Genomic DNA, 72,089 nt, shown 5'->3' with positions numbered 1-72,089 from the left:
AAGAGCTCTTCAAAAGTCTAAGCATATCAACATCAAGTTCCTACCTGTTAAAGAAAGAATTCAGAGTGGACAACTATCTATAAAACTTATAGGTGCAACTAATATTGTTGTAGATCTGTTCACTAAAGGTTTACCACTCTTAGTCTTTCACGGGCACATAGCTTGTATGGGGGTTATGTCTAGTGCGGATACTATGGTTTAGTGAGTGGTATTATTTTGATGCTATTCGATTGTGCTAGTACATTATGGTCTATTCAGGAGAATGTTTATTAGGGCATTTCATTCTGAATTCAATATTATTTGATCTCACCAAAGAATATAGTGGACCAATTTTAAATAGACATGTTTGGATCACATTGCATATAATTTCCATGTTGCACACCTATATTTGATATATGTCATTGGATATATTAATAGACGTGATTATTGATGGATCTAGCCATGATAAATGTGTCGCTAAGATCGCTTTGGTCCTATGTTTATATGTTCAATGGACCGGATTGTTTGAGATGTTTGTTAGGATAATAAATTAAGAGTACTCATAAGGCACATTGTAATACATGACTCTACGAGTATATATGTCGGTCTAAGTAGGAGATTGTTGAATTTTATTTCAATGACGTGGCCCAACATATTTATTAATCGTTATGTATTATGCGTTATCCTATTAATAGGCCCGATTAAGTGATCTAATAAGGTTTAAGGTAATGGGCCTATCCGATATTTCGGTGAAATACGGGAATCAATGTGCACATACCATAAAAGGGTAATTAATAATTCTAGGATGAGCAGAATTAGAATTACGTAAACTTTGAGCATTAAAGTGCAATATGAGGGTTTATGATCCTCAAGGCGTACGTTAAATAGAGAGATATCTTGAGGCCCCATTACTCAGAGAATCATATAACCCATGATCTTAACGTATTGGCTTCGAAGACCACAAACCCCAATCGATCCACGCTATGAATTTTGGTACTCTTCTAGTTCATCGAAATCTCTACATATTCAAGATGTGCGATCAGAAATCAGGAATTCAATTCTAACACTCTATGAACGTAATATGGAAAATATTTGTATGTATATTATATGTGTGTATGTGTGTGTATATATATATATATATATATGTACTCACTATTGTATACGCCTTCAAGTCTCAACCCAGCGAGGTACAGCCTCGTGTGTCATTAGAAGAATAGAGAAACTCTGTGTCAATTGGAAGGTTGAGATTACAGAGTTAGAGAGCTGGGTCACAAAGTGTTATGGTACTTATATGGCATAGCCAATATGAATCATCAATCATTTTGTGTTCCAAACAATTCTAATCTACGCATATGCACAGATCGTTCAATTTATTTGATTTAATCCCTATTGAGTCTAAGTAATCTTGAGTGCCATTGCAAGGCAATCCCTCTTCCGCATTATCAATATCATGTTAACATGTTCAGGGAGCATGTGTTTTCCCTTCATGGGATAAGACCTATAAGCCCTCACAGAATATATGATAATGTTAGCATGTTAAGGGAGCATATGTTTTCCCTTCATGGGCTAAGACGTATAAGCCCTCACGGAATATATTGATTTTACTATATCAGAATCCTTGAGGGACATGTTACATTATTCTATATCAATCAAATTACTGTTACCACAATCAATATGAATTAATTCAAACGGTTCGACACTTATTTCACTTAAATAAAGTCTCAAGTTCGAATCCTTATAAATGCAGAAAATTCACGCTGGGAAAATTTTATTCTTTAATGGGTCGACCTAGCTCGACTAGATTAAATGAGATCCAATTGTGCTTTCGGATACTAGGTCTCACACCAAAAAAAAAATTACCTTAACACAAAAGCTACTATAACTTGACATTCATTTACATATATCCTACAATCCCATGTTATTACCCCCACATAACACCCGTGTCACATGTCAAGTTTGTGGTTCTTGCTCATCAACCATTGACAGGGCCTCGTTCTTGCTCATGTTTGCGGACAGAGAAACCAGCAAACCAAGCCACCCTCATGAGCTGCACTCCGAGAATGAAGACCCACCAACAAACGAGCCCCCTGACAGTATGCATAATCCACGCGGGGGAAGTCATCTCTGCCCCAAGCTTCAATGCCCTCATCAGCTGCAAAACCCGGTAGGCCTCGTAGATGACAGGTGTCACGAGCCAAACAGGGGACTGCCAGTGCCACGTGAGCATCTCTGTGAGAACCTGCACAGACAACAGCAAGAAGTACGGGCCCAGGAGAACTGCAAACGAGATAAAGCTCATCTGAGGTTGGAGGAAGGAGCCCTTTTGTGACCCGAATAGCATCAGCATGGGAGTGAGAAAGCCAGCCGTTGCAGCTACCAAGTTCCAGAACTGATAGCTGAAGGGAGCCTCGCTGTGGTGGGTTTGTGTCACAAGCTTTGGTCTGGCATTGGAATCGGCCATTAGAAGAAAAAGGGTCGCCCCAAGGTTGAATATGCAATCAAGCCCGACCAATGAGAGTAAGCTTGCTATGTTGGGGCCGAGAAAAATGGTAGACAGAGGTAGCCACAAAGTGGGAATCATGCCTGTTGTGAGGAGAAGAGCAGGCCCCAGAAGCCACATTGGCCACTTTAGAAACATATCCTGCAACACAGATTGCGCTTTACTAGATGGGGCAAGCTCTGCACTGTTTGCTCGGGGGGCTTCAGCAGTGCTCTCGGAGCTTAGAGTTTCAAATATGTTTGGAGCTTCAGCCAAAATTGTAGTGGTGGTATCATTGGTAGGAGAATAGGTCACCGGTGATGGTTCCCATGGGGGACTCTTGCAGTAGACACCGTACTGTTTACTGCGAAAATGAAGCACATTTGGGTGCCTTATAGATTTGATATTCTGAGAATGCTTTTGGTTGAAAGTTATACTTGACATGGTGGACAAGACTCTAGCAGAGAATGCCATTCCTTTTTGTCAAGATTGAATTAAAACTTCAAATGCTTTGACTATAAGCAGCTCAGTCCTCAGCCTGCAAAATTAGTTCAGAAGTTTATAGTCAGGAAAAGCAAACAGAAAGGAAAGGCAAAAGATATCTGCTATGAGGAGAACATTTCCATTAAAGTTGTGAAATCCATGATGAATGAGATCATAAACTGCATTCTAAATTAAAATCTACCTGAATCTGATATAAAGAGGCACAATTCTGGAAATGGAAACACTTCAAGCAATGCCCGACTCGAAATAACAAGCACAAGTCTAGACAGAATACTTACATTCAGATATATATAATTCTATTTATTTCTCACAGTTCGATTAATGAAGGTTAGAAAATCAAAGCTCAAAGACAATAATGTGAAGGAATAATTCTAATCAGCATGCATATGTACCTAAAATTGATGATGACTAGTTCCACTTGATTTATTTAACTTCAATCAATGAGCTAGAAAATAGCCATATGCAGTAAAACCAAGCCTTAAGACATTACATCACATCAAATCCAATTTCTATCTTGTGTAGCTATACTACAGGTGAGCCTCTGAAAATTAATGCCAAAACAAGTATACTTCGATTTATCAGGCTATCAGCAGCTCCAAACTAAACCTTTTTCTTTCTTCAACTGTCTGGTCTTGGACAGTAAAATAATTCTAACGCCTTCACCTGATTGTGCTAAAAAACCATTGTCTGCTGATTACAGTGACTGGTCTTTGGAAAAATATATCACATATTTATCGAGTAAACCTAGAAAGCAACATGGGCGTATATTCTTGTGCATATATATGCACATCTATTAAGAAAAACAGGTAGCAGAGCATTCAGGAGGTACCCAAAGACAAACCGCAAGCAAAGAAAGGTGAACAACAGTAATCTCAAATGTTTGTGTCACAATGCAAGGGCCATAGGTACCCAAAGACGAACCAAAAGCAAAGAAAGGTGAACAACAATAATGTCAAATGTTTGAGTCACAATGCACGGACCATACACAGCCTTCAATTGCATTCAAGTGAAGACTCTACTATCCCTCTCTAGACATACCGAAAACAACTAAGAAGCAAACAAAGTCTTCTTTTACTATTGTACATTCTTGTGCATATGTCAGTGAATCTATTGTGTAAAACAGATAGCAGAGCATTTGAAAGGGTACCCCCCCCCCCCCCAAAAAAAAAAAAAAAACCCCACAGAGAAAGGTGAGCAACAATAATGTCAAATATTTGTATCATAGATTCATAATGCAAAGAACATACAAGTAGTTCAATTACAGTCAAGTGAAGGCTCCACTATCCCTCTCTGAACATACCGAAAATAACTAATAAGCAATCAGAGTTTTCTTTTACAATTGTTCAATTGGGAAAGGGGGCAGAATATTAAAGGGTGAATTTAGGAACTCCTGGTCCAGACAAAGCTTTCCATCACAAGGCTAAACCTCTTCCCAAGAAGCAATTCAGGGTTATAGTTGAAGCAAATCAAAAGCCAGAAATTACATAGGCGTTCCACATAAAAAGTTTACATCTTCCAATTTCAAGGGTTTTACCAGACTGATACCCTCAACAGAGAAGATGCTATCACTTGCAATTCTAGTGATCGATTCAAATGAAGCAGGAAACCCATTGCACGCTACCCACTCAATTTAAAGGAAGATATCATACTCAATTGTTCACGCTCAGACTAAGCCCAGAACAAGGAATATGCAACACAAGGGAGAGGGAAATGAAGGTACTAGAGACTCAAAGTAAGGCTTTCTTGTTAAATCAGGAGGCCTCATCTGAACCCAACACCCCGAATTTCTAATAAAAATACTTACACAAAACCATCATCTATACAGCACCCAAACAAAGTTCACTCACATGCTCCCCCTAAACTCACCCTGGCCCTGACCATTTTATAACCCTGATGAAGGGATCCAATCAAGGTCGTATCCCACGTCTTGTTTCAACAGTCATCCATTTCAAAAACACCACCAAACTGAAGCAGCTCCATTTCAAAGACAGGACTGAGCTCCTTTCCTCTGCAGTTGGATTGGGCAATTGTGGCTGCTTTCTTTCACTCGTATAGCTATCTGATTTAGTCTATCAACCTGAATATATTGAATAAAACAATGAAGATATCTATTCAACTGGGACTTGGGTGGGCAAAAAGACAACTCCGTTTCTCCGCATCAGTTTACAGCGAAAACTGCACACCAACTAAGCCACAGTCCAACTGCAGGAAAAGGGAGTTCTAATTCATACTACCAGCCAACCCACACAACAAATTTTGCAATTGGCTCGTTCTTTTCTTCGTTTTCGGAAAAGCCCACCTCAATAAAACAACAGAACAGAAGACGAAGCATGGCTGTCATGTATTGTATCAAAGTTATATGTAAGATGAAGCAGAACCCAAAAATTCCCAGTTGCGATGCGAAAGATCCGCCCTCCGTCCACTTGCAGATTATTTCTTCGGTGGCAGAGGAAGAAACAAAGAAACAGGACAGGACAGGGCTGGGCATGGAGATGGAGATAGCAGCAAGGAGAATTATTAGAGCGGAGCAGAATCGTAAGAGACTTACGGAGGGGGAGCCGCTGCCGCCGGCTAATCGAGACTTCCGCAGGGAGGGATGGGAAGCTCCAGCTCTCCTCCTGTAAGGCCGACGCAGCCGCAGTGGAGAAGAGAGAGAGGAGAGGAGAGGTCTCTGTTCCTGGCCGCATCCGGACTTTTGGTCTGTCTTTGGTTCGTTACGGAAAAGTCCCTCTACTTTTTGTGTTTTTAAAAATAGATCCATGGCCCGGCCCAATTCTCAATCTCAGCCTCAGGTTCAGAAAATAGGTAGTATTACTATTGGCGCTCAAAATGTTAATTGATTTAATCTTATTCAGCAAGCAGAAAGAAAATTGAAGGGAGAAAATCCATGCTCAAGTAAGCTCGAATTTGGACTAGTCAAGGCAGGGCTTATTGGACTTCCCGATAATATGGCGGACACCCGAAAAAGATAAGCAAAAATAAATTTGATTTGACTTATTATTAACGTCCCTTAGGGATCCTATATCGCAAACCCAGGTTGAGTGGTGTCCTTTGGGACAGTCATAGCAACTGGATCAGCCAGCGAACATGCTACGGATGCCTCGAGTTGACGATTCACATAACGTGGTCCTTGAGTTATGGACTAATCCGAGATGGTCTTACTCTGGCTCTTGGCGTGAATGTGGAATTTAATTATATATGGTGTCGAATGGTGTTAGGGGCTGTCTATGATTTGATTTGGGAATGTCATCAGTTCAGAGAATCTACATCTGATGCCAGCCAGTTATTTCTAGTTGCAGGATCGAGGATGTGGGTTCGAGCTAAGCCGATAGCTTAACTAGCTGTGAGGCCAGTTCATATATATACATATGTTACAAAAAAGGCATTCGAAAAATGTGGCCGGCTGGTGTTTGGGGTTGCTCCGAAGTATTGATACGTTGATGTGTGTCATCTGCTTTGGTCCAGATCAACTCTTTCCAAGTATTAGACTAGCATACCTGAACGTCCTTCGTGTTATTAAGTCTTGTATTGTCTTGTATAATCGACTTACTATTTCCTAGTCTCGTTCGTATTGCCAGTTGAGGCCCCTTAGAACAATGCACTGGGTATCGTCGAAGGAGGTAGAGAAGCAAGCCATAATCATGGGCATGGAAAAATGCGTTGAGCCATACATAATTTCGTTCCTCTGAAAATTAAAATTGAAATATACTAAATTTCAAGTTATCCCATGAACCGTGATGATCATCGACGACAGACAATCACTTGATATGCAAACAAACATATGTGAAATATTAGTGCCCTCTCTCATCTATAGCTACTACGTTCCATCTCGACTCGATATTAGCTCGCTAGTCGCAAATGATACAACCGTAAAACAACTGTGACAATCACATATGAGTCTGATTACTGAATCGGGATCGGGGAATTGAGCTGTAAGAACTGGGATAGATAGGATTCGGGTAAGTTGAGGGGTGGCAATGAGTGGTGACTGTATGTAGAGCTCCCTCTCCTGATCTCCTGCATCGTCATCAGCGCAGCAATCGTTTTCCTAAATATTCCCTCATCAGCCACGGATACTGCCTCTCTCAGTTCCCTGGCCTTCTCCCGCTCCTCAACCGGGAACACAGCATCTATCATGATTTCACATTCTTTGACAAGCTCCGATAAGAGGTCCGTCGTAAAGAATGGTTGGTCTAAAACCTTCTGAATGAAGGGGAGGCGCAATACTCCGCCTGTCCGCTTGTCGTATTTCTTCAAAATTTTCACCAACCCTACATTTCTCATTGGTTAGTAAAGGTTATGATTATTCATCCAAATGTGATCATTCACTCAGTTCATTATTTCTTTTTATCATCAGAATATTATCAGTCAGGTGATAAATTAGATAGAGTTGTAGCACCTGTGTAATTGACGTTGCTATAGTTCATAAGAAGAATCATTTCGCCGTGAAAATCGACAATGTCTTTTCTTATCCGAGCCATCTCCTCCTCGTAGAGTTTCTCTGAAGGCTGGCTTCCATGTTCTCCCCAAGTACCAACAACCCTCTGTATTCTCTGCTTCAACTCCTACATACATCAACACACACCCAACCTTGGGTCAGAACAAGTTCTTTATCCCAACATTGATCGGACGCGAATTGACATCAGTGAGTACAATACCGAGGAAAAATCCATTCGATAAGACCGATATTACAATAAATGGGACAAGCCAACGAATCATATAGTTACAAATATAGTTATGGTCAAAGTCGTAGATTTATGACCACGCGCTAAATTAAAATATAATATTTGTGAGAACCTGAGTGATATGCGGGTCCCCCTTAACCTTTTTACCACAATTTCCTCACACACGTAACACTGAAATTTTTTAGACCTGGGCCCGAACCAACGGGTGGGCCCCTTCTAAAAAGAGTCTACCAATATGATGGTCCCAAGGACCCTTGAACGGTCTGGCTCTGGCCATACGGCTGGAAAAAGTTCGGTAACGCTACACCTGAATGGTTAGCAAACTGGAGCACGGTTTTCCCAGGAATCGACTCTGTCTGGCCGAGTTGATTCGGCTTACTCAAACCATGCTTCATCCAACAAACATTCCCCAAGGCTAACTCTAACTACACAACGCCCCGTAGCACTAATTGGCCATTCATATCCTCGATAGAGTCAGTAATGTACCTCATATGTCATTCTCTTTCCATTTTGTCACACTGAACAGAGTCGCAAAAGGAAATTATGAGGTAGAAAGAACTGACCGCATTCTTGATGATGAAGTCCTCTTCCTTCTCCATGAAGAACCCGTTGAACTTCTCGATCTCATGATTCAGCAGATACATGAACTCGGCCTCCCCCTTGCTGAGCCCGTGCTCATCCGGGTGGGTGGAAGAAGGGGAGGAGGCCGAGATCAGCCTCACGAGCTTCTTCAACTCCTTGTATGCGAGGAACATTTCGCGCCACTCGGGCAACGTCTCCTGAATCTGCTGCTTCAACAGCTTCCCGAACTTCATCGGGAAATCTATATACCGACGAACTCGTTACGCGGAATGAATTCGATTGGAGAGTGGCAGGTGGGAAGAGGTGACTGGGGAGGTAGGTGTATATATAAAAGAAGCTTGGGAATGGGGAAAGGGAAGAGGTTTGATTAGCAGAATATTAAGGAGGGAATGGGATATGCCTTTTGGAGTTGGCGTGATGAGGTGGGGATTAGAAAAGTGTGGCATCACAATATAAATGTTTGGGGTCGTCGGGAAGGAAGGTGATGGGAATTCCTTGGAGCATATTCGTTTATACTGCAGTGTTGTCCGGTCCTTCACTTTAGACCAATATAATTACCGAGATGAGTTGTCCTTCACTAAAAGACCAGTATATTTACCTAGATGAACCGATTCTGACGGTTTGACACTTTTGTTTCTTAAATAAAATCTCGAATACAAATCCTTTGAGCATAGCAATTCCATGTTTGGAAGAACTTTACCTTTATTTGGCCTATTCAACTCGAACTCGGATTAATTGAAATCCATTGAAGTTCTGGAAATAATGCACACCGAAATGGAAAAAGAAAAAGAAAAAGAAACCTATATATGTGTACATATATTGTCTCTAATTTAAGGGACCAATGACTTTTTGTGATAGATATGGACTTAATCTTTTTCTAATTTGTTTTTTAATTTCATTAACTAATAATTGGTCGTTCCATTAATAAGATGTCGTGCAACCTGCTGTGGAACGATATTTTGGCATTTCTCGGAGCACAGGGGATCCACTCTGCCTTGAAAACTTGTCCGTGAAATGGCACCGGTAAGGGTGGCTGCTCAGCCCAAATAACCAATTCTTGTAAATATATATATTTCTTTTGGTATATAGAGGATACGGGCCAAGAGCCCAATACATTGTTAATATATACTTCTCGGAATTGATCTCTTTTGCTGATTTATGTGTTGAGATCGTTGCCTTTAACGTGATCCGTAATATTGGCCTTAGTTCACATGTTCATCATTATCCAACGCGCATTTTTCGAGTCGTAGTATTTTTTAGATCCATCCCAAACATTGGAGTTGCCCAAAAGACTCGGTGAAACAAGGATATACAGGTATCGACCATCATTTCTTGTAGAGATAGGACATTAATGACATATACATACATACATACATATATATATATATATATATATATTCGGTGTACATGTTGTATCTGAAAGTTAAATGGCCCCAATTAATCAAGTTTTAATATGATCGGCCTATCAAGGAGTAAATCTTAAATTCGCAATACTCGAATTCAAAATAAACGCCGAATCACTTGAACTAATTTAAATCGGTGTATATTACTTATGTGTACAACATACTAACCTTCTTCAACCATTGGTGACAAAACAAAGCAACCTTAAACGAGATTTTGTTGAGCTGAGCGGAGAGTGATATGTAGAGAAGGAATATGCTGTGCTCACCCGGCCGTGACCCAAGGCAATCATTGGATTGGTTGATTCTGACAAACGCCTCTTAGGAAACGCCAATCAAGAGCGGTTGTGATGCATTGAGAGCCTGCCACGATGACATCGGCTAATGTCGAAGAAAGAGAAGGTGGGAGGGAAGAAGGAAGGTAGGTTTTGGTGATGGGATGGGGATGGATGATACTGAGGAATCTACTGAGGATCTCCGCTGGGCTTGGAAATAATTTACTTGACGAAGCCATCGCCATCTGGGAAAGGTTTCAAAGAACCAAATCAAGGAATATGTCATGATTTTCCTTTTTCTTTATTTTGGACTTTGAATTGCTCTAGGATAGTGTCGAATGGTCAGGCCAGCCATCAATTGGTTAATGGGTCCTTCTACCAGGACATGGACGTGCGAGGGGGAAGCTTCTCGTCTAGGACAGAGACATTTCGCGCTATGTGTGTTTGAGCGCATTTTCCGTGTAGAAATCTCATTTTGCGATACAAAAGACTCATGAACTAAGAGATCTACGGCTAAATCTTTTTCTGAAGTTTTGATCTTTGTTGAGTGTGTCTTGAATTAGTGGCTTGACACGATTATAATTATGCGGACAAGATCAAAACTGTATGAAATACTAAAAGTTGAGTCAAAGTATAATTATGCCTTTTATGGCCGTAAGGTTGGGTATTGCCTTCTATTGCTGGGCTTTTTGCTGGAACAGAGCATGCACATTGGCCGATTGTCATGGGTTTAAGCCCAAGAATGGACCTGTCAAATATCAACATTTGATAGATTTTTTTTCGTTTTATTTTCTAAATGAGTTAAAACGTTATGCACAGGCATCATAAGCATAGAGCTCCGAGTAGTTTGTCATGTCGACAAAAACAGAGGTGGTAAGTGTGCCATCTTAAAAGAATACGAAGTGTTCACCCAAAAAACGAAAAAAGAAAAAAGAAAAAAGAATGGGATGTTCACTCCATACTTTCTGGACTTAACTCTCCAAAAACGTACTAGATACGAAATATGGGTGAAATATGGATCCAAAGCCTAAAATTGTTTTCCTCCTCTGTTCCGCTTCCATCCCCCACATTTTGAACTCTAACAAATACCTGCAGCTACAGAATAGAAAATAACGTACCATAGAAGATACAAACATCCTTAGAAAAACAAGAAGTCTCCCTTCTTCCCGATCGAAGAGCGGGCCCCACCCAGAACTTCTCCAGAATGTCGTCCCGAGCGGGATCTCTAGGTACTGGTCATGCCAGGAGGAACTTGACACAAACGTGATTCTTTTGACCATTCCTATTGTCGTTGAAGGATAGTTAGATAGCTCTATGCCCTGGCGTATACAGTGAAGCCAAGCAAGTTTGGTTATTACTGATGGGCGGAAGAGAGGTGGCACAATGGGACTTGACAAGAGTTTGGGAGCTGTTCTCTGATTTAAGGAAATTATAAGGTGATATCGAGTTACAATGATACTCGTGGCATTTTATTATTAACCCATTGTTCATGTTGATTAGATGGATTAATTAAGAACCGACCAGTTCCCATAGGGTTGACCCGATTTGATGTGCAAATGGGTCCAATCGAATAACCGCTACTGTCACGATTAGAAAATTCAACAGAAATTCTCCCAAAATTTCTAGACATCTATTTATTTTACAAACCTACTATATTTTTTTCATCAACGCATAAATATAGGAATATATATATAAAAGTAATCCGACCAACATACTAATATATATATATATATATATATATATATATATGTCCCAAGGTCATAGACTCATAATCTATCATTTTGTATGATTCCCATAGTAATCTATAAACCAACTAAACCAAAAATTTTAGGTCGCAACATATCCATAAGCATTTAGTACATAACTTAATACATACGATATACACAGATCGAGCTAGAAGTCCTTCACGTTGATCACCGATTATCCAAAAAGTTCTCTTATGCTGTTAGTCTAGTTCCTATCTCATTTGAAAACCATATGCAGAGGCTGTGAGTTGCATCTGAGTGAGTACTATATTCCAAAGTAAAATGAACTATTAAATGAATATTAATTCTTAAGTAACTCTATATATACATATATATTAATAAAACATACACCACATCCAAATCCATCAACTAATACCTTCCAATCAATAATATTTGTCCATCAAATATATTTTTTATACCTCACAAATGAACATTTACAAATCTCAACATTATATATATATATATGTATTAAGTATCCATAAAATTCCAACATAATATTAGAACCTACCTTTAATTCACCATTGCATAATAATTTCATATAATATGTACAATATATACAAATACTTCACAGCGTCCAAACTCTAGCAATCACATACACGACATGCAACTCAATATCTCATAATTATCAAATACCCATTAAGTCAACATTTCATAGCAAACACTTAACAGATTAGGCTCTAAAATCCCACACGCAATTAAGTATATTTAGAACACATTCGACAAGATTGACCATCATCATATCCAATCTCAACCAATCTTAACACAAAATGTATAACCCAACTCGAACAATATAGCCACGGGGTCGCATTTCCTTGCGACGAGTTAAGACGGTATCGTAATCCCGCACGTCTTACTCATATCATCATCAACTTCCAATACTCATATCTCATAAGCATGGGTCACCTATTGACCTCTGGCGATAAGAGTTGACTACTATTTATATTATGTTGGGTCTTGCGACTGATCAGGCACCTATTTCTATTCCGCCGGGTCTAGCAGCCGATCTGGCCACTATTTATATTCCGCCAGATCCGGCAGTTGATCAAAGCCCTATTTGTATTCCGCCGGGTTAGCGGCCGATCAGGCCCCTATTTGTATTATGCTGGGTCCAGCGACCGATCAAGCCCATTTTGTAATCCGCCAGGTCTAGCGATCTCATGGTTATAGTCAAACAACAACACAAGCATAATTAATTGCAACCATACTATCTCACTTCATATATTTATACCAAATTCTTATTCCCAAAATTATCATAATATTTCCTTTAATAATACTCCATATAATTTTGTATTCATATAACTCACATATATATGTGTGTGTGTATATATATATATCACTTTACAATGGAATGAGGTACTCACTGTGCTCCCAAAAATTTATTCAACGAGAAGAGCCTCATAACCTAGTTCAATGTAAGCTAAGCTTTTCCCTATTCGATGCTCTCCTACTTCCATCCGTTGTACCTTCGCTTGCTCTATCCCATTCATCACTCTCGATTCTCCTTTAATTAGCTTCCTAGTACTCCCTCGAGTCATTGCCCTTTCGAGCTCGTGGTCAAACCCTCTCTCTCTTTCTCACTCTTCCTCTCTTTGTTCTTCCTCCTTGTTCTTCCTCTTCCATAACCCTAGCCTGAGCTCTCAATCGAGCTCATGTTCTTCCTCTCTACTATGTTTCCTCTCGAGCAAAGCTCTCCCTATTTGTTTGGTTCTTTCACCTCCGATCTGCCCCTCTCCATGTCCCTCTTCCCTAAGCTCCATCTCGAGCTCTTTGTCCCTCTCTTCCTTCTCTCTAAGGTTGTGTTTGATTTTAAAGTTGAGTAGAGTTGAATTTTGATTTTAATTTGTTTGTAATGATTGTATTGTTGAATTATGAAATAAAGTGTGAAAAAATAATGAATAGTTGAGAGATAATAATTACTGTATTATTGAATTGTGGAAAAAATAATGAATAGCTAAGAGAATTTAGTATTAAAAATTGAATTGAATAGTTAAAAAATTGAAAAAAAAAAGAAAAAAGTAATAATTGTGTTGTTGAATTGAAGATAAGTGGAATATGGTTGAAAACTTTTCTGTTAACAAACAGACCCTAAGCTCTCTGTCATGCTCCTCTCTTTTTTTCTTTTTTTTCTTCTGATCCAATAACGCTGAACTCCCAAAGTCCCCAAAAATCAATAAATAAAAACCCAAAGAAATGAAGAGGGCCGTGGAGAAGGTTCAGGAAAGGAAAAATGGGTGGGCTTAATGGGCTTACTGGGTTTAGCCCAAACCAAATCAATAAACCCATTTTTTTTAACTTAGCTGCTGTTTATATATAAATATAAATATATAAATATAATATAACCATATATGACTATATATATGGGTGTATCAAAAATCATGGGTTTCACAGCTACTATATTCCAAACTAGAGCTTACACCCCCTGCTACTTCGCGGGTATAAATTAATTGACATTATATAAAAAAATTTCAAGAAAAAGAGTTATGTCAAAATGAAATTAAAATAAAATAAAGGGAATGGATAGTGAGGGAGGGAAACGCCACGGGAGGGAGGAGGAGGAGGAGAGAGAAGAAGAGTGAAGGAAAAGTGGGTCACGTGTTAAAATTGGGTATAATTATATTTACTATTTAATCTCCATATTTATGTATTTATTTTTTTAATATAATTAAAGTTCTTGAGGAAAATCCCTTAAATCACGATGAAAGTAACTATCCTGTTCATACAATGAATTTTCTAATTTTTAATCTTGACCATTCACAATTTTAATATTTTGCTATTAAAACTGTAGTATTCTACATTTTGCTTTGCAAATTTGGACCACAATATTACAAAATTGTTTCCAATTCGTGGTGCCACGTATACCGGTCATGTTATGCCTAGTCACTAGCTTCTAAACCAACCTGATAAACTGGGTTATTAGCATACCGCCTAGCCTGATTTATCCATTGAAGTTTGTAAATTAAAAATTGTAAAATATTAAGACAAAACACAGCAGCTGATCTTCTTCCCCCTTCCCTCTTCTTCCTCCAACCAAAAAAAAAAAAACCCGTCAGCTATTTTTTTATAGAATTTTTTAACCTTATCTTTTCTAACGTTTTTATTTTATTATATTTGACTTATTTGAAACTTTAAAATATTTATTTAAAATATATAGCATTTACTATAAAATAAATACTATTTTTCAATTAATTTTTTATTTTTATTTTACCTTTTGCTTTATACATCTATAAAAGAATAAACCCTGTAATTTTATTTATTTATTTTAGTTTACAAACAATAACTTTATTTTAGATACTTCTTACAAATTTTTATGTTCACCTTTACTTTTATCTTACAATTTACAATTATATCATTTTTTAATTTTCAATTTTGTGTACAATTATTTTATTTTCAACTTCACTTTAGATGTGTATCAAATTATGAATTTACTTGATAAAGGAAATCAATTATATAAAGAAATTAACTTTACATTAATGATATTAAAAAATCGTAGTAATTTATATAAAACACATTAGTTAGAGCGAGAATTACAGCTGTCTTGTACTAATATATAAATTATTTTTTGGAGAATATGGTAGTTTGAGCGAATAATAGTTTTAGTTGTAACCGGTGTTTAAAGCGAAAGACTTTTTTTCTTTTAATTAACAGTGTGAACCGACTTATCATATAGTACCATGAATTATCTCGAAAATACGTCAATAAAAAGTTAATCCTAATTGGCCAAGAAAGGTTGTATGATTATGATCGGTTCGTTTTGTTTGGATGATTATGAGGTGTACATATCGATCTAATTAAGGTTATCATTTTACATTACTCTGGAAAAATAAAGTAGAATAATAAATAATAAAATGGCAGGATTAGTTTCCGCATGCACAAGAAATTGATACGAGCAAAAACAGTGCAACTAATTACGACCAACTATTACGGGGGCAGAATTTGAATTGGCTAACGATCATTTTGCTCTAAGTATAATTGCGGTGTCTTTGATTAGCTGACCAACGCGTTCTGCTAAAACAACATGGTTCAACTGTATATTGGCTTAACCCGGTAATAACGTAGTCCAACATATAAGTGTCCACAAAAAATATAATCATCTTTTTGAAATATTAGATCGAACCATTGTAAGAATTTGTTTGAATGAAAATGGTATGTGGAAAATAGTCTTTCTTTTTATATGAGGTTGTTGAAATATCATTTATATTTGTTAGAACTAGTGCTTCGTGTAAAAAATAATATGACCTTTCTTATATATTAAATTGTATCAGACTACGCATTAGTATACATGAGGAATGCTATAGCTCTAATGTCTTTATTTGTTGGTTGGTTTTGACCTATAGATACGCTCCGCATTTATAATTTCAAAATATGTATTAGTATCATAAGAAGTGTAATATAGAGAGCACGTCCATTAAAGATGAAGGAAGAAAAAGCATCATAGCTCGAATGGCTCATCGCCCTTCTATGCAATTCCTTAGCTCGCTAAATCCACGCGGAATGCACTAATTAGAAGTTAGTTCCTCTGTTTTGCTCTTACACTTGGGAGAACCATATCTTCTACACGGGGATGAGTTAAAGATCCCCCTAAAAGCTCAAATTGCAGCTCTGACATGATTTATGATGTCATGCAGTTCTATGGGTATCCGAGATCAATTGGTGTGATGATGTTATTTTTGGCCTTTGCGGTAAAACCCGGCCAACAACAGTTTGCCTCAAATCAAAATGGCCGCTTTAAAATTTGGTGTCTGCAAATACTTAGGTAGGATTAAAACAAATTATCACAGTGACTAGTTCTATGAACATCTAGTCATATTAAAAGATAAAAATAAGATTGACTACTCATGCAATTAATGGCCTAATAAATGTTATCATATTGTAAAACAATAATTATGGGAAATATTTAATTGCGTGCCAATATAATTTCTTTTGAAATAAAACCAATTGACTGCACGTATTGGATTAAAACAAATTATTAAATCTACTAATTCTATGAAATTTTGGTTTTATTAAAAGATTCAAATTGAATATTTGAAAATGCAGATGTCATAAAACATTAATTTCAAAAAAGTGCCTAATAACTCTTGTAAGAATTTTGTTAACTTAATTAATAGATATAACAAAAATTGTTTAATCGGATAAGATTATTATCCTTATTAAAATGACTAAAATTAAGTATTTGAAAGTTTGAAGTCATAAAATAACATTTTAAAAAAATGTAAATCAAATATGCATATAATAAATTTCTAAAATGAATATTAAATATTTAATCTAACTAATATGGACAATTAAATAAATATGTAGTGCATAATAATAAAAACTGTTAGTTTTGAAATAATTATAAAATCATTCAATATAATAAAAACCGTATTAAATATTATTGCTTAAAATTTGAAATCAATCTTTGAAAATATATTGTTCTTAAGAAGAAAAGATGTTTTCGAGAATATGAATATTTTCTATAAGAAATAATGCAAATGATATAAAAATAATTAATCTATCATGTAAAATATATTTTTTAAAAATTATTATGGTTATTTGTCGGGCAAGCATATGAAGTTTTTATCATATATTTAAAATATTCAATATTTGAAAATAACGATGTCATGAACAATATAAGAAAATAGACAAAAATGGTGTACCATAATATTTTAGTTATTATTATTATATAAATTGAATAAGATAATTAGTTGTACAATTCATTGTTGAACTATTTTGTTCTAATCTTGTTGAAGACTATTAATTGGTTGAAACTTGAAATTAATAATCAAAATATTTCATTATTCTTAATAAGTACATTCGTCTTTCAAAATTTGAGAAAAATTATTTGCTGCCTTAGCCCGTGATTGCTGTTGCATTAACATAGGCCTTACAACTATGTATCGACTCCAACGGTTGTGAGGGCTAAGAGAAGATCCGGTTGAGGGACCAAATAGTTTTCTTTATGATAAGACCACTCGTAATTGAAGTGTGTATGTAAAACACATATGTAAAGCTACACTAACATTTTATTCTTTTATTTGGTCTATATTGCACCTACCATATGCAAAAACTTAAACCTAAATACATAATGCAAATCAATTCTATAATAAACACAATTTAATAAATTTTATGCCTTCAAATATAACGAGAAAAATCGATGATGAAAAGGGCCTTTTTTGTGGTGGGGCGGGGAAGGAGGAATTTAAGAAAGTTATTAACATGTTACCTTAATCGTATTGATTATTGTCAAAGAGTAGATCTGCAAGGTGATTAACGAAATTTTTTGTATGATCAACCAATGCAAGATAAGAAACAGGGAAAATTTCTCAATACTTATTAATTATTTTTAATGAAAATTGAGATGGCAATCAAATACTTTATGTTTTTCATGACAGTTTCATGCATCTATATAAGCTTTAGATGTTCCATTTTACCAAGTATCCTTATAATTCAAATACAATTTTTAATGCTCAATTTAAAACGTATCTTATAACATAAAGTTTTTACTAAAAGTATCTTAGTGTAATAAATCTAATGATATATATAAAAATTGAGAAGGGCATTAAATGCTGGCTCTATGTGAAATATAAAGTAAAAGTGGACCTGCCATCTAAGGCCATTACCTCGCTTGTGTGCCAAAGGATAACCATGGTCTTGGTTCTTTAAATAGACCATGAGACAATACATTGCATAGTTCCAAGATACATTTAGAGTGGAAGGGAAGCGCTTGTAGCCCATTGATAGGTTTCTTGCCTTTAGACGTCGTCTTGTGAGCATAGCTAATTCTCGGTTCAGATTATTCTTCATACTGGACAATTCCTAGTGGGGAGTCCAAGTCATCCCAAGCGAATTTTTATCAATTCTATATGTTTTTTCTTCTTTATAGATTGGATTTTTTTTTTCTTTTAGAATTCTTAGTTCTTGTTAGTCACTCCCAATTTAAGGCAAGCATATTGTTCTAAAAATCTTAAAAGAGATGGTCGTTGTTTGCTAGTTATCATGATTTTTTGTAAGCTTGGTACTTGTGATTAGAGAATACTACAATTATATTGATAGATCTACTTACTTCAAGAAAGGTAAATAAGCATTAGATGTAGATGGCTCTGGTTTCTTGTTGGCTATGATTGTGGACAACTAGTGGCTAATGATTATTCACCTTTGCTCGCTGGTTTAGCTAATACTCTCCCTAAAATGATATGCTCTTTGATTTTAGGCTGTCTTTATCGAACGGAGCCTCTATATGCTGGAATAGGATTCAGTTGATAAGGAAGACAGGTGAGTGATAATATTATAGCAATTATATGCTCGTTGTTAGCCGTTTCATTTAATTCGAAAATCAGAACTTGATTTGCTTTTAGTAGGAAAAGTATGTCCAGAGTAGGGATGTGCATGGATATCAGGTATACTTGGAACCGGTCAGAACTTACCCGTTAGGGTAGGGTTCGGGTAGCTCATATTGAAAATAGGATAGGACCCGGGTATTAAAATAAGAAATCGGTAAAAATAGGTTCTGGTTCCAGTTCCTGCATATAGAGTACCCAAAACGGGAACCGGAATCAAAACCAGTTGGCGGATTTAATAATAATTTCCCTTAATTAAATTCAGATATATTTCTCTCTTTTACTTTACCCTCTCTCTCTCTCTCTCTCTCTCTCTCTCACTCTCTCAGTGGAAGCCTCACATTCCTTATTGTTGGTAGCTTTGGTTCGACGACTTCAGTGTGCCCTCGGTGAGACTTGATCGTATTACTGATGTTTAGTTTTGTGGATTGATTAATGAGACATATTACTCTTTATTGTGTATTGTGGATTAATCTAAATATATGTTAACATTCTGTTTTGCGTGATTACTGATTATGAATGAGACATTTTCGATTTTATTTAGCGAGAAAAAAACTTTACAGGTTCCAACAGAGTACCCGGAACCTGTGGTATAATACAAGTTCCGGATATGTTTCGGTTTCAGGACTCAACAAGGTAGGGTCCGATTCTAAAATCTTGTAACTTGTTTCTTACAGGATAGGGTCTGGATATCCTGAAAAAAAAAACATGATACCCGGACCCGACCACCCCTAGTCAAGAGGGTGTTCTTTCACCTTGCATATAGAAATTTTATTTTTTTGCCTTGGATAAAGTGGTTTTACACACTACTAAAGGACCATAAAATTTAAAACACTTGGCTGCAAAGTAAATGTTACCGAATTTTATGGAGTTTTTCCCACTTGATCAATTAATTTGTTAGTCGTTATGATTATTTTGGAATTTCTTTATCTCAACAAGTTAATGCAAATCCATCCATCGCGCGCTATCGTGATTTCTTTTTTCTTAGGCAGAGTTAATAGAATACTAATTAATGAAAAGTATGATAGAATGATGGTACCATATTGTCAATATGAGTTCAAAATTTGCATTTAGATATGAATTTATTAGTTTTGCTTTCTCCTTATATGAGGATGTTAATACTTATCCAATAATTTGGTATATTCTTCTTCTTCAACAAAATTTTTGGTTATCACCACTGCGCTTACCATGTATAGCTTTACATATGACATAATATAGTTTTTTCACATAATCAAAAATTCTAGGTTCGATATTTTGTAAGACTCCCCGTGCCTTTTTATTAGCTGTTAGAATTTCCACGGGCTTCCATTATAATCGAAAAAGAAAAAAAAAGTATTCCATCCTATTTTGGGACCCAAAACACTTGCATTTGAGACTCATAATGAAGGATCTTTATCACATAGTTGTAAATTATGTTTACTTACTATCATTTCAACCAAAATTCTTAGTACACATATAGGTCACTAATTTCACTTTTTGCCCGTTTACTAGAGTTTGAATGTTAATTAAAGACCGATTTTGCCACTAAAAGAGCAATAATAACTTATGATCACATGTCTGTTATTTCAATCAAAATATTAGGGGTCCTTATTTCAAATCAAATCATCGTCAGGTCCTTATCTTCGTACTTTGTTGAGCAATTATTTGTAACGTAATGATATTGGTCCCTTCTTCAAACTTTGAGCATGAAGGGTTGCCTATGATGTTGGTCTATTATGCACATACTAGAGTTTTTTCTTTTTCTTTTTTTACTTTCACATGACTAATTAATTTTTTTGTTCTTGAATTGCCTTGATCAGTCCTACTCTTGAGACATTATGTTAAAAAGATTTTTTTTGCTTACCTTAAAATGTTTAGATGAAAACTAATTAAGATTACAATACTCATGGAAGCAACCTAAATATATATGACCTAGCTATAGTTTTTCTTTTTTTTTTTAATTAATTACGGCCTGCATCATAAATATATATAAATACTTTACCACAAAATTACAGACTTAGATATACATGCATATATATTTCTAAGAATATTATTGTGTGAAGAAAGCTATAATGCAAGATCTTTTTATTACATGCTAAGATCATTGGATGATTTTGTTCTTTTTTTACATGTATCTACGTACATATTGATGAATATATATGAAGGTGATGCTTAAGAGCCATATTCTAATCATGGATGGTCTTTCGCTTTCCTTATTTGCTTATCTATATATCATAATCGTGATCAAGGAAAATATCAAGGAGAAAGCTCACGGGGTAAAGGAAATGGCAGAAAAAACGATCATCGAAATGGACTTGAATGGAGCCCAAACATTTGCAATGATGGTCAGGAACCAATGTCCCGTTCTCGAAGGACTTTGTTGGTAGTAATCAACATTTATATTGCTTCACAAAAGAAGATTAATGATGAAGTTGATTGGTATATGGTATTATTGGATGTTGATCCCAAGGTGGATGATCACAAAAGAACTTGCAACTCGGCTTTTCTCTAGGTGAACAAGAATCATAGGCCTCTTGTAAGTTCTTTTGAGTGTCGCATCATCCACCTTGGGATCGACATCTAGTACATTGCACCGATTAACTTCATCATTGATCTTTCTTTGAGAAGCCACATGAATGTTGATTGCTACCCAACAACTCTGGAAGTCCTTTCAAATCGGGGCAAAGTTTCTTAATCATTGTGGCAAATGTTTTGGCCACATTCAAGTCCATTTCCATGATCTTCTGTTCTGCCATTTCCTTTTCTCAAAGAGCCTTCTCCATGATGGTCTTCATGATCTCAATTTTGATACATATTGAAAATGTCCATAATGGGTTATTAGCATATGAGGAAAGTAAAAATGCATCCATGATTAAAATATATATGGTTTTGAGCATTGCATTAATATGTTCATCAATATATAGATATAGATATATGTAATAAATAATCAATATCACCCAATTATCTTTGCAAGCAATACAAAGCCACGCACCACTGTTTTCTTTACACAATAATCAAGCATGAAAGTTAAAAAGAACTTGATTGTATTTACAAAGACAAGATGAAAGTAACACTTGATCAAGTTTCAGATACAAACCAAAATTATTCCGTAAAGGACAATAGCTCAGCACAAAATGAGAAAAAGAAGACCAATATTTTCTATTCTTCGGCTCCATAATTCTATCAAAGGGAAAAAGATTGATATTTTCAGTCGGAATAATGGCACTAGATGTGTAGGTTGATGTAGTAGGCAGAAAATGAATAAACCCCTTAGTAATCAACCGAACCACTATTAAATAAATGGAAATAAATGTGAAAATAATTCATCTATATATGAGTACTAGAAATTTAGGTTGAAAAAAAGACAAGTTAACGTAATTACAACTATGGTTAGTGATAACGATCCTTCTTATTAGTCCCTAGTGCAATTAAGCATTTTATATGTCCCATACTCTCTAATTATGCCCTAGAAAAACCATTTCAAGTCAATGTGTCAAAGCTATACATATGGTATGGGTAGTGGAAACAAAAAATCTAACTGAAAAAAAAGGAGATGTCAAGATAAATTTGAAGCCTGGAAATCATATACCAAATTACTAGATAAATATTAGCATCTTGGTAAAAGACGAAAGCAAAATAAATAAATTTATACTCCATCTAACAATAGGAATCGAGACTTTAACCCATTATAATTTCACTCAAGTATTTTCTTATCTTAACGTAACCAAAAACAAAAAAAAAACAAAAAACTACGCCACTGATTGGTATGAATTAACTCATTCAAATAACGAACCTTCCAAGAGAACCGTAATGACTAATGAATTAATTGATCAAAGAAAAGATATCCATAAAGTACGTTAATTCTTCCTTTGTAAGCCAACTTGTAAATTTTTTATCTTTCATTCGCATATGAAGGTTAGGCTTGATGAAGGGTGCTCTATAGACCAAAGTTTCATCTCGAAGAGAATATAAGTACGCAACATGAAAGAACATTTATTTGATATATACACTTTGCTACTTAAAATAAATAACGTTCAACCAATAAGTTTTTAGAAAATAGGTAATACTTCGATGTAAAAATTTTGAAATAAGTGAACCAACCAACAAATAGAAAATAGAGATTGTAAATAGTAAAAGCAATACCAGCTACAACAAAACTTTCTTCCTTGTCAAAGTGTGGCGGAACAATCTCAGTCTAGTATAAAGAGGCTCTGTTAGACGAAAGACGGGCGAATATCAATCAATAGATGCTAAAACGAAATAGTACAAACAAAGCCAACTGGCAAAAATTTCAAGTCTTTGCTCAACTTCGATGGACATGAAAGAAATGGCACCCTCAGAATGAACCTAAATTATCTATACACGCCCCTAAATTTTAGTCGCAAGTTGTTAATTTTCATTTACTTTTCATGAAATAAGTAACTTCATTTACTTTTCATGAAATAAGTAACTTCAATTTCTTTTCATGAAATGATGCTTATCGCATCCCACCCACTGCCACCTTAGCGATGTCAAGATCACTATCCCGCCATCTCATTGAAGAGATCTGATATCTCATCACCTAGGGTCTTCTCGCCGTGATATGGGGCTAATCACTAATGTGACGTGTAGATGGCTAGCAAGAGACTGATTAGGGCAGGGGTAATCAGCGCCAAGCCAACAGCCTCGATTATGGAATGGGGAATGTCATAGAGAAGAGAGTTGGGAAGGGGGAGAAGAGAGAGAATGATTTATATTTTGCAACACAATTTCTCCCCAATAGACGCTGACGAGACTGCATTTGATTGGTGCCTGCAAAAGGTCCCTTTTAGAGAGCAAAAAATGATATTTAACAGCGTGGGAGCTGAAGAATCCTTGCCCCCTTAATTGTGACGATCATTGGCTAGGGGACGTGATTAAAGGTGAATGTACCCATGCAATTATATCTGCGTATGCTTTTTGAAGTCAACGATTAAATAGTTACATGTATTTTAAGTTTTTTGATGAAGTACTTTTTCAGTATCTATAGGCATAAGATTTACTTTTTTTTTATCAATTTCAATGAGTTTTCCAGGGAAAAATTCGAGTAGTTTTTATTTCCATCTTCTCGAAACTTTTCCATCTTATGACTTTTAAACTCAATTTTTCTTTGTTTATTCATTGCCAGGAAATGACCCATTTATATCTTATTCTTATTTGTTAGTTGGACACCCTTTTATTTGTTGTAAAATTAAACTTTAAAATTCAACGGGTTCTTACCCATCTTTGTAGGATAAACTATTGCATTTTTTCGTAGATTCAATCAGTGATAAGTAGTCAACCGTATATTTTCATTTTCGAATAATTCATTGCGCTAATAGAAGTGTGAAATAATATGATTCGCTGGAGAAAGCTTTTTCTCTTTTATTTCAATATTTCGTTTTACGCCATTTGATTTCAGAAGCTTAATAGGTTCCGACATATCTAGGTTCGAGCCTAGGTGATCTTCAAATAAATTAGTTGCATGCATTTATATGCTTTCATTATATAAAGCTTGTTTTGGATAACGAATGGACATTTCGTTGCGAGAAGACACTACAAGAATATTAGACTATTACTACAAAATATTTTGTCAAAATATGGTTAGTATTTGTCACCAAATGTTTCTCGTGACAAATTTTTTTTGTCACGGCTTTTGTTAGAATAAGCTCGTCTTAATAAGTTTGTCGTGACAAAATATTACTTTATCACAAAATCATATCACATATTGTGACAAAGTTAAATTTTATAGTTATAAATCATTTTATCGTGACAAAATGAAATGTCAAAATGTTAAGATGATTTTGTTGTAATAAATGTCATTTGTCATGAAAAATCGATCTTTAATTTTCGAATGAAATATCTCGTGATAATATACATGATGAAATATTCGTCAAAATAACAAAATTAATAAAATTAAAAATTCGTAATTAGGAATAATTAATAATTTTTTGAAAATATTACTTTTCTAAAAATTTATAAAATTAAATTCCTCTTTTCAAGTATTTTTTCGTCATTATTGACGAATTCTTTCATCATTATTATTTTATCTATAATTCATACGGTAAATTTGACGAATGTTACATTTTATCCAATACTGTAATCATAGGCCAAATTGAAGGTACAAAATTAGTGGAAAACGAAAACAATACAAACATTTTCAACTAGAATAAAGAGCACCAAATATATATTAACCTATTAATCCAAAGTTATAATATTAAAATGTCAAAGAAATTCCAAATTACAAGTCTAAGAAGAGAACTACTTCTACTTGAACTTAGAAATTAAAAGAAAACATCCTAGAATATAGAGATGATCTTTCTAAACCATTTACGGGATGAGCCATGCGCCTCCCATTGTCCGAATGCACTTTCATCTACAAAATACAAAACAGAAAATTCAATTAGCATGTTGTAATTTAAAAATAATACATATGTGATGGCTATAATACCACTACTCATAAAAATTAGATTGTTATGTGATGGCTATCATGCCACAACTCATAAATATTAGATTGTAATGCTCCAGGATCTTACAATAGACCTTATCCATAAATAAGGCATCTAAAACAAGACTACATCTTCAAAATGCAAAATAAAAGTTAGTCTCCATAGAAAAATAAAAATATGAACAATTATCTTCAAACAAAAGGCTGCTTTAAAAGGTTCAAGAGGCTATGACGGAATGGATATAAAATATAAAATTGTTTTAATTTCATGGAGATCAACCATAAAAGGGTTAGAGAATATTTGGAAGAATGTCCAAAAAATTATGAGTTTCATCCTATAGAAAAATCCAAGCTTATTCTTTTTTATTGGTAACCCAATTCAATTTACTAGACAAGCAAAACAACTTCCTTCTATATTCTATGAAGTTGATGTCCACTGAAAAACTGAAATCTAACCAATATAGCCAATAGATAGACAAAAAAAGAAAAACAACAAGTTGAAGTTTTTTATTTACCGTTAAGGATTTGAGTGAGAGCTGTCTCTTGCTTCAAGTCGACCAAGCAAATCTCGAATTTGGGCTTCCAGACTGGCATGTGATGATTGCAATATTCCTATCTGAGCTTGTTGACTTTCTATTTGAGCTTGTTGACTTCCAATCTTCTGCTCCAACACTTGACGAGATTCTCTCTCAGAGTCATTACCTTCTACATAGAAACGAGCAGTTGATCTTGGCCTAGCATGATGCCTCGCACCATAGCCAAGTCCACGAGTATACCCAGATTTTGGCTTCACAACTTCCTGAAATATCTCTCTTCCTGTTAATGGAATGTCATTCTCTGTTGGTTGTGCATGCAAAGCCTTCATTTGCTCCTGTGATGGAAAATATATTTTACATTCAAAATATCACTATTACTAACAATAAAAATAATAGGTTCAGCTTCTATGAGCAAATAAATATCTCTAAAAAGCTTTTTAACGTATTTTCATGTAAGAGTGAAATACATAGTTCTCTTGAGCTTTTGGATGGATCCATGTGCCGGTAGCCCTCTTGTGATGGGCATCATAATACACACCGACTTCTTTAGGAACCGGTCGAGGGTCCTCAGAGATTTCCTACACATAATTATAAATGATGTGATATATCATTCATTGATTAAATCTAGTATAAAACATTTTGAATTCATCCTCAATCTTACCATTTCATACATACGCTGACAATATGATTTTGAACCTGATGTATGATTCACCTCAAGCTTCGACCGATTGGCAGCATTTGCCTTGCTAGCACGCTACATTAAAAAATACATTTACTTGCATAAAGGGCATCCATATGGTAAACAAAGGGGCAGAAAAAAATAGACAAACTAGATAAAAAAAAACCTTAAATTCATCACTCTCGAAATGCTCACACAATGAAATCCAATCTGCCTCCTCCACATCAATAGGAGGATTTTGACGTGCTTCCTCAATGGTCGAAAACTTTCTATAGTGCTTGCGGCAATTATGCTTGAATTGCCTATAACGATCTGCCATTGCTGCATCTACCACTTCTCTTGTATGGGGCTCAGATAGAGAAATTTGAAATTCACTCTACAGAGCCAAAGTAAAAAGTACAATAAGAAAATTAATATGCTTGTTTTACCACATTTCAGCATCAAATTTGCAGCTAAAGTCATCTTATTTACATGCAATACATAATATATCTTAAATTAAATTATAATATTCATGGTTTCTCTTACCTCTAGACGAGCAAACAGTGGCTCTTTCATCTCATTTTTCATTCTCTTCCAATAAAATACTTGAAGGGGAGCTAGTAACCGGGTGATTATGCCTAACTCCATCTTAAATATTTTCTCAGCTGGGCCTACGGGTTTGTAGTTATCTTCAGAAATGATAACTCCATCAATTTTGCTACCCTCCTTCAGTCGTTTCGTGACCTGAAAACCCCTAGCTAAACCACGACCTCTCTTTTTGGTAGCAATAGTAGTACCTATGAATAATATAAGAAAGTTAACGTATACAAGATGAACAAGTAGTTAGAATATGAAACAAGGGTAAATGCAAAAAAAGAATAAACCTTTGGTTACTAAATCAGCTGGTATAGAAGCAACCGGGCTACCAGTTTGATTAGAAGTTCCCACTTGAGGCGACATGCTTTGAGGAGCTGTTGGCAAACCAGGATGGGATTGGGATTGAGTAGAACTGACTTGACCAGTGGCTGAAGTATTTTTCCTTTGACGATGTGGTGTCATCGTCAATGGACCTATCAAAACTCAAAGAGTTATATTCATGATAAAACAGAATTCTAACGAGAATAAATCAAAGATAATTTTTTTTTGTTTCATTAAATGCACAAGTATTTATATGATGACTCTACACATCAACTTAAGATAACTGATCATTAACGCCAGGTGGCTCACAGTGAAAGAAAACCAAAAAAGTATCATCAAGCCCAATTTTCCTTTGCTATATAGAGAGTCAATTGAAAGTGAAGTAAAGGGAAAAACTCAACAAATATCGAATTTCAGAAGCTCAGCACTGAACCACAACTTAAATGATACAAATTAAGAATCGGGCATCATAATGACAAAAAAGGACGGTGGATAAATTTCGGTTGATAAGTGAAGGTCAGCATTCACTTGACAAGTGAAGGTCATCATTCAGGATGAAGAAGCTGCCATAAAAGATACATGCTTCTAGCCAAACACAGATTTAGCCTTTCACAAGTCAATCGAAATTTCACCCCTCACCCCACAAAAAATTGAGAAAAATAATGAGAACCTATATGCTTTCTTCTAATAGCAGAACTTATATGTATTCCTCTACATTCATACTAGGTCAATTGACTCTGATACACCGAGGATTGGTTGGTCACACCACAAGATAGTAGGCTCTTCATTTGAATCTCAGGAACAAACAATCATATCAGTTGAAAGGAAGACATCGAAAGTAATTTGGATAAAGTTGAACTACTGAATAACTGAAAGTAAAGCTAGAGAAACAGCATCTCTTTGGTAGCTGAACTACAAATTCTCCCCAAAATTTCACTTTCTTTTTCCTGATAAGAGTCGTTATGCAGTTGTTCTTATGTTCGAAAAAAGAAAATGAAAAATAAATTTAGAACATCCACTTTAACATTGAGCACAAGGCTAAAGCGAACAACCAGGGCCTACCATTTCATTGCAAATCACCGTGACACTAGCGTAACAAAGAGACATTCTCTAACAGATAAGTACAATGATCAGAAAACACCACTTTTCGACTAATATTTCCAATCTCTAACAACAACTCCCATGGAACAAAATGAGTATATAATCAATAGATAGAATCTTCAGTAAGAGAGCATCGATCGGTGTAGAGAAAGAGAAAGGAGATACCTTCGTGTAATTTGCCCAAGTTCTCTTGTGATTAGATAGAGAGCTACGAACCCCCAATTACGATTCGCAGGAAATGATTTACACTGAATTTTTCGCCAAATTTGCATACCCATTTTGGCGCGCCCTTCTTCGCGCTCAATGATGCTAGTGGGCAGCAAATCTTGCGAATTTTTCGGTGGATTGCTTTCAGAATCTGAGAAGAAACATGGGAGAGAAAGATTTGGAAGAGATAAGCTAGAGAATTGGAAGAGGAAGAGAGAAATAGCGAGAGATTTGGAACGGCAGAGAAAGATGAGAGAGAGAGAGAGAGAGAGATAGAGAGAGAGACGTGCAAAATTAGGGAAAATAAGATAATTGATGGCTTTTTAATTTTGGTGAGAAGAGATTTGATGCTTTTTTTTTGCCTATTAATTACTTTTAGATGAAATTATATAATCCTACTTTAAAAAAGTCATTTAATAAATACTAACTAATCAAAATGTAACTTGAACATATATATTTATAGATAGATATGGAAGTTAATGTTTACAAGTATTTTTAAATGGTTTTAGCTAATGTAACTCTAATAAGGGTTCAGTTGTTCTAATTAAAATGGTCATATTGTTGTTAATAACTATGTATGATATAAAAGGGTAAAGATGAACTAAAGCAACATTACAAGAAAAGAATATAAAAGACTTACAACCGTACAGATTGGAGTGAAAGTGTCCTATCCTTTTGCCACTGCCCACGGAAGACCAGCAGACTACCATAGAAAAGGGGAAAAAGAAAAACTCAGTTCATAGACACCCTAACAAGGAGCACAAATTTCCTTACAATCTTAAGGCCATCAAATCATTGAGTTGAGAAAAACTCTAGCAAAGTTCATGCTATTTCAGTTAGTTTCCCCAGCACAACGGTCGCTCACTCACTAATTTTTCAAAGACGCCCATCACTACTCAAACTGGAAAACAAAATATCAATATTGAACCTAATAGACTATAGGGAAGCATAATTATAAACTTTTCAGCAAATGGCAGTGCAAACTTGTCATAAACTAAAAGCATTACTAACCTCGGAAAAATCTATGACTCCTCATCCAAATCGTCATCGTCATCATCGGCATAGTCCTCTTCATTAGAATCATCGAGATATTCATCGAATGTATCATATTCTTCATCAACAAAATCATTCTCAACATTGTTGTTCCTAACTTGTGAAAGTAATGTGCTGGAATCAACATCTATAGGCATTACATCATCCCGATGTAGTGGTCCGTCAATTTTATCATCGATGTCAATTTGACTGATGTCATATGACTGATCTTGCTGATATGGCTCTTGATTGGTATCCAATTCTTCGTTATCATATCTCATATCTCTCTCAGGAACATCATAAAGATTTCGAGAATGTGCCTTCTGTACAATTCTCCAACTGCCTCCACGTTTAATATCATTAACATAAAAAACTTGCTCAACCTGAGTTGCAAGGACAAATGGATCACTCATGTACCACGTTCTACTGGTGTTAACGCTAATTAAACGTCCATCCGACCAAAATCCATTTCGCTTGTCCCCCATATTCCACCACTTGCATCCCAATATAAAAACACGATTCATATTACCATACTGCAGCTCGATTATATCCTCTATCACACCATAAAAATCAATTTCTTCTGAATTATGCTCTCCCTTAACCACGATACCGCTATTTTGTGTTTGAAGGGTCTTATCACGATCTACAGTCTGAAATCTAACTCCATTCACAATCAAACCACTATACTTCGCGACTCGTTCATTAGGGCCCATTCCAAGTACATACAGTTGATTAGAGAATCCAATTGAATTGTTCAGCCGCAAATTTGTAACCTAGCACATGCATATAATTTTTCAAGAATTTAGTTGGATAATAGACAACATTAATTGGAAATAAATAAACTAACACTTACTTGAGTTTTAAACCAACTTAGAAATTTCTCTTGATGTCTTTGCTCTACATTTGCAGGAGATTCTCTCTCAAGCTCCTCTTTGTGTAAACTGCAAAATCCCAAAGATTAATCATGCACAGTACTACTATAAAAAGACATGTGCACTATATATTAATATACTTACTTTCGGTAAGCATCAATCTCACTGCAATTATGGAGAATATACCATTGTATTTTATCTCTCTCAGATTTGGACAAAACTTTATATTTAGCTGCTCCTAATGGCCTCGTCTTTTGTTTAAAAATCAGAAATCCACTCGATTCATCTGTTTTGCTCCCATCATAATTTCTGTCCTCTCGATTAAATCGTGTTTCAATACCACGAAAATACATGGAACAAAAATTAAGGCATTCCTTGGCAATATACGCTTCAGCAATCGAGCCTTCTGGGCGAGCTTTGTTGCGCACAGAGTCCTTTAACGTCCTCAATAACCTATATACATTAAACAATTAAAATATCTTAAGAAAGACACATATTATAATTAAAAGAAAAGAAATGTACATAATAAAAGTATGGAAACTACCTCTCGACAAAATACATCCAACGATATTGAACCGGCCCACCTAATTCAACTTCACGAGGTAAGTGGATAGCTAGGTGAACCATAATGACGAAAAAGGACGGTGGATAAATCATCTCAAGTTTGCACAATATTAAAATGATATCATGCTTCAACAGTTCCAATTTTTCTCTATTCACAACTTTAGAGCATAGTTCCTTGAAAAAATTGCTCAACTCCGATAGTGCGACATATACATCCTTTCGCAAGAATCCATATGATGCAGCAGGAAGCAGTCGTTGTAAGAATATGTGATAGTCATGACTTTTCATACCGGAAACCTTAGCAGCATCATTGGCCACAACACGGGAAAATTTAGACCCATATCCATCAGGTAACTTAACTAGTCCTAGCCATCCACAGAGCTTTCGCCGCTCTTGTAGTGTGAGTGTGTAACATGCCTGTGGAACCCATAACCTGTCACCACCTCGTTGTAAATGCAGCTCCTTCCGTATACCCAATTCCTCCAAATCCAAACGGGTCTTGATGTTGTCCTTAGTTTTCTTCTCAATATTCATCAAAGTGGACAAAATATTTTCGCATATATTTTTTTCTATATGCATAACATCCAAATTGTGTCGCAGCTTTAATGTTTTCCAGTAAGGCAATTCAAAAAATATGCTTCTTTTTGTCCAATTCAGTTCACCATCTGAACGTTTCCTCTTTCGCTGATTAGGCGGCTTTCCAAATCTTACATTCTCAACTTGCCTCAATTGTCTTAACACATCATCTCCAGATAATTCTTCAGGTTTCGACCGGTACTCTGACTTACCATCAAATTTTTTACTTTTTCTCCATGAATGTTGCGAATCTAAGAACCTACGATGACCCATATAACATTGTTTCTGTCCATTTTTTAGTGTAAATGAACAAGTGTCCTTATTGCATATTGGACAAGCTAACTTCCCTTTCGTACTCCACCCAGATAACATTCCATAAGCCGGAAAATCATTTATGGTTCATAATAATATAGCATGCAACCGAAATTTCTCATCCTTATATGAATCATATGTCTCTACACCTTCTAACCATAACTCTTTCAACTCATCAACCAATGGGCGTAAATATATATCAATTTCATTACCAGGAGAATCCTTACCGGGTATGAGCAAGCTTAACATGATAAATGGCTCCTTCATGCATTTCCAGGGAGGCAAGTTATACGGAATTAAAAACACCGGCCACATACTGTAGGTCGTGCTCATATTACCAAAAGGATTGAACCCATCGCTTGCAAGGCCTACTCGAACATTTCGAGGATCTTGAGCAAACCAATCATGTTCCTTATCAAACTCTTGCCATGCTATAGCATCAGCTGGATGTCTTATTACACCATCTTGAACACGCTTCTCTTTATGCCATCTCATATCCTCTGATGTTTCCTTAAACATGAATAAACGTTGAAGTCTGGCCTTGACAGGAAAGTATCGCAGCACCTTATGGGGAATCTTCTTACGTTTAAGAGCACTATATTTCCACCGAGGAGCTTGACAATTTAGATTTGGACACCTATCAAGATTTTCATGTTCCTTCCAAAATAATGCGCAATCATTTTGGCAAGCATCGATCTTTATATAACCAAGACCCAAATCACGCAATAACTTTTTCACATCATAGTACGATTTTGGAAGCGTCGCACCTTCTGGAAGGGCACTTTTGAATAATGTCAGCATCATATCAAATGCTTTATTGCTGCAATTCCCCATTGATTTGGCATGAACCATTTTTAGAAGAAATGATAACTTAGAATATTTCAAGCAACCAGGATATAACTCTTGGTTAGCATCATTTAGCAGTCTAGCAAATTTCTCCACTTCACCTTCATTACCCGATGTATTTTGGTCAGTGGAAGTCTCTCCAAAAGATTCTGCAAATGTACCTCTTTGTAGATCCTCTAACAGCTCTGGAATATCATTATATATATTGTCGCCTTGATCATCAGAAATATGTTGATTATTAGTTTTCTCACCAGCAAGATTATGATCAGCAACTTGGATTGTTTCACCATGATGAATCCAACAAGTATAGTCTTCCAAAATTCCATATAAAAGGAGGTGCCTCTTAACCTCTAACAATTGTCTAAAATAACAATTTTTGCAATTTTTGCAAGGGCATCGAACTCTATTACCAGATCCGGCATGCTGAGTTGCGACACGCATAAACTCTCGAACCCCTTCCGCATACTCCAGGCAAAAATGATCCCTGAGTTTCATCCAACTTCTCTCCATCTATTTTCTGCACAATTGGCAAAAAAAACTTAAAGAAGAAAAATATTAACTCATGGAACATATAACAATTGCCTAAGTAGTCTCCAAAATTTTACGAGATTGATTGTCATCACTCCAATTTCTTTTGCAGAGAATATCAAATAAACATGCAATATCAGGAAACAACCAAACCAAAATTCATCTAGCAAGAAAATAATCCATCGAAGTTTTTAAGTGAACAACGGAGACAAGTAGCACATATAGATAACTCAGAGCAAAATTGAATATAAGTCATCCTCAAGTAAGTCAGATTTCAAGGACAGCTTAAGCTTAATTTCTCAGTAAGCAAACATGGACATAGAATCGGAAAGCCCCAATTTTAAAGTGTACCTAGAAAGCTTCTTAGCCGATCCGTTTCTATGATGTCAAGGAAGGGGACCCGATGAGAATTTACAAGAGCAAGAAGCTAAAAACCATAGCTATGAGAGAGAGCTGAAGAGGATGAGACGAGACAGCAGGCTTCTCCGATTTTCTCTATTGAAGGAGCAAATGGGACGAAGAGAGGGCTGCAACTAGGGAGGAGAAGACCACAAGAGAGAGACTGGGTCTTATTCCTGCCGAAAAAATTTTGTTCCCGATTAACAGCGTTGTATTACTCTTGCTCTTCTAACGAGTAAATCATTCAGCATAAGATCAGATTCTAAGACTCAATACTTATAGTGACCCTGATTCAACGAGAAGTATAGCTCATAACTCACCTGAGAGGAATTTGAATCTGAGGAGACTGCAGGGCGGATCCATCTGTGTTGGTCCAATATCATGACTTCTCCTTGAATCCTGGTTCCGATCAAATATCAACCTCTTCGGTTGCTGTTTCGGATTTTGAATGAGGGGAATTTACGGAACAAAATGTAGCTTTACCCGGAGTAGAGAGGCATGAGAGAAGGGAGCTGAGAGAGCGCCTCACAGGCCTTGCTGTGCACCAAGTGCTTACAGTATCCGTCTCCGCAGAGCGAAGCTAGATGTCCGTACGATTCCTTCTTCTCCTCCTCCACATCACCGCATCTAAACCTGCTGCAGCAACACCATACCCACTGAATGAACCTGCAAAACGATCACACAGAAATTGTGATTTTTCTGTTTTGATTTTTCCATCTCATAAGGATTCTGTTTTATCCTGTTTCTTTTTTTTTTTTTACTATCAACATAAAGGATTCTTTTCTCTTTGTTTTAAGGATTATTTTATTTGTTAAAGCAATGTACAAGATCTCATATAAATATGAAGATAATATGGAAAACGCAAATTTTTTTAAAGTCATACATACAACCACATTTACATATATATCTAATAAAAACTAATTTACAACATAAAAATTCATTATTTATTAAATGAGAACTTAATATTTGAAAACTTAAACATTCAAGATTAATATATCATGAAAATTTTAAAATGCTTTAAAATTTTCACTAAGTAATCACATACTAAAAAATTCATTTAAATTTAAAATTTAAATATTCGTGATTACTAAATAATATTACTAAAAGGATTTTAAAAATAAAAAATTTGACATTTTTGAATGATATCATAAAAAAAATAAGACATAGAGATTATATTATTTAGATATTACAATTGACCGGAAAACATATGTTTGAAATATTAAAAAATTAATGCATTTAGATCGTATTATTTGAAAAAAATTTAAAACTTAAGTTTATATTTTGCAGATAACAAATATAGAAAATTAGAAAATTATGAAATTAATTCTATAGATGATCACATTTCACCAAAAAGTACTTATTTATAATAAAAATGATGAATTAGTGAATATTATAAATTATTTAAAAATTTAAAAATCAAGGATGTTTCGTAAGTAAATAATAATTCTTTTGATAAAATCATTCATCATGAGAAATTATACTATATATTGTGAAAAATAATTTGTAGCTATTAGTTGAAAAATGAGATTATTGAGACAAAATACAATTGTCATGATATAACATGTCATTAGTGACACATATCTTTGTCACTGTAAATTCTGATATGATTTTTTGCGATAAATTTTTTGCAATGAAATAATTTTGTCACAATATTACAGCTAAGAATCGTAACGAATTGTCAGCCAAAGCAACCGTGACAAACTATTGTGATAAAATCACATTTTGTCACCGTAAGTGTATTATTTATGACAAAATGAAATGACAAATTATTTTTTGTCCCGATTTGACAATTATTGTGATAAACTTATCTTTTATCACTATATAATTGTTTCTTTTGACAAACATTTTTTTGTGGCAAGAGATTTTGTCATAATAAATGAAATTTCTTGTAGTGAGAATAATTTCAAAATTTAAATTTTGTTATATATGGCCTAAATAAATGGACAACCTTAAGTAAGCTTATCCCGAAATGATTGTGATGGGTGATATCGATTGACAGTCATTATAAAGAAACTTGAAAATGTTTTTATGGATTACTATTCACAAAAATTTCATCTAAAATTAGTTCAAAAATTTTCAACGAAATATTTATCAGAATTTCATTTGATAACATGTCAACTTACCAGTGAAAATTTGTCAAAAATAGGTTTAAAATTTCTCACTTAAAATATATTTTAAAACTAAAAATATTTGTTGATGAAATTTTCATTGGAAACATTACACAAAAATAGAGCTTATGGATTCGTATTTTTCTTATTGAAAATTAATTTATTGGGAAAAAGTGGCTTGCCATGAAGTTATTTAGTACAGGATCACCATATGGTTTGATTCATTTCATTTTAATTTTTAAAATATAGTTTTCAACAAAATTCAAATTTTACTTGACTTCACAGATTATTCAAATTAAGAAAAAAATTCACAAGAAAAAGGGAGAAATTCTTTTTTTTCTTTTACAAATTTTTTAAGAAAATTTTATGTTTGAGAATAATTATTAGAAAGATTTTCAAGAGAATAAGTGGAGATATCCACCAGAATATCCATAAAAAATGAGAGAAAATCCACGAAGAAAATGAGACTACACTAGCCACTAAATAAAGGTCAAATATTTTTTTATAAATTTATATAATTTATTAATTATAATCATGCATAATAATATAATAAATTTTAAGTCTTATTTCATTAATATATCACGTGCATGCCTACTAGTACTAATAAAAATTGCTAGTTGTAAAATAATTATAAAATAATTCAAAATATTCAAAAATGTACTAAAGATAATTGTTTAAAATTTGAGATCAATCTTTGAAAATTTATTTATTGTTCTTAAGAAGAAATTATTGTTCTTAAGAAGAAAATATGTTTTCCAAGAATCTGAACAATTTCTATAAGAAATAATGCAAATGAGAACACCACTATAAAATTAATTAATCTATCAAATCTAATATTTCCAAAACAAATGGTTAGAAATCACGCATTTGATGAGATAATGGTTAATTGCTGGGCCAGCAAATGAAATTTGAGAAGATTGGAACAATCCAACTTAACTTTCATTGAAAACGCAATTTCTAAAATAGGCCGTGAGCCTTTACATTAAAAGGAAAATAATAAATCCTAATTATTCTTTATATGACTAATATCTATGGCTACCAAATATGTTACAATATTCCTTATTATACAATGGTATAATCCGAACTATCCATAATACTCTCCCTCAAGTTGGAGCATGGGGATTACCAATGCCCAACTTGGAAAGAATAAAACGGAAGCGATCTCGACCCAATGCCTTCGTGAAGATGTCTGCCAATTGAAGTCTCGTAGGCAAATGGTTGGTATTTACAAGTCCTGTCTTAATGTGTTCACGAACGAAATGACAATCGATCTCGATGTGCTTTGTTCGCTCGTGAAAAACAAGATTAGCTGCAATGTGTAAGGCAGCTTGATTATCACAAAATAGATGGGTCGGTGCAGCCATTTGTACCCCAAGAGAGGAGAGAAGACTTCGCAAACAGACGATCTCACTGACAGTTACCGCCATTGCTCGATACTCTGCTTCAGCGGATGAGCGAGAAACTGTCGTTTGTTTCTTCGTCTTCCATGAAACCGAGCACCCTCCTAGCATAATAAAGTACCCTGTAATAGAACGACGAGTTAATGGGCAACTTGCCCAATCGGAGTCACAAAAGGCTTCAAGCTCGAGACTAGTAGGCCGTAGAAATATCCCTTGACCTGGAGATTGCTTCAAGTAACGAAGGACCCGTATAGCAGCATCCCAATGATCTTGACGAGGCTCTTGCATAAATTGCGTCAGAATATGAAGAGAATAGCTTATTTCTGGCCTTGTGATAGTTAGATAGATAAGCCTCCCAATCAGACGTCTGTACTTAATCGAATCCGAGAGCAAGTCACTAGAACTCGTGGATAGCCTATGACGCTGCTCCATAGGAAAAGGCGATGGTCGCGATGCCAACATACTGCACTCAGCCAAGATGTCAAGTACATATTTTCGTTGACTAAGGAAAAGACCAGAATTTATCCTAGTAACTTCAATACCAAGAAAGTACTTTAGAGGCCCCAATGATGCAAATCGTAGTACGACTTCAAGGGATCTAGTTCAAGTTCCAATTGGACCGATTACGCGAGCACAAGCAAAGAAGTTTAAAGATGAACTTAACAGCCTGATTCAAGAGGTTCGGGCTCAAGCTAATTCGTAGAGGCCCATTGAACATGAATCACGTGATCAACAAAAATCCATCCATTTGATTCAAGTTATAGAAGATTCCGAGCAATGCAAATTTAGCAAGTGTTTGAGAAGCTTCTAGAATATTTGATGATCAAGAGAAGATATAATCAGATTTGTTTAAAGTTTAAATCTCATGGAGATATTCTCGGGATATTTAGATTTCATATCTTCATATATTACGCCATATCTCTATTGATATTTTAGGTTTTATTTTCCTTATCTATAGGAGGAGATATGGTCAGATTAAGATTACTTTATATTTATATATATTCATCTTTGTGAATTTTTAATAAAAAAGGAACATTCAGAAAATTGTGAGAGTATTCTCTTTAGTTCTTGAAGAACTAATTCGAACTTATTGGAAGTTTCCGTGGCGTTCATCAACGACTTATCAAACGGCTTTCCACCACCGTTTGTGGCGTCTTCATCGACTTATCAAACGGCTTTCGATCACCGTTTGTGGCGTCTTCCTATATACCGAGGTTCTTGTTTCGCAATAAACAACGGGTTGAGGTCAGTTATACCAAGGTTCTTGTTTTTGTCGTAAACAACGGGTCGAAAGTTTGTCACTCAAATCCGATCATGGAACGATCTTGGATTCCTTTAGTTGTCGGGTCTCGTCATTCTTGGCGGGAATCGCATCATTTCCCCTCCTCTTGAAAAGGATTTGCCCTCAAATCATCACCTACATCAAAAGGAAGCAAATCAGCGACATTAAAACTAGCACTAACATTGTACTCACCAGGTAAGTCTAGTTTGTAAGCGTTGTCATTGATGCGCTCTAGGACTTGAAAAGGACAATCCCCTCTTGGAAGCAATTTGGAACGTCTTTGCGCCGGAAATCTCACTTTTCTCATATGCAACCAAACCTAATTTTCGGGTTCAAAAATCAGCTTATGACGCCCCTTGTTGGCGTGTTTTGCATACTGCTCAGTTCTTCGCTCAATGTTGAGTCTTGCTTTCTCATGAATCTGCTTGACAAATTCAGCTTTCTTTTTGCTATCTAAATTAACATGCTCAGTCAAAGGCAAATGAGATAAATCCAATTGAGTTAAAGGATTAAATTCATACACAATTTCAAATGGTGAAAATTTAGTAGAGGAATGAACAAATCTGTTATAAGTAAACTCAACATGTGGTAAACACTCTTCCCATGTTTTAATGTTCTTTTTTATGATTGCCCTCAACAAAGTAGACAAAGTTCTATTTACTACTTCCGTTTGACCATCAGTTTGTGCATGACAAGTAGTAGAAAACAATAGCGTAGTACCTAACTTACACCACAAAGTCTTCCAAAAATAACTCAAGAACTTAGCATCTCTATCCGAAACAATTGTTCTAGGCATGCCATGTAACCTCACAATCTCCCTAAAGAACAAATCAGCAACATGCGAAGCATCATCCGTTTTGTGACATGAAATAAAGTGTGTCATCTTAGAAAATCTATCCACAACCACAAAAATTGAATCTCTCACACGTTTAGTCATAGGTAATCCTAACACAAAGTCCATTGAAATATCAATCCAAGACTCATTAGGAATAGGTAAAGGAGTAAACAAACCGTTGGGCTGCACTCTGGATTTAGCTTGCCTACATGTAACACATCTACCACAAATTCTTTCAACATCTCTTTTCATATGTGGCCAATAGAAGTGTTCTTGCAAAATAGATAAAGTCTTTGCAACACCAAAATGTCTCATTAATCCTCCACCATGAGATTCATGCACCAATAACTCCTTCAATGAACAATTAGGCACGCATAACTTATTCTCTCGAAACAGGAACCTATCATGCCTAAAGAACTTACCACAAGGTGTTTCCTTACAAGCCCGATATTCCTCACAAAATTCATGGTCATCAGCATATAAATTTTTAATGTGCTCAAAACCAAGCAATTTTGCATCTAGTGTAGAGAGTAATGCATACCTGCGAGAAAGTGCATCGGCGACCACATTCTCCTTACCTTGCTTATATCGAATGACGTATGGAAACGTTTCAATGAACTCCACCCATCGAGCATGTCTTTTGTTTAGCTTGTGTTGGCCCTTCAAGTGTTTCAAGGACTCATGATCGGTGTGAATCACAAACTCCTTAGGCCATAGGTAATGCTGCCACGTCTCTAAAACTCGAATCAATGCATACAACTCTTTATCATAAGTTGGATAGTTTAAGGCTGCCTCGCTTAGTTTTTCGCTGAAGTAAGCAATTGGTCGTCCTTCCTGCATGAGAACTGCACCTATACCAACACCTGAAGCATCACATTCAATCTCAAAAGTTTTAGAAAAGTTAGGTATAGATAATAAAGGAGCGTTTGTCAACTTCTCTTTGATTAGCTGAAACGCCTTCTCTTATTTTTCTCCCCATCTAAATCCAACATTTTTCTTGATCACTTCAGTAAGTGGTGCTATTATGCTACTAAAGTCCTTCACGAACCGCCGATAGAAACTAGCAAGTCCATGAAAAGTACGAACATTACTTACACTTGTGGAACTAGGCTACTCTTGGATTGCACGTACCTTCTCGTCATCAATCTGTATACCTTGTGCACTAACAACAAATCCCAAAAATACAAGTTTATCAGTGCAAAAAGTACACTTCTTCATATTAGCAAATAACTTTTCATTCCTAAGCACATCTAAAACAGATTTCAAATGTACCTTATGATCATTTAATTTTTTGTTGTAAATGAGTATATCATCAAAGTAGACAACAACAAATCTACCTATAAATGCACGCAAAACATGATTTATAAGTCTCATAAAAGTGCTTGGAGCATTAGTCAAACCAAAAGGCATAACTAACCATTCATACAAACCGTATTTTGTTTTAAAAGCAGTTTTCCATTCATCTCATTCTTTCATTCTAATATGATGATAACCACTCTTTAAATCAATTTTAGAAAATACACAAGAACCATGTAGCTCATCTAATATATCATTTAAATGAGGAATAGGATGACGATACTTTATCGTTATGTTGTTGATTGCTCGGTAATCAACGCACATTCTCCACGTCCCATCCTTCTTAGGTACAAGTATAACCGGAACGGCGCATGGGCTCATGCTCTCCTTTACGTACCCTTTCTCCAACAACTCACTTACCTGCCGTTGAAGCTCCTTTGTCTCCTCAGGATTACTCTTATAGGCTGGTCGGTTTGGAATTGTTGCACCGGGAACAAAATCAATTTGATGTTCAATCCCTCGGATTGGAGGTAACCCCCTCTTTCCTCGGGAAAGACATCCTCATACTCCTGCAAAAGAGGAACAACAGAACTAGGAAGAGCGATATCAAGTTCGTTAGTATTGAAAAATGCATTTTTGTACAAAAGTACAATTATCGGCTGATTTGAAAACATTACTTGCCTAATTTCTCCCATTTTTGCATAAAAATTCTTTTATTTTCTCTCTAATTTTCTCTCAATGGCCGAATTTTGATTTTCTTTTTCTCTCTCATTTTTCTCGGCATCTCTTTGATTTTCACTCTTTTTCTTCTATTCACTCTCTTTCTTTTGATCACTCTCTTTTTGCAATCTCACTTGATCCTCATATACTTGTTGCGATGTCAATGGTACAAGAGTAATTGATCGTTGATTAAGTACAAAGGAATATTTGTTCGTAAAGCCATCATGCTTCACACGCCTATCAAATTGCCATGGACGTCCTAGCAACAAATGTCCCGCTTGCATCGGTACTACATCACACAACACTTCATCTTCGTATTTACCGATTCGAAATGCAACTAACACCTGCTTGTCCACCCTTATCTCACCACTATCATTTAACCATTGCAATTTGTATGGCTTGGGGTGCTTCAGCATGGGTAGTCCCAATTTTTCCACCATTATTATGCTTGCAACATTAGTACAACTACCACCATCAATAATCACACTACATACCTTGTCTTTGATGTAACACCTAGTGTGAAAGATGTTCTCCCGCTGCATTTCTTCAACTCCTTTTATTTGCAAGCTCAATGCTCTCCTTGCCACCAATGTTAATGCATCTGGAGCTAAATATTCCTCCTCGGGAACGTCCTCCAATGGGGGCATGTCATCGGGATCACTCTTTCTTTGGAACGATGGGAATTTCATCTTAATACTACCCAAGTTATTGTCTTCCAGATTCTTATCTTCTCTAAACCGCCCTCCATGTTTCCTATTACTAACAACCGAATCTCGATCATCTTCTTCATCAAAACCAGCCCTATAATTATCTTCATCTTCAACCCTTACTTCCCTCGGTTGAACTCTTTCCCCCCTACGCACAGTAGGAGCGTTTCGTGTCTGCTCCACACCTGTGTTCTCCATCCGATCTATCCGTTCATGAACCTACTCCAACTCCAACCTCATCACACGCCTCATCTCACTCATCATGGCCTCCATAAGTACTTTCGAATAAGCCGATTCCGTAGCACCTTCAGGAACACTCTTAGAACTGTTGTGAGACATGATTGCTGCAAAATAAAGTTAGAAAGAAAGGACCTCACAATTCTCTCCCTTACGTGTTTACACTCAAGAGTGTGAATCACTCTACACTCGTGTTTTCACTCAAACAAACGTGGCTTTTAACCCTCTAATGTTCTCACCGCTCTTGCCTATTTTCACTCGACAATTCTCTTTCAGTTCTTTTGGAACTAAACAAACAACTCCAAATTTTCCAGCAACAATTCACCAAGAACTCATCAAGGAAAATTAATGGTCAAAGGAAATTTCAGGAAGAAAAGAAACAAGAGAAAAGGCAACCAAAATGAAGTATATCAGAATGTTATATGAAATTCTGGAATCAGAATCAATGTAGATCACAAAGAAAGGGAAATAACATCTTTAGAATGGTCCGAGGTACAAAATTTGGATCAAATTGACAACAATGTCTTCTTTCTTTTCTTTCGATCCTTTTTTTTTAGCTTTGTATTTTTTTTTGGCCGAATTTTTTTTTCAGCTCTTTTTTAAATCCACAAAGGACAAACTCGATGAAGCGAACTCAGCAAATTGAAACAAAAAAGGATAGGATAAACCCGATTTGGAACCTGATCCTCTGATACCAAATGATGCGATTCCTGCCAAGAATGACGAGACCCGACAACTAAAGGAACCCAAGATCATTCCACGATCGGATTTGAGTGACAAACTTTCGACCCGTTGTTTACGACAAAAACAAAAACCTTGGTATAACTGACCTCAACCCGTTATTTATTGCGAAACAAGAACCTCGGTATATAGGAAGACGCCACAAACGGTGGTGGAAAGCCGTTTGATAAGTCGTTGATGAACGCCACGGAAACTTCCGATAAGTTCGAATTAGTTCTTCAAGAACTAAAGAGAATACTCTCACAATTTTCTAAATGTTCCTTTTTTATTAAAAATTCACAAAGAGGAATATATATAAACATAAAGTAATCTTAATCTGGCCATATCTCCTCCTATAGATAAGGAAAATAAAACCTAAAATATCGATAAAGATATGGCGTAATCTATGAAGATATGAAATCTAAATATCCCGAGAATATCTCTATGAGATTTAAAATTTAAACAAATCTGATGATATCTTCTCTTGATCATCAAATATTCTAGAAGCTTCTCAAACACTTGCTGAATTTAGTATTGCCCGAAATCTTCTATAACTTGAATCAAATGGATGGATTTTTGTTGATCACGTGATTCATGTTCAATGGGCCTCCACGAATTAGCTTGAGCCCGAACCTCTTGAATCAGGCCGTTGAGTTCATCTTTAAACTTCTTTGCTCGTGCTCGCGTAATCGGTCCAATTGGAACTTGAACTAGATCCCTTGAAGTCATACTACGATTTGCATCACCCAAGTCCTTTATATGGAAGCATGTATCCAGATATCCCTTAAAGGAATCACAGTGGCTAGAACTGTTGCTCACTATGATCAAATCATTGACATAAACCAACACGCCAAGGAAAGTATTACCTTTATTAAGGGTAAAAAGTGAATGATCTGCACCTGATTGAGTGAACCCATAGTGTCGAAGAGCATCTGTAAATTTTGAGAATCAGTTCCTTGATGTTTGGCAAAGTCCATATAAGGATTTACGAAGCCTGCAGACATTTCCGCTCTTCGAAGTAGAGAAACTTGGAGGTAACGCCATATATACTTCCTCTGCTAAGTCCCCGTGCAGAAATGCATTGTTCACGTCCATTTGATGAATGATCCACCCTTTCGCCATTGCTACTGTCAATAAACATCTCACAGTTACCAACTTGGCCACTGGCGCAAAAGTCTCATGGAAATCTATTCCCTCGACCTGGGTGAAGCCCTTCGCAACTAGCCGAGCCTTATAGTGCTCTACACTTCTATCTGCTCGGCGTTTTACCTTATACACCCATTTGCAACCGATAAGGTGTTTTCTAGGTGGAAGCTCCTCAATTGTCCAGGTCTTGTTTAATTCGAGAGCACGGATTTCTTCGGCCATTGCGTCCCGCCATCTTCGATCTCGGACGGCTTCCCGATAAGATGTGGGCTCTCTATCAAAATCAATTGCCGCTAGAAATGACTTGTGATTATTTGAAATATTTGAATAATCAATGAATCTCTCACTGGGATAGGACATACCCGAGGAGTGCAAGGAGGTGGGTGAAAAAGGAGAAGGGGTCTTATGGCGGGCGGTATGAACAATGAAATCTTTGAAGTGTTTGGGAAGATTGGAAACCCGTTCAGATCGCCGCAAGAGTACCTCATCGTTCTTATCTGTGTTGGTCGTCTCTTATGAATTTTCCTTTCTTTCACTTGCTAAGGGTGTTCCCAGTAATTGGTCTTCGTTTCTTTCAATTTGACCCGGTCCTGAAATTCTCCCCCTAACCTCCAGACTTCGGCCCGTGCCTTTCTTCCTTTGGCCTAGTTCAGAATTTCGTCTGGGCCCCTCACTCTCCTTCTCTTCTTGACTTTGGCCTATCCCTTTCTCTCTTCGGTCCGTCTCCAGAGTCTTCTGGGCCGAATCGAATCCATCTTCATTTCTGGGCCTGTCTTTTGCCTCCGAGCCCGACTTTTGTGACCGAATTGGACTAGAACTTTTCCAGTTTACTTCTCCACTGGTTCGACCCGAAGATGACTCTCCCAAATGGATTGATCGACTTGGGCTGGATTTAAAATCCTCAGCTGAGCCTCCAGAAATTATAGGCCCATCCCCATCCAAGAATAATGGATTGCTTTTTCTTGGTTGCCTCGATTCATCATTCTCCGTGGCAAAAGGAAATATTGTCTCGCAAAACCGAACATCTCTAGATACAAACATTTGGTGATTCTTCAAATCATAAAGCCTCCATCCTTTCTTCCCATGAGGATATCCGATAAAAACACATTTTTGGGACCTCGATTCAAACTTATCCTTAGTCCGTATATGTGCATAGCATAATGACCCAAAAACTCTCAAGTTCGAGTAATTAGGTGGTTTACCAAAAAGTAACTCGTGTGGACTTTTGTTGCCAAGTAAGGGTGTCGGTGTGACGTTGATCAAGTGGACGACAGTTGAGACACACTTGCCCCAGAATCGTGTCGGTAGTGATGCCTTGAACATGAGTGATCTCGCAACATTGAGAATGTGCCAATGCTTCCTTTCCACCCGGCCATTCTGTTGTGGTGTATCTGTACAAGACGTCTGATGCACGATGCCATGTGTAGAGAAAAAATCTCGTAGCTCCTTCGACAAAAACTCCATCCCATTATCACTTCTTAGAACTTTAATCGTGCGATCAAATTGATTCTTGATCAAATTATAAAAGTCAATGATAAACCTCCGAGCTTCAGATTTCTCTCGTAGCAAATATACCCATACGCCTCGACTAAAATCATCCATAATAGTTAAGAAATAATTGGCTCCACAACTAGCCTTAACCTTATACGGCCCCCACAAATCACAGTGTATTAACTGAAACGGGTACTCAGCTTTATTCATGTTCAATTGAAATTGTGAACGTGTTTGTTTCGCTCTAAGGCATACATCACACTCCTTATTACTCCTATCACCCAAAAATAAATTAATACCATTCAACTTCATTATGCGAGATGGATGACCAAGCCTCTGATGCCATAAGTCCGCGGATTCCTCTACGACTACCTGGCATGTCTGTGGTGTAGTGGCTACTCGCCTTATGTAATAGACCCCCCCTTGAAGCTCACCCACTCCAAGCGTCCTCCTCGAAGTGCGGTCCTGTATAACACATAAATCAGAGTAAAATGTCACATAACAGTTCATCTCTTTCGATAACTGTGCAATAGAAATCATATTGCAGTTGAAAGTGGGCACGTAAAGCACATCATTAATTTCCATCACGCCTGCAATTGTCGCATTTCCTATTTGGGTGGCTTGTACCATGCCCCCATTAGGAATATATACCGGTAGTCCGCCCTTGATTGGAGTCATTCTCGAAAAATTTTCAAGACACCCCGTCATGTGCCTCGATGCTCTCGTATCCAAAATCCACTCATTCCGCAAATTCACGAAATTAGACTCATTGCCGACTAGCCGGCTCGGGTCCATGGTGTCTTGTGAGAGCATGGATAGCAATCGTTGAAATTGCTCATCGGGAAGGGTTTCTAATTGTTCAGCCCGTGATCCACTGCTCAGCCCGGTCTGGACTGCATTTGCCCGATCTGGGCCGTGCTGGAATTGGGCTTTCGCGCGTGGCCCACTATTCTCTCTGGCCTGTCCTTGTCCGGGCCCCTTTCCTGGATTAGTCTTGGGCTTAGAATGCCAAGAGGAATACCCAATAAGAGCCCAACAAAAACTCTTTGTGTGGCCCATCTTCCCACAATTGCTGCAGCTTGGCCTCCCCTCCGAAATTCCCTGAAGCTTGCTGAACCCTGCCCGCCGCTGCTCTGTCTCTTCTTTGGCGAGGAAGACAGCTGCTTCTGGAATAGATTCTCCGGCAATCAACATGGCTCGTGACCATGTCAAATAGTTGTCACCATTGAGATTGCACCCAAGTATTTGAGCTCCGGTGCTATCAGATGACATGTGTCGATATACAGGAGGGACTTCAATGCTCTTCACTGAGCCATCTCCAGCCTCCTTCTTCTTGGACGAGCTAGTCCTCAATCTTGAACTCTTCTCATCCTCACTAACATCCGACATCTTGAAAGTCGAAAAATTTTAATCGGTTCAGGAACGTAGACGCTCTGATACCATGAGAAGATTGGAACAATCCAACTTAACTTTCATTGAAAACGCAATCTCTAAAATAGGCCGTGAGCCTTTACATTAAAAGGAAAATAATAAATCCTAATTATTCTTTATATGACTAATATCTATGGCTACCAAATATGTTACAATATTCCTTATTATACAATGGTATAATCCGAACTATCCATAATAAGTTTTTATCAAATATTTGAAAATAGTGAAGCCATAAAAAAATTATATGTAAGAGAGCAAAACAGGGGTATTACAATATTTTAGTTTAACTAATATAGTATGCGTATTGAATAAGACAATTTGTTATAAAAAAATTATTATTGAACTATTTTACTCTGTGGCCAAAGAAAGAACTATTCTACTCTAATGTTATTGAACACTATTAATTGCTTGAAATTTGAAATTAATAATCATTATATTTTATTATTCTTAATAAGTACATTCAAGCTTTAGAGCGTGAATTATTACAATAAGCAATGATAATTGATATGTGAAAATGTATCCAGGATAATAGATCAAAATGATTCCATGCAACATCCAGAATGGTATGTCAGCATTGTTCTATTACATGATATATATATATATATATATATATATATATTGAGAAGGGCATTAAATGCATGCTTTATGTGAAATATAGACTAAAAATGAACCTGCCATCTAAGGCCATGACCTCACTTACTTGCCAAGGGATGACGCTGCTCTTGGTCCTTTAACTAGACCATGAGATGATACATTACATAGTTCCAAGATACATCTAGAGTGGAAGGCAAACTCGATAAGATATCGAGAGAATTTTTCCCTCGATAAGATTCCCTCGAAATTCTGCCGGTAAACCTCCAGAAAGAATTTTTGGCGGCTTATTAGCGGAATTATTGCGCGAAACTTACCGACGAAAATTTTCTCGGTATGTCACCGAAAATTGAAAAGAGAAATACATGACTGTATCGAGGGATTTCTCTCAGTAGGTGGTCGGAAAATTCAAAGAAGACGAAATTAGCCAATTAATATTTTCTTATTATGGATGATTGTTATGCGTGGTTTAGGAGGTCTCCATATCAAGCCTAAGTGATTAACTTGATGAACATTATTTAGAAAAAATAGTTGATTTTTTCAGAATATAAAAATGCAAAAAAAAAATACGCGGGAGGAAGGTGCGGCAATAGGCATTACTAAAAATTACTTAATTACCGAGGAAAAAATATCGAGGGAACTTTTCCCTCGATAATATTCCCTTGGAATTCCGCCAGTAAACTTTCGAAAATAATTTATGGCGGATTATCGGAGGAATTTTTGCCGGAAACATACCAAGGAAAATTTCTTCGATAATTCACCAATAATTAAAAAGAGAAATACTTGGGAGTATTGAGGAATTTTTCTTGGTAGGTCATCGAAAAATATTCAAAGAAGACGAAATTAGCCAATTAATATCGAGAGGGGCACATGAAAATTATCAATTAATATTTTCTTATTAATGGATGATTGTTATCCGTGGCCTAGTAGTTTAGGAGGTCTAGATATCGAGTTTACGGGCTTAACTTGATGAACATTATTTAATAAAAATAGTTGGATGTGTCTCGAGTCTCTAGGGGTCGTGACCAAAATTTGGACGCATTGGCTAATTTACTCAAGAGGGGTCTCGGTTCCTAGGTCTCCCCCTCCCTCACCCCCGATATTTGATTTTCTCATAGTATTAAAAAAACGCATGAGGGTGTAAGCAATACTAAAATTTATTTAATTACCGAGGAAAAATATCAGGGGATTATTTTCCTCGATAATATTCCCTCGAAATTTTGCCAATATACCTCCGGAAAGAATTTATGGTGGCCTACTGGCGGAATTATTGCGGGAAAGTTACCGAGGAAAATTTCCTTGATAACTTGGATTAATTGGCTAAGTTACTATCGAGGGCTTTAGGTTCTAGAATATTAATGCTCCGTTTGATTTCGTAATTAGATTTTAAAATTTTAACTATAACTTTAACTCTATTCACTACACAACAAAAATCAACTCTTCAAAGTCAAAAAGGTGAGCCTCATACATAAATCCACGTACAACTCTATTATGCTCAATTCAATTTTTAATACTAAATTCTCTCGACTATTCGTTACTTTTTCATACTTTTTCTCATAATTCAACAATACAATCATTACAACCCAATTAAAATTAAAACTCAACTCTAAAACCAAATACATTATAAGTATTTTCCGAAATATTTTCCTGTTTGCCCAGTAAAATGGTCACATGGCATGCATGTGATTAACTTTGGCTTGACAAACGGTGGGGAGGTGCAAGGTGCTTATTTTCCAAGGTGATCAAGAGGAATCGTACAAATTTGTATAAGTCAGGGGCATTGCAAATATTATCCCAAAGGTTAGAGGTAAATTGCATTTTACTCTAGTTTATTTTAGAAGATACTAATAATTATAAAAACGTTAAAAAATAAAATTATGAGATCTTAGCTTGGTTTTGAGTTCTTACCTCTCCCAAGCCATGTCGGGAGAATAAAAAAGGTCAGTATGTGAGCTGAGCCTCTGTATTTAGCTCCGCCACTCTTCGACAAACAGCCCTTCGACCGACAAGGAAAGACCCAGCCAACTGGGGGCTTGGCTGAGTTTGTGAGCTCTCAAGTGGGAGGACCCGAGAAGAAGAAGAGCTCGGTTGGTTTAGGCTCGGTGAGGGAGAGGCCAATTAAGGGGTGGAGCTTGGTGGTGGTGTGCTTGATCAGGGAGGGGTCGAGTGAAGATTTGGTGGAGGAGAGGAGAGGATGATGGAGAGGTGGAGGACAGGTATAAATGGCCAAGAGCTGGAGGGGGGGAGGTGTAAATGGCTGAAAGGTGGAGCTCGGTGAGGAGAGGAGGTGGCTAAGAGGTGGAGCTTGGGTTGGTTGGTTCCGGCGGAGGTAAAGGTGTAGTGGCGGAACGGAGACCGCCAAGGGATCACCGAGACATCGAATTAACCGAAAGTGGTGGTCACCAATCAGGGATGGGCTGCATCAGGCAGTGGTGGACGGTCGAAGCAGGTGGATAGGGAGCTCAGGGGAGAAGGTGGAGAGAATGGAAGAGTATGGGTTTAAACTTTAAGAACGTTGGTGTTATGCTTCCCTTTTTCGAAGCTTATGAATATACATGAAAAAAAGAAAGCAATAACCCTAAAAGTTTATTAATTTTTTTAAATTTAGTCCTATGACTTTAATTTTGTAAAAAACAGTACTAAAATATTTTTAAAAATAATACTTTTGATTTGTTCCGTAACGGACAGCGATGGAGGGCTGACCTGGACTTTAACGTTGTTAAATTTGTCCTATCGCGGTTTTCGATTAGAAAGAATTAAAAAAATAAAAAAAAAATTGAGAAAAAAATTTAGGGGAAAAAAAAGAAAAAGGAAAACCCTACCCTATCTCGGGTTGGGTGGATGCAGGGGCTTGGAGCCCCGTCCGCGACCCCCACCCCGAGGTGAGGTCGCCGGCGAACTCGGGAGGCGCCAGCCACCTTATCCCCGGAGTGGGGGGCCACCGACAAGCCCCCAATCCAAGAGATTCCAGAGATCTGTCAAAAAAAAAAAAAGGATCTCGATCTTGAGCTAGTGAGGGAGGAAAGGTCGATGTATCATGCGGCGGTGCGTCGCCATGCTCATCAGATGGTGCGATTGCGGTGATTCGTGAATGATCGAGCAGTCCTTTTGCTTCGTTATTTGCGGGATCTGATCTGAAGAGGAGAAAAAAAAAATCATGGAGTAGGCTCTGATCTGATTTCTGATATTTTTCTCCTGTTCTGGTGTGCGGCTTCTGCCATGGAAGCCATTTGGGTCTTCCGTCTTTGCCAGGAATCAAAACGACAGGAAGAGGAGCTGAGGGAGACGAACATTCACCAAGTCACCTACGGGAGATACAAAGTAATTTTTCCATGTAATCTTTTACTTTTCTTTTTCTGGAGATCATGATTCTCAACTAAAGGAGATAGGCTTGTTATTGTTCAAAAGAGGGTGAATTTTATGGTGAAGGAATAGATTGGATTGAAGTTTTCGCTATTGTCAGGGATGATCTTCGTGCTCATGTCGCCGGAAAAAAAAAAAAAAAGGGGGCATCGAAGAGAGAGTCAACAACTTGACCCGACAAAGCCATGGGTTGCGTTTTTTATTGTTTGTTTTATATTTTATATTTTTTTAAGAAAGTGCCACGTAGGCAAAAAAAAGGCCAACTCGGATAATTTTCACGGCATTAAGTTCATATCAGCTGTCCGTCACTATCCATTACAGAACAAAGTAGAAGTATCACTTTTTTGAACGTTTTAGAACTGCTCTTTGCAGAGCTGAAGTTATAGGACTCAAAGTTTAAAAAATGAAAAACTTTTAGGTTCATTGTTACATTTTTGTCGAATATATATGCATGGTGATTGGAGAGAATCTGGGATCCAATCATGTGGCCACCCTGTAGTTTAGGTATTTAGAGCTGGTAACAAGGTTGTCAGAATCGCGATTCTACCTAGACTCGATCGAGGGTCGTAGAATCGTGAATTGCGATTCGAATCGTGAATCGTAAGATTCTACCTATAATTAAAAAAAAAAATATATGTGTGATATACTTTTCTGAGAAAAAAATTCAATCATTGTTCATTTAAATAAAAACCACAAACCAACAAATCAAAAATATGTCATAAAATGATAAAAACACAATATTATTACAAATTATCGAAATTCAAGAACCAAGTCATAACTCAAACTCTCGAAATAAAAAGTTAATAACATAAATCATAATATAAAATGAACAAACAAATCATATCTCATTCAAATCTTCATGGTCACCATCATTATCATCATACAAAGCATCAAACTTATTTTCTTTAAGAAGCTCCAAGTCATTAACTGAGGCATGCTTTTTCATTTTCAAAAAGAAACTGGCCCATTAAGGTTGCTGCTGCCTTTTCATTTTTTGTTTTGATTCATATGTATATAAAACAAAAACGTACTTAGGCTTGGGGCCCCGTATTTGACCCAAAAAAAATGAAAACTTTCAGGATATACTGCCGAAAGGAATATATACATAAAAAATTATTAAGGCTCTGTTTGGTTTCAGAATTGTATTTTAGAATCACAATTCTAACTTAATTCTACCCACTACAAAACAAAATAACTCATACAAAGTCAAAGAGTGGGTCCCATTTATATTACTTTTTCCCACAACAAAACAACATAACTCTTACAAAGTCAAAGGGTGGGCCCCATTTATACCACTCAAAATCAAAATCAAAATCACAATTCTAAAATCCTACTATGAAACCAAACACCACCTAAGTTTCCTTAATTAAGAAAATTAATCCAATTTCCAGTGAGATGCACTTCAGCAGCTTCCTTTAGGTGTCGTCTCATTTATCGGATAAACGTTGTTGGCAGCCCTATCTGACACCAGCAGCTCATGCATGTCCTTTATCAGCGATATATTAACATATTAACATCCCTAATTCCAATCTCCAAGCCAAAGACAGTACGATACAGAGAATTGCATTTAGTGTGTACAGTAAGATTACTCTTCCAGGTACAGAAAACAGAGAATGGGCCAAACTTGTGGGTTGTCGAGCAGTACAGAAAACAGAGAACATAGTGAAAAATAGAGAATGGAGCGGGAGGAGTAGCAGAGGGGGCGGGTGGTCAGCAATAGCGGAATCCCAGGGCTTGCGGGCCCAACCACCACTGACTCCTCCGACGAACCCGAATGGAACCTGTTGACTCGATGACCCACCTCACTGACCGCGTGAGGGATCAGCAAGGGCGGATTCTCCGTAACGCCGCTCAGCTTGCTAAGACAGTACAGAAAACAGAGAACTTCTCTGTAGGTACAATCGACCCAATTGAGCAAGCATGAGTTTGGGGAAGGGAGAATTAGAGCTCAGAATCGAGGATTGTACCTGCCCTACCCCCGGTCTAAGCTCGAAGTAGCCGAGATCCGAGAAGGTACCCGCCACTCTGTCACCTGGAGAAGGTGAATGGAAGCTCGGACAAGTTAGCTTGTCGGGAGAAGAAGCAGGTGGACCATTAATCGAAGCTCGGAGAGGTAGGTGGATGGAAGATTTCGTTGAAGACTCGAAGGCTTGAAGCTCGAAAGAAGGGAGAAATTGGGGTTAAACGACTGGAAAGAAGGAAGAAAGGGCCGGCAGGAGAGGAAAAAATAAAAAGGCTCTGGGCCTAGGCTTCAGCCCGCTTTTGGGCCCGAGCTTGAGCTGACTTGGGCCTGAATGTAGAATTGCAGAATCGGCCAGATTCTACTATTCAGTGCGCGATTCAGACCCGATTCCACCATCCCAACTCACCCCATGGAATCGAAATCGGTGACCTTCTACCATCTCTGAATGCTGACACAAAAATTTGGATTTGGTCATGTTGGTATGTGAAGCTCGCTTAAATCCACTCAGTGTGCCCTTGTTAAATGCTAGTTCCGCTTTTGAGAACCATATCTTCTACACCGGAATGAGTGACGGTCCCTGTAAAAGCTCAAATTGTAACTCCTTGACATGACCTACGATGTGATGTTCTATGGGCATCCGACAGCAATTGGCATGACGGTGTTGTTTTCGTCTTCGCACTAGAGCCAAGGTCACCAACCCTTAGTCTCAAATCGAAATGGTCGCTCGAGCATGTGCTGTCGGGGTCAAAATTTAGTGTCTAGAATTACTCACGTAGTATGAAAACAAATTATCACAACTACTAGTTCTATGAACATCTAGTAATATTAAAAGATAAAAATAAAATTGACTACTCATGCAATTAATGCCCTAATAAATATAATTGTAATTCTAAAACAATTATTATGGCAAATATTTAATTGGATGCTATTTATCTCTATTGGAAGAGAATCAATTGACTGCACGTATGGAATTAAAACAAATTATTATTACATCCACTAATTCTATGAAATTTTCGTTTATATAAAACGATTAAAAATAAATATTTGGAAATGCAGACTTCCCGACACATTAGAATAATTGCGTAATAACTCCTATAAAAATTTTGTTATGTTAATTCATTGAAATAAATAAATAAATAGCTCAATTGGATAATAATATAATTCTTCCTAAAAGAAAATTAATTTACATTATTTTTATGACAAATTACCATGGCTACTAGTGGAAATATAAAATGAATAAATTTAAGTCATAAAATATCATTTTCAAAAAAAGAATATCTAAATCAAATCTGTATGAGAGAATTTCTAAAGTGAATATTAATCATTAATCTGACTGATATAGACTACTAGATAAATTTATACTACTTACTAATAAAAACTGTTAGTTGTAAAATAATTATAGAATCGATCAAATTAATAACCCATGTTAAATATTATCATTAAAATTTGAAATATATCGTTGAAAATTTTATTGTTCTCAAGAAGAAATTATTGTTATTAAGAAGAAAATATGTTTTCCAAGAATTTGAATAATTTTCAAAAGAAATAAAGCAATGATAGAAACACTATAAAAGTAATTAGAACAAATTATTTGCCGATGCAGCATATAAAGTTTTTATCAAATATCTTATTTCAAGACAAGTAAATGAGAATTAGATGAGGATGGCTTGGGTTTCTTGGTGGCCATGATGGTTGACAACTTGCGACTGCTAATTATTCATCTATGAATATTTTTTTTAGGTTCTTTTAGGTCATCGTTTCTTTCATATGCAATAAATTTTGGCAAAGATTTGAAATTGTTGTTTACTAGTTTTACTAGTACTCTTCACTAAAAGGATATGTTATTGATTTCAGGTCATCTTTGGAATTTTGAAAAGAAACAAAGGTGAGAATTATGGCTTTGAATTGCCTTTTGGGTCATTCTTTGCTCGTTGCTTCTTTTTTGCAAATTTAATCCAAAAATAATGACCTATTCACGATTCTACATTGAATGTTTATGTGTGCAGTTTGCTCAAAGTTTGATTTGTTGAAGTTTCAAAAGCATGTCGAAGCTATGTTCTTTCACCATGCATACATATTATTTTCCACATGAAACATCAATTTTTAGCCTTAATATACGGAATGAATTAGCTTTTCTACCTACACAACTAATGAAGGTCATAAAATTTTAACGACTTGGTGCAAAGTAAACGTTACTAAACATTATGGAGTTTTCCCCCTTAATCAGTTAATTCGGTAGTCGTTTGGATTGTTTTGGAAGTTCGTTATTTCAATAAATATTTTATCAAATATATAAAAAAATTAATATTTGAAATTAGTGATGTCATAAAAAATTTAGAAAATTGCAATAAATCGTATTATAACATTTTTTTTATAAATTAATATATTATACATATTGACTAAGACAATTAATTGTAAAAATTATTATTGAACTATTTTATTCAAATCCCATTGAAGGCTATTAATTGCTTGAAATTTGTATTTGATGATCAAAGTATTTTTTTATTCTTAATAATTCCTCATTCATAATGTGAATTATTACAATAAGGAATGAAAATCTTTATGTGAAAATGTATGCGTGATAATAGATAAAAATCGAAATAATATATCATCATTATTCTATTGTGTTATATATATAAAAAATGAGAATGGCATTAAATGCTGGGTTTATATCAAATCTAAACTAAAAATGGACTTGCCATCAGTGGCCATTACCTCACTTACATGCCAAAGAATAACAATAGTCTTGGTCCTTTAAATAGACCGTGAGACTATACGTTACATAGTTCCAAGATACATTTGGAGTGAAAGGAAAACCCTAATATCCAATTGACGGGCTTCTTGCCATCAGACATCCCCTGGTGAGCGCTGATAATTCCTGATTCCGATTATTCTTCATTGAGGACTTTTCTTGCGGGGAGTCCAAGTCTCAGAATTGAGTGGTAATCAACTTAATTATACATCACAAGTCAATTTTTATCCTAATCTATATGCCTTTTCTTCTGTGTAGGTTGGATTTTTTTTAATTTTTTTATACCTTTAGCATTCTTAGTTCTTGTTAGTCGCTCTCAATTTAAAGCAAATATAAAGTTCTGAAAAATCTGACAAAAGATGATCATCGTTTGCTTGTTTATAAGCCTTATGATTTTGATTGGAGAAGGCTTCAATTGCTTTGACCGATCTACTTATTTCAAGACAAGTAAATGAGAATTAGATGAGGATCGCTCGGGTTTCTCAGTGGCGATGATGGTTGACAACTTGCAATTACTAATTATTCGTCTATGGAGATTTTTGTTAGGGTCATTAAGGCCATCGTTTCTTTCATATACAACAAATTTGGGCATAGATTTGAAATTGTTGTTTACTAGTTTTGCTAATACTCTTCACTAAAAGGATATGTTATTGATTTCAGGTCATCTTTTGCAACACTTTGAAAAGAAACAAAGGTGAGTGTTATGGCTCTCTGTCGCCTTTTGGGTCATTGTTTTCTCGTTACTAGTTTTTTTACAAATTTAATCCAAAAATCAGAACCTATTCACGATTCTACATTGAATGTTTATGTATGTTGTTTTCTCAAACCTATTGTTTGAAATTGATTGTTTAAGTTTCAAAAGCATGTCGAAGTTGTGTTCTTTCACCGTGCATACATATTATTTTCCACATGAAACATCAATTTTTAACCTTAATATATGGAATGAATTGGCTTTTCTACCTACACAACTAATGAAGGTCATAAAATTTTAACGACTTGGTGCAAAGTAAACGTTACGGAGCTTTTCCCCCTAATTAGTTAATCCGGTAGTCGTTTGGATTGTTTTGGAAGTTCGTTATTTCAATAAGTTAATGCAAATCAATCGATCGCACACTTTGTTTTGGAAGTTCGTTATTTCAATAAATATTTTATCAAATATATAAAAATTTTAATATTTGAAATTATTGATGTCATAAAAAATTAAGAAAATGGTGATAAATTGTAATATAACATTTCTTATAAATTAATATATTCTACATATTGAATATGACAATTAATTGTAAATATTATTATTGGACTATTTTACTCAAATCCCGTTGAAGGCTATTAATTACTTGAATTTTGAATTTGATGATCAAAATATTTTGTTATTCTTAATAATTCCTCATTCATAATGTGAATTATTACAATAAGGAATGAAAATCTTTATGTGAAAATATATGCGTAATAATAGATAAAAATGAATCCGTTCAACAATCGAAATAATATATCAGCATTATTCTATTGTGTGATATATATAAAAAAATGAGAATGGCATTAAATGCTGGGTTATGTCAAGTCTAAACTAAAAATGGGTTTGCCATCAATGGCCATTACCTCACATACATGCCAAAGAATAACAATAGTTTTGGTCCTTTAAATAGACCGTGAGACTATACGTTACATAGTTCCAAGATACATTTGGAGTGAAAGGAAAACCGTAATATCCAGTTGACGGGCTTCTTGTCATCAGACATTGCCTGGTGAGTGCTGATAATTCCTGATTCGAATTGTTCTTCATTGAGAACTTTTCTTGTGGGGAGTCCAAGTCTCAGAATTGAGTGGTAATCAACTTAATTATACATCACAAGTCAATTGTTATCCTAATCTATATGCCTTTTCTTCTGTGTAGGTTGGATTTGTTTTTTATATACCTTTAGCATTTTCAGTTCTTGTTAGTCGCTTCCAATTTAAAGCAAATATAAAGTTCTAAAAAATCTAACAAAAGATAATCTATGTTTGCTTGTTTATAAGCCTTATGATTTTGATTGGAGAAGGCTTCAATTGCTTTGACCGATCTACTTATTTCAAGACAAGTAAATGAGAATTAGATGAGGATGGCTCGGGTTTCTCGGTGGCAATGATGTTTGACAACTTGTGACTACTGATTATTCGTTTATGGAGATTTTTTTTAGGGTCATTTAGGCCATCGTTTCTTTCATATGCAACAAATTTGGGCAAAGATTTGAAATTGTTGTTTACTAGTTTTGCTAATACTCTTCACTAAAAGGATATGTTATTGATTTCAGGTCATCTTTTGTAACCCTTTGAAAAGAAGCAAAGGTGAGTGTTATGGATCTTTGTCGCCTTTTGGGTCATTATTTTCTTGTTGCTAGTTTCTTGCAAATTTAATCCAAAAATCAAAACCTATTCACGATTCTACATTGAATATTTATGTATATTGTTTTCTCAAACCTATTGTTTGAAATTGATTGTTTAAGTTTCAAAAGCATGTCGAAGCTGTGTTCTTTCACCGTGCATACATATTATTTTCCACATGAAACATCAATTTTTAGCCTTAATATATGGAATGAATTGACTTTTCTACCTACACAACTAATGAAGGTCACAAAATTTTAACGACTTGGTGCATAGTAAACGTTACGGAGCTTTTCCCCCTAATTAGTTAATCCGGTAGTCGTTTGGATTGCTTTGGAAGTTCGTTATTTCAATAAATTAATGCAAATCAATCGATCGCACACTTTGTTCATTTATTTTTTTCCATTAGGTTGAGTTAGGAGAATACAAATTAGTGAAAAACATAAAGGAATAAAAGCTCCTTAGTCTAAGTTCAACATCTGCCTTTCGGCATAAATTTATTTATTTTTTCTTTCTTCTGCCAGGTTTTTCATATTTATTAACTTGGTGTATGATTTCAGACTCTAAATGTCGGTTGGCATCTACTTGAAATAGATTTCTAGTTTCCACCATTACCCTTACCATGTATAGATTTTACAGATGACATAATATATATGTATATATACATATATATTACATTAGAGGATATGGAGTTTTTTAACTATCCCATCTTATTTTGGACAAATACAATAATTGCATTTGATGCTTTTTAATTATATTTACGTACCTATCATTTCGACCTAATTTCTATTACACATAACTTTACTTTCACTTTTTGCCCATTTACTAGTGGTTGCATGTTAATTAAAGAGCATTTTTGTCAGTAAAAGAGTGGTAATAAATTATGTTCACTTGCCTATTATTTCAACCTAAATATCACGGTCATTAATTGGATTCAAAATATCATCATGTCTTTGTTTTCGCGCTTTGTCGAGCTATTACGGTTACTTAATGATATTGATCCCTACTTCAAACTTTGACCATCAAGCTATCCGAAGTATATCTGACCATATAGCCTTTTCTTATTTAATAGTGGCTTGCATTTTAAACACATATATATTCTTCACCACAAAAATGCACACCCAGATATATATGTATATGTACGTATTTATAATTCTGAGATTATTGTGTGAAGAAAGGTATGGTGCATGGTTTTGTAATATACTTGCTACTATCATTGGATGATATTGTTCTTTTATTCCATATATCTACTTATATATCGATGAATATATATATATATATATATATATTAAGCTAATGCTCAAGAGGTATATTTTCATCATGGCCGGTCTTTTGCTTTTCTCATTTGCTCATACAATATCCTTTTATATGTCAGAATTGTGATCATGGAAGCAATCAAGGAGAAGGCTCTTTGGGCAAAGGAAATGGCGGAAAAGAAGATCATCGAAATGGACTTGGATGGGGCCCAAACATTTGCAACGATGGCCAAGAACCTATGCCCCGATCTCGAAGGACTTCTCCCGTTATTGGCAGCAATCAACATTTACATTGCTTCACAAAAGATGATCAACGATGAGGTTGATTGGTATGGAGTATTGGATGTTGATCCCAAGGTAGATGATAAGATACTCAGAAGAAAATACAAGAGGCTTGCGCTTCTTCTTCACCCGGACAAAAATCGAGCTGCGTATGCTGATGGGGCCTTCAAAATCCTGTCTGAAGCCTGGAGCCAGTTATCATATTTGCTCAACAGAATCGCCTATGACCAAAGGAGAAACGCAATAATCTCGTACGAAGATATCTCAAGTAGATCTTGTGCTAGCTCTTATGATCAACGCCCCGACCTTGGCACCAACCTTAATCAAGATTATGGTTCATGGAGTTACAATGTGGGCGCTTCGACTCAGCCAAATACTACACCAGCTTCGCCGCCGCCACCACCAGGAGCACCCTCACCACCACTAGCACCGCGAGCGCCATCACCCCCTCCACCACCACAATCACAACTGCGAGTGCCACCATCACCACCACCACCTCCTCCTACTCGTCATTCTCCACCTCCTCCACAACCACCGTCACCGCCACCTCCACCTCAAGCAGGAGCGCCACCATTTAGATCGGATACCTTCTGGACCGCTTGCAGAAGCTGTAGGACAGCGTATGAATATCTTATTGGATTTCGGAACCGCAGACTCCGTTGTCCCCGTTGCCGAGCAATATTCCTTGCTCTTGAGAACCCACCTTTTATGAAATAGTATTTATCGCATCTCTTCTGAGGCCACTAGAAATTTCCTTAAGAGTTTGGACAAGTACAAGTATATCGATAACTAAATATGTGTTTGCTAGAATCAGATTGACATATTTGAGTTTCTATAATATTTTCATATGTTTGGACACATTTGCCTTTATTTTTTTCTGGGTGAATAGACATGTTTACCTTTAATACTTGGCTAATATACCATGACTCTAGAGTGACAACCATTTATTCCCTATCTATATCTATGTATTAAGTAATTCTGACTACTCTCACAAGAGTTTTTTATTCATGACAGGAAGAGCTTCAACATAGGCATTTTGAGCAAACCCCTAGCTCATGATCGATTATCTCTTTAATTCTTGCCTAATAATGTTTTGCACTTTTCCAAGGTTCCCAATAAATTCTTCTAGGGTGCAAGTCTATCATAAAAATTATTTGACACATAAATTTTTTTTAATTTTAAATAAGTGACGGGAATTTTACGACGACAAAATGGAAAAACTAAATCATAAGGATGGGAAAAAGAAAGATGTTAAAATTTATTTAAATCGAATCTTTGATCAATTGAAGATTTTAATAAGCAAATAAAAGTACTTTTTAAAGAAATTTCTTACTAAAAATAATTAAATAGTGAGATAGGTTGGGGGCTATTATGCTAAAAAAGGGGAAAAGGGGGGCTATTTTTGCTAACTAGTGGTCTATTAGGCGATGATTGGTTATCGAATTAGGAATAGGGACAAGGACAGATGGATGGAATATTATAATTTATAGAGGCTCCGTTTAATTTTACAATCACGTTTTTAAAATTTAAATTCTAAATTTAATTTTACTCACTATACAACAAAAGTCAATAATACAATTATTATTTTTTCCTTTTTTTAAAATTTTTTTAACCATTCAATTTAATTTTTAATACTAAATTCTATCAATTATCCATTACTTTTTTTCACAATTCAACGATACAATCATTACTTTTTCTCGATTATTCATTACTTTTCACACTTTTTCTCATAATTCAACAACACAATTATTACAACTCAATTAAAATCAAAACTCAAATCTACTAAACTCTAAAACCAAATACACCGTGACAATGTCCCAACACTTATGATCGGGATATTAAAGTCAAATGACTAACGTGCCTTGCATGTCGTTTAAGAATAATTATTAGATATTAGATATAATTTCTTAGAATAAAAAGTAATTTCACGATTTTTGTTAAAAAAGAAAAAGAAGAAGAAGAAGAAGAAGAGGAAACAGTTGAAGAAAACAAGGAGGGCAAGTGGTTTCCCATCAACAGCAACCACCGGCCTGGCATGATTGCCGACGCCCTCTATGTTCACCAACAATCTCATCTGAGTGGTGATGGCCCGTGCCCAGAATTTAATGAAAATTTAGGGAGGAGAGGGGGAAACCAAGGTAACCTCTGGCTAATCGGGGTAGATATTATACTTGTTAAAACTTAAAAACTTGAGGATGCCACTGAATTTAATATTTAGTTAATTAAATTCGATAATGTGATTTCCCAAACGATCTGTCGGCATGAGATACATGTTGCGTTTAGTTTCATAGTAGAATTTTAAAATCAGATTTTGATTTTGATTTTGAGTGGAATAAATGGGGCCCACCCTTTAACTTTGTGTGAGTTATGTTGTTTTGTTGTGGAAAAAAGTGGTATAAATGGGGTCCACTATTTGACTTTGTATGAAGTATTTTGTTTTGTAGTGGGTAGAGTTAAGTTAGAATTGTGATTCTAAAATTATATCCACAATCCAAACAAGCCCACAGTTTCGTCAGCGTTGCCCCAATCCGTAGGTCGTCGGTGTGAGGCAACTGCTGGCCAAGGGCATTCCAAGAGCACTTTCTCCCTTTCATTAAAACTATAATGCTCTGCCTTTTATCCCATCTCCTTAATGGCATAATTTCCTTAATATTTTATCCTACCTTATACCCAATTCAATCCCAATCCTAGTATATATCTAAATATAAGGATTTTTGAAATCCTATATCATCTCTTATCTCAACCACCAAATATGGCCTCAGAGAGTTTATCTTTTGCTTCATTGGTACGTCGCATTCCATTTGGATATATAAAACATCATACATTGTTATCCATTCAATATTGTTTTACACATTTCTGTGCGGAAAATGTGGGATATGCGTACTATTTCGTAATCTACTAAAATATACCAGTTCCATTTCCCCCACTAATAAATCAGAGAAATTTTTCTTAATTATTTATTATTGATAAAAGTTTTCAGATGCACGTGGGCATCTCACGTGTCTTTTGTGTGTTTTATAGGTACGCTTTCGAATTTGTAAGGAATAACTCTCTATTTTTTTACTGTGGATGGCCAAAAAACTTTATTCGTCAACAATTAAATAATTTATAGAATAATATACTATTACATACACCAACATTTATTATAATATCATAATTAACCTTGTCTAGTGTCTACCTTTCGTAGTTCTTAAAGAGAATATATCGCAGCTCTTTTGCCTCTATAATCTGCATCTGCCTTATTCTCTCTCTTTTTTCTATTACCGACACCACGTATCTTGGCATCATTGATATTAAATTCACAATGTGGAACATAATACAATCCAACTACTGTTAGACTAACAATAACAAATTTAGTTTCTTAATCAACTTAAAAATCCTGACAGTGAAAGCGAAATGAAATTTGGAGGATTTTATTACAACAGTAATTGCATCTTGATTGAAAATTAGAAAGCAGAAACCGTCAGTAAGTGCAACTTAAATGAAAATTAGAAAGCGAAAATCAGCAAGTGTGTGTATCTACTATATTATTATGTATTACCCTCGCAGTAGACAACCTGTAGATTACTGTTACAGTAATTGGATGACTTGCCTAGAGCCATGAATAGAATGCCATGATGGAGCCAAGGTTGCACTTTCTCTTAGACTGTTGGACCGCCAGTGCCCCCGCCACCGCCTCAAGTTCATTGGGACATGGCACCTTAAAGTGCCCTTTGCATCAACCACAAGGGCTGCTTTTGTTGCTTTCAAGTTCAACTAATAGGATGACCTTATAGATCCTGGTAAGAAAAAGAGAATTACAAGCTTATTTAATAATAAAAGTAAACATTCAATTATGCATTGTTATTAGATAATTGCCAGGTACCACGAAGAGGTCTGCATAAGAATCTCCGAGTTTCTCCATACTTTACACTTCCGTTTGATTATAAACTATAGCCAGTTGTTTGAGGTTTCCACAGATAGCTAGACCACAGAAATCCAAGTCCTATGGAGATAAAAACACTCTCCCGAAGTTGGCCCGATAGACTGTCCAGTACTGTTCGTGCTTGTGACGCCCAGTAACTTCGAGGGGCTCGTGTGACATGCTCCAATCTCCGTTTTTACTGATTTTTACGCCTAATAACTCCTATTTCAATTTCCTATTTTCAGTAATTTTCTGGTAATTTTTTGGATATATAAGTATTTAAGGTATCTTTGGAAATAAATGGAAGTTGTTGGGTTTTTGGGTCTAGGGAGAGTTAAAACATACCCTCAGGTTTTGAGGATGTAATTGATGTAACGAACATTTACATCAATTTGCCCAGTCATTATATCAATTCAATCCCTGAACTAATTAACGGCACAATAACCTCATCTGTCCCTTAGCCACTCAAACTAGATTGATGTAACTAGGGATCGATCTGATGTAATGCCAAAACTCAGAGACTTGTATTGCGAAAGTTAATGACTAAATTGATGTAACCATGCAAAGTCAGGGACTAAATTGATGTAATCGTGCAAAGTCAGGGACCAATTTGATGAAACTGAAAAGTCAGGGACGAAATTGATGTAAAAGTGCAAAGTTGGGGATGAAACTGATGCAAAAAATAAGCCAGGGACGAAATTGATACAACTTGCGAAAGTCAGGGACGAAATTGCTTATTTACTATTAAATTAATTATTCTGGTTAGCTCACCCGCACGTTATAAGTTTTAATTATGTTTGTTGATTTCTTACATATGATTTGTGTACTCTAGCAGAGATTTTGCTTATCCAAAAAAGAAGAATAGAGCACGGTGCACACTGAGGAAAGAGAGGTTGGGTTAATATGCTACTAGCTTTGATTACAGGCTTAACTGTGAATTTGTGTATTATATTTGATTATTTTGGATTACTGATATATTATCCTTGCCACTTACAACTCCTCTTCCTGGATTAAAAAATATATATGATGGCTAGGAGTTTTACTTTACAAGTTTAATTTATTTTCTCTTTGGTTCGAGTTATTGTGATGATTTGATTTGCTTACCAATTTGATTGTTATGATTATGAATTGATAGATGTCCAGAATAAAACATATTACGTTCCGTTTGGTTATACAATTATGTTTTTAAAATTTTAACTATAACTTTAACTCTACTCACTACACAACAAAAATTAACAACACAATTATTACTTTTTCATTTTTTCTCAAATTTTTAACCATTCAATTCAATTTTTAATATTAAATTATCTCAACTATTCATTACTTTTTTCGCAATTCAACAACACAATTATTACTTTTTATCAACTATTCATTACTTTTTCACACTTTTTCTTATAATTCAACGACACAATCATTACAAACCAATTAAAATCAAAACTCAACTCTAAGTAGAGTTGAGTTGAGTTGAATTTTGATTTTAATTGGGTTGTAATGATTGTATTGTTGAATTATAAGAAAAAGTGTAAAAAAAAGTAATGAATAGTTGAGAGAATTGAGTATTAAAAATTGAATTGAGTATGATAGAGTTGTATGCGGGTTTGTGTATGGGGCCCACTTTTTTGACTTTGAAGAGTTGATTTTTGTTGTGTAGTAAGTAGAGTTAAACTTAGAGTTAAAATTTTAAAATCTCATTATGAAACCAAACGGAGCATTAATATCTTACACGGCCAGATCGTGATCCTTTTTTTGACTCTTCAAAATTGTGAAAGAAGTTTTATGTTAGTTTAATTTAGAGTAAATAGGCAATTTGGTCTTTGACTTTCGCAAGTTACGTCAATCGGGTCCCTGATTTATTTTTTACATCGATTTGTTCCTTGAATTTTTCAATTTGCATCAATTTCGTCCTTGTACATTAATTACATCATCCATTGAAGGAAATTACAACAATTACATTCTCCACTAAAATAAATTACATTAATTAAGTTATTGCTACATCAATTGTGTCCTTTTTTACACAAAATACACAAGGAGTATTTACCTAAAATGGCCCATGGTTTGTCCGTTTTGTCAAATCTATCCTATACTCTTTTTTTTGTCAAATTTATCCCATGGTTTACTTTTTGCATCAAATCTATCCCGGCGTTATCTTTTCCGTCGACATCTAACGGCCGTGCTGACGTGGCACCTACGTGGCAAGTGTGGCCCACTATCTCTCCACGTACCACGTCAGCACGGCCGTTAGATGTTAACGGAAAAGATAACGCCGAAATAGATTTGATGCAAAAAGTAAACTATGTGATAGATTTGACAAAAAAAAAGCATATGATAAATTTGACAAAACGGACAAACCATTGGTCATTTTAGGTAAAAACCCTAAAGAGCTTCTTTTGGTACATCAATTAGGTCCTTCCGTCATCATGGTGTTAAATATGACGTTAACTGTGGAGCATGTTACATTGTTTAAGTCATTTCTTTGTTTTTTTTTTAATTTTCCTTTATTCCTATATCATAGAGAAAAATAAGAAAAAAATGAAAAACGGGATTTTAGAAAGATGAAAAAATGTTGTCATTTTGAGGGATTGACCCAAAACAACGTCGTTTTGTCATTTTAAAAAAGGTTGAAATGACGTTGTATGAATCCATCACTCAAAATAACATCGTTTCGACATCTTTTAAAAAAAAAAATTGAAGGGAGCCCCCACCGAAGCTGGCCCTTGTTCCCTCTAGTTTTCGAAATAGAGGAAAATAAGAGGGAACAGAGGGGAGAGCTTTGGTGGGGTCTCCCCCGCCGGCAACCTGTTTGTTGGGTACTGTACTTTTATGTTGACCTCCCCCTAGGGCGAGGTCGCCGGCAAGGGAGCTTCTACCGGCCCCCACTGTTTTTTTTTTTAATTTTCTATTATATAAAAAAAGGAAAGTGGGGATGTTAACGATGTAACATACTTCTTAGTTAACACTGTCAGACGAATTTTGACGGAAGGAGCTAATTGATGTACCACGAAGGACCTTCTTGATGTATATTGCATCATAAAGGACTCAACTTATTTAGTAAAGGATGTAATTGATGTAATTTCATTCAGTGGATGATGTAATTGATGTAAAAAGGATCTGTTTGATGTAAATTGGAAAAGTAGGGGGGGTCAAATTGATGCAAATCGACAAATTCAAGGACTAAATTGATGCAAAAAATAAGTCAGGGATCTAATTGACGTTACCTGCGAAAGTCTGGGACTAAATTGCTTATTTACTCTTTAATTTATGATAAGGATAATGATAATTATGACATCATTTCTTTAGAATAAATACTATATATAGATATAGATATGTAGATTATTGATCTAGATTAAATAAAAGGATAGAGTTAAAGGCATTGAACGGATGTCAGTTAGAGCAATTTAAAACAAATCTTTATGATGAGACAATCTAAAATGATGTACAAGTGAGAAGATCTTTCCCTTCCTTCAATATTCATCACTCAGTTTTTTTAAATATCCTGAAAAGTTGGTGGTCTATTCAGGTTAAAAATGATTAGATTAATTAAGATCACTTGGAAAGCACTCCCGAGTCCTAGGATTAATTAGTAACATGCATTAATTTGGATGTCTAGGTCACAGATCCTTGACTTTGGGTGTCAGTGATTTTCATGGGCTGACTTGGTGTGAAAATTGGCCGACTGACTGGAAAAATTTTAGAAAAACTTTTCAGCGAGTTTCCAAATGCAAAAGCTTCTACAGATGCTCCAGAGGAGAGAATAGAGGAGATTATAAAAACGTTGGGCTTACAAACGAAAAGATCCTGCATGATTAAAAGTGTATGTCTCAAGAATACCTCGATGATGGCCGGATGAATGCGATGTAGCACAGCTTCATGGCGTTGGCAAGTAAGCTAGTCTTTCGTTGTACATTCAAGTTAATTGTTGAACCAGTAGAACTGATGCATACGGCCAACCAATTAATCTCCATGGGTCATGCCATTTTTTATATGAAATTCATAGTAAAGGGAACCATATGGGTAACAGAGTTAGGTTCCGATGAGTGTGTCAGCTAACTGCAATTTGCAACCATGACAGGAACTCCAGTTGGGGACTTATATCCCATATAACCATTTCTAACTAGAATGTTTGAGGCTCTGTTTGGTTTCAGAGTTGTATTTTAGAATCACAATTCTAACTTAATTCTACCCACTACAAAACAAAATAACTCATACAAAGTCAAAGAGTGGGTCCCATTTATATTACTTTTTCCCACAACAAAACAACATAACTCTTACAAAGTCAAAGGGTGGGCCCCATTTATACCACTCAAAATCAAAATCAAAATCACAATTCTAAAATCCTACTATGAAACCAAACACCACCTCAATTTTGTACATCTACTAAAAGTTATTCATCTGCGTTGTGAGAAATTGCCTAAAATATTTTTGATGTATAGATGATGTGATTTAGGTTTTAGTGCTGTTAATACGGCCAACAAAATTTCAACGACACCTATGTGATTTTATTAGAAAAATTTGTAAAGAGAATTTCATTGCCTGCACTTGGTGTTGGATAACCTTGAGGTTGTTTGCTGGTCTCACTCGATGTCCTCCAGATACCTTGCCAGCTATTTTAAAAGCTTAATTAAGATTAAGACTAATGATGAAGACTAGTAAAGTCAACTATATTTAACACCTCTTCAGCCCACGGGTAACAAAGAATGCATAATGCACGAAGCATGAAATTGGTTAAATGAGGGGTAGACCAGCAGGTTTGGAGATTCCAATCCAAGCTCTAATTGGACATTATATTCTAAATAGTCTACTTGCGGAGTATTTTGGAAGTTTTAGGATATCGACCAGGGCCTGGTAAGTATATCATTTGTATGATGATTGACTAGCTCGAAATCACATATGTCAATGTTTCTACTTCTTTTATAAGAGGAAAAGATGTTGGTTAATAACTACAAAATCAATAGTAGATGCACTTTGATGTTAAATTAGGAATTGTCATTTTGATGCTTACGCCATATTCGGTACCGAAAATTGGGACAAGTTAGTCTGATCTATCACAAACTAATACGGGGACTATTACGGATCATTGAAGACAGATTGAGATAAATACATCAAGTTGCTTTTTTACCCTTCCCTAATTTTCGAGGTGTTTATGGGGCAGTATAAATTCCGACATATATGCATCAAGTTGTTTTTTTACCCTTCCCTAATTTTGTTGCATAGAGGATACATCCCGAGTTCTACAGTTATGAGCGGACTTCAAGTGGATCAACATACTTAAACCGGAAGTTTTGCAATGTAAATTATCGAGTGAATTATTTGGGAACAAGGATAGGAGATTGAAAGTTTATGATGGAAGTGCTGGAAACAACACAAATGATCCTGCATAGGAGGAGGATTACTGAGACTGATGAATTTTCAAGAAAAAGGGATAGAAATAGATATAATTTTTAAAGATTGCATCACGTTTGATACAAAATTCAAAGATTATCCCATGCGGTATCTAAACTATTATAAAGAGAGAAGGATACCCTTAGTGTAACATTTACGCTCCGTTTGGTTTCGCAATTAAATTTTAAAATTTTAATTCTAACTTTAACTCTATTCACTATACAACAAAAATAAATTCTTCAAAGTAAAAAAAGTGAGCCTCATACATAAACTCACATACAACTCCATTATACTCAATTCAATTTTTAATACTAAATTTTTTCAACTATTTATTACTTTTTCACATTTTTTTTTCATAATTCAACAATACAATTATTACAACCCAATTAAAATCAAAACTCAACTCTAAAACCAAACACACTGTTAGTTTCCCGAAATGCCCATACAAGACATATGTCAATTTATAAAAGCTATTAGATTAAGGGTGTGATTGTAATTTCAACAAAGACAATTACCCCATTTTCCCTCTTTTCCTCTTTCCCTCACTTCTCTCTCTCTCTCTTTTCTGTCCTTTCAAATGAAATGTATCTCCAGTTCCAAGCCAAAAGAATTGGAAATCGCAATACCTCTTCATTAAAAAAAAATTATTATATTTAATATAATTTATTGCAATACTAATCGATTTTTTTTTTTACGACGAATGAGTCTCGTGGATTTAATTGTGGATAGGAGAATGTGAAATAACGGGGCACAGTAATCCACTAGCGGAAATTATTACAGCAAGGGCATTTTTCCTATTAGAGAACGGAAATGATATATATATTTTTTTGCTTATTCATTCTCACATGGAGAAGGTACCCCTTGCAATTATTACATGCTTGTTATGATGGATTTTTGGGGTGCTTCTCCAAATTTGTTCCTATCTAACACCGTCACGCGATCTACGAGATAATGTCCGTTGCTTTGGATCTTACTCAGCGGAGACACTTATCATGTCATCTCATCAATGGATCGTTTTCTAATTTTACTTTCTAAGTAATCTGGATTGAGACGATGCCATCAATAGTTGATGCCTTTACAAGTGTCGTTGAAGGTACACTTGGCGTAGAGCAACCCTATAAATGCATCACTACAGGAGGTTGACAAAATTTTTTTTTTTTCCTGAGTAAGGAGGTTGACAAGTTCTTTTGGTGGAGCTCTTCTTGCTTGCCTATCTACGCAAACATTCCCTTCTCGGAAGGTATGATTCGCTCAAATACTCCAATCTCTAGCCAAGATTTCTTAAATAGGATCGACCAATATGGATAACTGAGATGTACACGAGTCCTGACCAAGTATGAGGTTGTGGACCAATTCTAATTCCAGCTCCAATTCGATATGTCGCGATACTCTTGCCTCCAAGCTTGTTCAAGGCCTGTAAGTATGCCCCATAGGTCGGCCATCACAGCCGAAGCTATTCCAATGTGTTCTGCACATAACCAAATATCCATGGTCTATCCTCTTCATGTAAAATGTTTAATTTTAAATATTTTAGTCTGTTTTTTTTTTGTTACAACATAGGCTCACGGGGCAGTACAGTTAAATATAAATCTTAATAACTAATTAAGGGACACGAATAATCTCATCAATTATCGAACCCGAAACCTCTCGGTTATCAGGCGAGAGCATACGCTATTGCACTACATCCTCTTTAATAGTTCGTGGTAATTTGTTTCTGTCATATACCTGTAGATTAACTTACCAAAATTTTTCAACATTGACATGCAATCAAACATTTGTTTGTTATACCTTTATGAACACCCTATATAAACATGCAATCAAACAATTTTCCGGAATATGTCGACATGTCCAAACTTAGGGAAGTGTTACTTATCAATCTTATTGTAGCAAACACATATCCAGTTATGGGTATGCTTTGTTATTGTCCTAACTCTTCAGAAAATTCCCGGTGGCTGCAGAGGAGACATAAGAAGTACTAGTTCCTGAAAGGTGAGATATCAACACCAAGAAATATTGCCCGGCAATGGTGACAACGAAGTCTGCAGCTGCGGAATCTAATTAGAAATTCTTATGCTCTTCAACAGGCTTTACAGGCAGTCGAGAATGTACCTGTCCAGCTGGTGGTTCTGCCGCTTGATGTGGTGGTGACGGTGGTAGGCCACTGGTCGCAGGAAGCGTCAAGCCATTTGCTTGAGAGATCGTTGTACGAGAATTTTGCATTTTGCCTTTCGTCGTAGGCGATTCTATTGAGGGTATACGATAAATGAGATAATTTCTAGGGAAAAAATTTATAATAAACTAATAGTAATAATAATAATGGGGGAAAAAATAATAATGATAGCTTTCATTAAATTCGCTAAGTTCACCATTTCACCAAATGGGATGATTGCTAGGAACAAAATTTTAAATAAACCAAATGGGATAATTGCTGGGCCAAGAACAATAATAACAATAACAAATATTCACCAAATGGGATAATTGTTAGGGATGATGATAATAATTGTTATTATTAATTTTATTGTTGCAGTTGTTGTTTTGGACCAAAATAGTAATAAAAATTATTAACTTTCACTAAATTCACTAAATTTACCAGTTCAGCAAATGGGATAATTGTTAGGGATAAAATTTATAATAAACCAAATGGGATTACTGCTGGGGCAAGAACAATAATAATTATTCATAAATTCATCAAATGGGAATTGTTAGGGATAATAAACTAAATAAAATAATTCTTGGGACAAGAACAATAATAATTATTATTATTCACCAATCCATTGGCTTTGCTAGGGACAAAACTAATAATAAACCAAATGGGATGATAGCTGGGACAAAAACAATAAGAACAATAATAATTGGAGATAAAATAATAATTATTATTATTATAAATCAAATACTTTCATAACAACTATAACAACAAAATTAACCATGATGTT

At 35.7% G+C, this 72,089-nt stretch overlaps 5 protein-coding genes across 12 annotated transcripts; 1 reads left to right on the top strand and 4 right to left on the bottom strand.

The window, feature by feature from the left end:
- Positions 1–1,693: 1,693 nt before the first annotated feature.
- Positions 1,694–5,665, bottom strand: LOC116208086. Its single transcript, XM_031541307.1, has 2 exons — positions 5,511–5,665; positions 1,694–2,996 (listed from the first exon to the last, which is right to left on the bottom strand). Exon 2 carries the CDS (start codon positions 2,930–2,932, stop codon positions 1,952–1,954), a length of 981 nt encoding a protein of 326 aa, XP_031397167.1. The 5' UTR covers positions 2,933–2,996; positions 5,511–5,665; the 3' UTR covers positions 1,694–1,951.
- Positions 5,666–6,618: 953 nt separating this feature from the next.
- LOC116208087 (SPX domain-containing protein 3) lies at positions 6,619–8,666 on the bottom strand. The gene is made up of 3 exons (XM_031541308.1): positions 8,211–8,666; positions 7,362–7,527; positions 6,619–7,233 (listed from the first exon to the last, which is right to left on the bottom strand). The coding sequence occupies exons 1-3, from the start codon at positions 8,460–8,462 to the stop codon at positions 6,866–6,868; spliced, it is 786 nt and encodes a 261-aa protein (XP_031397168.1). The 5' UTR covers positions 8,463–8,666; the 3' UTR covers positions 6,619–6,865.
- Positions 8,667–25,186: 16,520 nt separating this feature from the next.
- LOC116207116 lies at positions 25,187–30,780 on the bottom strand. Of its 2 annotated transcripts, XM_031539975.1 has the most exons (11): positions 30,692–30,780; positions 29,818–30,611; positions 29,447–29,509; positions 28,765–28,957; positions 27,465–27,650; positions 27,127–27,377; positions 26,768–26,977; positions 26,584–26,676; positions 26,390–26,500; positions 25,902–26,257; positions 25,187–25,314 (listed from the first exon to the last, which is right to left on the bottom strand). In XM_031539975.1, exons 5-10 carry the CDS (start codon positions 27,637–27,639, stop codon positions 25,904–25,906), a joined length of 1,194 nt encoding a protein of 397 aa, XP_031395835.1. In that variant the 5' UTR covers positions 27,640–27,650; positions 28,765–28,957; positions 29,447–29,509; positions 29,818–30,611; positions 30,692–30,780; the 3' UTR covers positions 25,187–25,314; positions 25,902–25,903. The 2 variants fall into 2 exon arrangements, with proteins under 2 accessions (XP_031395835.1, XP_031395836.1); XM_031539976.1 differs by lacking the exons at positions 29,447–29,509; positions 29,818–30,611; positions 30,692–30,780 and having other exon boundaries at positions 28,765–29,067.
- On the bottom strand, positions 30,771–34,643 carry LOC116207115. 5 transcript variants are annotated; one of them, XM_031539970.1, is made up of 5 exons: positions 34,419–34,643; positions 34,256–34,334; positions 33,888–34,111; positions 31,255–33,525; positions 30,771–31,163 (listed from the first exon to the last, which is right to left on the bottom strand). In XM_031539970.1, the coding sequence occupies exons 4-5, from the start codon at positions 32,220–32,222 to the stop codon at positions 30,851–30,853; spliced, it is 1,281 nt and encodes a 426-aa protein (XP_031395830.1). In that variant the 5' UTR covers positions 32,223–33,525; positions 33,888–34,111; positions 34,256–34,334; positions 34,419–34,643; the 3' UTR covers positions 30,771–30,850. The 5 variants fall into 3 exon arrangements, with proteins under 5 accessions (XP_031395830.1, XP_031395832.1, XP_031395831.1 ...); XM_031539971.1 differs by lacking the exon at positions 33,888–34,111; XM_031539974.1 differs by lacking the exon at positions 33,888–34,111 and having other exon boundaries at positions 34,256–34,643.
- A 20,436-nt stretch (positions 34,644–55,079) lies between these two features.
- LOC116208760 (splicing factor 3B subunit 4-like) lies at positions 55,080–60,728 on the top strand. Of its 3 annotated transcripts, XM_031542311.1 has the most exons (5): positions 55,083–55,110; positions 56,077–56,167; positions 56,638–56,671; positions 58,266–58,299; positions 59,711–60,728. In XM_031542311.1, the coding sequence occupies exon 5, from the start codon at positions 59,721–59,723 to the stop codon at positions 60,588–60,590; it is 870 nt and encodes a 289-aa protein (XP_031398171.1). In that variant the 5' UTR covers positions 55,083–55,110; positions 56,077–56,167; positions 56,638–56,671; positions 58,266–58,299; positions 59,711–59,720; the 3' UTR covers positions 60,591–60,728. The 3 variants fall into 3 exon arrangements, with proteins under 3 accessions (XP_031398173.1, XP_031398171.1, XP_031398172.1); XM_031542313.1 differs by lacking the exon at positions 56,077–56,167 and having other exon boundaries at positions 55,080–55,110; XM_031542312.1 differs by lacking the exon at positions 55,083–55,110 and having other exon boundaries at positions 56,036–56,167.
- Positions 60,729–72,089: the final 11,361 nt, after the last annotated feature.

The sequence above is a fragment of the Punica granatum genome, chromosome 5 (assembly GCF_007655135.1).
Source record: "Punica granatum isolate Tunisia-2019 chromosome 5, ASM765513v2, whole genome shotgun sequence".
NCBI lineage: Eukaryota > Viridiplantae > Streptophyta > Magnoliopsida > Myrtales > Lythraceae > Punica > Punica granatum.
This window is presented reverse-complemented; position numbering and strand designations above follow the sequence as displayed.

Excerpts from the sequence above, each read along its gene's own strand:
- LOC116207116 (XM_031539975.1), bottom strand. The coding sequence starts at position 27,639 with ATGACACCACATCGTCAAAGGAAAAATACTTCAGCCACTGGTCAAGTC. Across the intron at positions 26,978-27,126 it reads CACTGTTTGCTCGTCTAGAG|AGTGAATTTCAAATTTCTCT; the intron begins GTAAGAGAAACC and ends TTGGCTCTGTAG. Across the intron at positions 26,258-26,389 it reads CAAAAGCTCAAGAGAACTAT|GAGCAAATGAAGGCTTTGCA; the intron begins GTATTTCACTCT and ends TTTCCATCACAG.
- LOC116208086 (XM_031541307.1), bottom strand. The coding sequence starts at position 2,932 with ATGGCATTCTCTGCTAGAGTCTTGTCCACCATGTCAAGTATAACTTTC.
- LOC116207115 (XM_031539970.1), bottom strand. The coding sequence starts at position 32,222 with ATGTTATCTGGGTGGAGTACGAAAGGGAAGTTAGCTTGTCCAATATGC. Across the intron at positions 31,164-31,254 it reads TGGATGTATTTTGTCGAGAG|GTTATTGAGGACGTTAAAGG; the intron begins GTAGTTTCCATA and ends TAATGTATATAG.
- LOC116208760 (XM_031542313.1), top strand. The coding sequence starts at position 59,721 with ATGGAAGCAATCAAGGAGAAGGCTCTTTGGGCAAAGGAAATGGCGGAA.
- LOC116208087 (XM_031541308.1), bottom strand. The coding sequence starts at position 8,462 with ATGAAGTTCGGGAAGCTGTTGAAGCAGCAGATTCAGGAGACGTTGCCC. Across the intron at positions 7,528-8,210 it reads ACTTCATCATCAAGAATGCG|GAGTTGAAGCAGAGAATACA; the intron begins GTCAGTTCTTTC and ends TGATGTATGTAG. Across the intron at positions 7,234-7,361 it reads TAGCAACGTCAATTACACAG|GGTTGGTGAAAATTTTGAAG; the intron begins GTGCTACAACTC and ends TGAGAAATGTAG.